Genomic DNA, 72,089 nt, shown 5'->3' on the forward strand with positions numbered 1-72,089 from the left:
TCTGTTACCTTTACCAGTATGGCGGGTGGTGACAGGCAGGGATTTAGGCGATGAAACATTTACAAGCAGGGGCCTGGGAGATGGAACATGTACTGATTGCATGTCTCCATTACAGTCATAGAAGCCAAACCAGGACTGAAGTTCCAGTTTCCCATCCAGTTGTCCAAGTTACTTTAAATTGGGTTAAGGAGGAACTCTGCTTCACATGGATGGGAAGCCTTTTCCAGAGATGGCATAGTCTGTGTGACACATACCTATTTCTCCAGTAGTTCCTATTTATATCACAGGTAAGGTTTAAGTCTTTAGAATTGTTAATTCAAGAGTTGTTTGATTTCCCAATATGAAGGAGGTCTATAAGAGTTGGGTCCACAGATGGCTTGTGTGCCAGGCATAGATATACCCTCAACACCCTGTAGGAGGGGGAATAGAGGGATAGGACTTTGATGCGGTCTGGAAAGAACATGTTATTCATGGCCTTTATTCTGTTAGTGAGGAACTTCTGTGGATGTTAAAATTGTTAGATGTGCCTGGTTAGGTACATAACAAAGGGGCATTCTACTCAATGGTAGGTTTGATGAGTGCTGGATAAAGTGCAACAATGATCACCTTGGGTGTAGATGCCATGCACAACATAGAATGGTTTTCTCACTACTGTTGACGCATTATGGCTGAAGGCTATATTGTCCGTGTGTACACAAATCTCTGACTACTGGGTCGACTCTGAGGCATGAATTGTCAATATGGTAGTTACCAGGGCTGGCTGGCTTTGATACTATTATGCATTTTTTGGCATTTACTTTTAGTCTGTGGCTCTGACACCAGTTATATGTCTATGTCAAGCCTTCATGGAGAACATTAGTGTTGGGCGAGAATTCTATAATTGCTCATAATGTACAATCATCTTCAAATTTGGTCACCTAGAGGCCCTTGACATTGGCCTTGACTTCAGAAAATAAATTCTAAAAAGGGTGGTCCCAGAAGCAATCCCGAGGGACTCCACTGGTCACTGGCTTCCCCAAAATTCTAGTTTCTTGAGTCCAGCCTGTGAACCAGATGACTAAACACTGGGTGACATAAGTGTTTAAATCTAATCTCTTGAGTTTTTCACCAATGCCCAAGTGGGGTATTGTGTCAAATACCTTGTCCAGGTTAATGTAGGCACTGTAAACCAGTTTGTCATCAATTGCTTTGGTGACCTTCTCATAAAAGAACACCTGGATGAGTAGGCATGACCTGCCTTTGATGAAACCAAACTGGCTTTGGTCCAGTGTGTGGAGGTTTCCTATATCATTTTTGATAATTTCCTTGATTTTTTCCATAGCTTTGCATATGATTCTGTAATTTCCAGGGTCCAAAGACGGCCCACCGTTGTGCAGAGAGATGACTGTTACCATTGCCTATTCTTAAGGCACAAAGCCTGTTTGAAGGCTATGGTTAAACAGTGACTCCAGATGGCCTGATATGCTGTGCTTCATGTTGTTTATAAAGCACCCTGGGATATTGTTGTGGCCCATCAATGCAGTGTTCTTCACCTTAGAGCGAGTACTGCTGTGGATCAGTTCCCAAGTGATAGCTGGGGAGTCCTGTTTGATAGCATTTCCTGAGGGGAGGCTGGGGGAGAGAGGTGGAAACTTAAATTCAGCATTATCTGCCAGTAGGTTTTACTATAACTTCTGGCTTTTTCCTTTTCAATTTCTCCAAGTCTTTTGGGTTTCTAGTACTATGTCAGGAGTGGACCCCATTCCTAAGTCAAAGTATGATTCAAGTTCATGAAATTAGTATTGTTTCAATCTTTGATGTCAGCCAGAAGTACTCTCCTCAACACCCGCAATGTGCCCATTTATGACTCCTGCAATTCGTATGGGGTTACATGTATTGGTAACATATCCAAATACGATTATAGATTCTTTTTTTATAAGGCGAGTTGCTCCTACTACTATTTGAACTGTCTGGGTATCTTTCTTCCACATTGCTCTATGTTCTGCCTTCAGATCCTGATATTTTATGACTTTGTGTGTCTGTGTGCAAGACACTGTAGTCACTGGGTGTGATGATTTCAATGATCAATGCTACTTTTGCCTTCTTTTCATGGACCAATATCCATTTTTCTAGCATCTTTTTTTGAACTGTTGTTAATGGGTGATCCCATGTGATATAGACTTCATTTTCTATGATGCTGTGTGGCTCATGCTTCTAGTGTTTTGTCAGCCACTTCAATATCATAATGTTTGCACAATCCCCAGTGCAACAGTCGTGCCACATTGTTATACCTTTCAGTATATAGTACTTCTGCATTAGAATGTCGCAACCAGCAACGAGTTGTGCAACTTTTTCCAGTTCTGTTTTAAAAACCTACATTTGTCTGTTTCTGCCACATTTTTAATGGACTTTGTAAGCCAATGTGTACGTAGCCTAGTATCTTGGGCTGCCAGTATTAACCTTTCATCTCTTGGTTGAATTTACTTCTCCTTAACCATTCCTGCATTCATTCCTGTTCAACATGATGTTCTTCCAGAAGTTTTCTATACTTGCAACTATATCTATGCATTTGCCACATTTCTTGCCTTCTCATCTGGTCCTTCATCTTATATTCTTTCCTTTGTTTTTGGCACATTCAGTTGCTACCTGATTTTTATCTACTTCTGGTTTGATTTCCATTCCTTCTTGACACCGATATGCTTCTGCTGGACTAAGCAGTGAAGTCATTTTAGATTTATTATGCTCATGTTTCAAAACTTTCACTATGTTTAGGTCTTGTGAGGTCAGCAGATATGTGTGCAGTCCCACAATTGCAGATCTATACATGTAGTCCATTTCAAGGAGGCCCATCCCTCCTTTGGAATGGGGAATATATAATCATAGTGTACACTGATTTTTATAAATCATTTGGTGAGCATAAAGCATCCTTGTTTTCCTGTCAAATCTATCCAACACATTTTGGGGCCAGTCACCCCAAAACTGTGTAGGTGATTCAGTTAACAATGAGTGCTGAACACAGTTGTGTATTGCCTTTGAGGTTGCAGATGTAGTTAAATAATGTCATGCGGCTGTCCTTGGCTTGAGATGCCAGATTTACTTCAAACTTGGCTTTGGAAGACTTTATTTGTCCTCTGTTTGGGCTCCTATGAAGCAGTTATCAGGCTTTCCGGTGATCAGCAGTCTCTGGGGAAATAATGTCCCCATTCTTCTAGTCTCCTTGTCTCACCAGTAACAAATCAGAAGAACTAATGGGATTTTCCTTTCATGTTTGTAAGGACCAGATCTAGGAAATTTGTTCCCATTGTGGGTGCTCATCCAGGGTGGTGTGTTTACGAAGTCTAGAGCTCTGTGTCTGCATGCTTGTGGCTGTGTATGAGTCCCAGTTTTATAGTGGTTTAGTTAATGATCCCAAGATGACTATTGCGACGCAGAATGTGGACTCTCCAATGATTGGTTGCCATGGACCAGGTGTTAAAGATTTGAAAGGTAAGATGAAAAAATGGGTCAGTATTTAAAAAAAAATGAAGTATGACTAAACATCTGAAGCTTTAATAGTCTGAGATGACCTTTCCAGCTGATCTCTCGTAGTCTGGTACTCTATTCTAGAATATAAATCGAAGGGGCTTTTAAAGCTTAGCAATGCTTCCCAAGTGTACCTGACAAGTTCTGTTACCTTTAAGATTCCTTTAGGGAGTATAAAAATGCTAGGGCTTGGATATTCAAGCATTTACTGGTTGCTCTGTCTATCAGAGACAGACATAAATACTTCAGATAGTCATTTTTAGTGGTCCAGATAGGTTATATTTTATGGCATTTCTAAGGAACAAACACACAAACCCACATATGCAGAGATACTTACCTGCAATCTATGGAAATTTCCAAGACCTCCTTAAAGTATCTCTCGGTGGCCCTGCTCACACTCAAAACAGACAGCACCACTTTGAAAATCATAGTAGCCCTGCTTCCAAGCCCATAAGACAACACAGCCAAACAGTTTAGTTATTGGGGATTCATTGTCTATTGTTGACAAACTAATGTCTCCTTTTCTAAAAAAGGAAAAGATGAGAGTTGCTGTCTGTCTGGTGGCAGGATTCACCAGATCACACGTGCAGTTTTTTCTTTAAACCACAAGTTCCAATATGAGGCAATCATAGTCCATGTGGGTGAAAACAACCTGTTGTTGAAACCTCCAACATGAGATAAATCACTCAATACTTGTTCAATGCTAGGAGTTTATTTAAATGGCATTCCCTGAAAGCACTCCTTACCCTGCAGAATGCAGATGTATGTGCAATTATGGAAACATGGTTCAGAACCAAAGACAGCATCCCAGCTATCAAAGGCTACAATGCCTTTCATGCACATCAACCCCCCTCAGCCCAGGTAAAACAAAGGGAGGAGCTGTCTCAGTGCTCATAAAAGACAAGTGCACTGCTTGACTGGTACAATAACATGACTCAGTTGAGCTGCTCCATGCCCAACTTAACCATAAGTGCGACTCTCTCTCCTTGCTAGAGATCCCCTAACATAAGTCTAGAAAAATGCACTTCCTACCTAAACCTACTGAAGTCTCATAGATTCATAGGTCTTTACTGGGCTAATGACCGCAGAAGCCTTTTTAACCCTAGGTATGCATATCCCAAATTTGACAAGTTCTTGTACTCTTGATAAGTATAAGCAGGAGTCTGGGAGATGAACCATTTAAAGTCTGCCTGCTTCTATTAGAGACATAGCTGTCAAACCAGGGATGAATGTCCTGTTACCCATCAAATTGTCCAAGTTACACTTGGATTGAGTTAGGGAGGAACTCTGCTTCACATGGATGGGAGCCGGTTCCAGAGATAAGGTAGTTTGTGGGATACATACCTGGCTCTCCAGCAGGTTCTACTTAAACCTTGCCTGTGATGTGTCTTTAGAATGGGTAATTATGGTGCTGTTTGTTTTGCAGATATGCAGCAGGTCCATCAGACTGGCATCTGAAAATGCCTTGTATGCCAGGCATAGATCTCCCCTCAACAGCCTTTAGGAGATAGAATACAGGGATAGGGCCCTGAGGTGGTCTACATAGGACATATTACTTACACCCTGTATTCTTGTAGAAAGGAACCTCTGTGGACATTCTACTTGCTGGATGTGCCTGATTAGGGACATACAAAATGGGGCACTGAACTCAATGATAGGTTTGATGAATACTGAATAATGTGGAATAATTACTTCCTTGGACCTAGATGCCATAAGTTGCACAGCATAGAATGACCGTCATCTGTCTACAGTAGTGAGGAAATCAAAGACTAGATTAGTGTGTGTGGCTGTGTGTGTGTGTGTGTGTGTGTGTGTGTGTGTGTGTGGCTGTGTGTGTGTGTGTATACATGTGTGTCCGTCCAAGTCTCTTAACATTCAGCCTAACACCATACTTATGGTTTACTTCAACTATCCCTCAATAAACCGTGAGACGTATACAACCCATAATTCACTTGCTCAGTGTTTTTTTGGACTAGTCAATGCAAACACCCTGGAGCAGCTAGTTAGCTCCCCAAATAGAGGAACAAATATCCTAGACCTAGTACTCACACACATGCGGAGATGCTGCTCCCTTCCATGCAGTAACTCCTCTCTAGTAGGATCTTACCACAAAATGATCTCCTTTAGTATTTAAAGGAACCTAAAAACCCCATCAACATCCAAACGTGTTAAGAACTTTGCTAAGGCCAATTACATGAAACTAAGTGACAGCTTATTAAAACTTCCAAGGCCCTCTGAACCCAGATGACACTGAGGCCTACTCTGATCTGTACACAAAAGCACTGTACAACACATTTGTAGCTTCATAAGGAGCCAGTAACTGTCCAAGTCAAAGCTATGACTACTGTCAAAAATAAACCACCCTGCATAAATAGGCTATTCAACAAAAAGAAAAACACTGTCCAAAGCCAAGAAGGCATAGACAAGAGCGCAAAAAAATACCCACCAGTATAAACAAACAAAATTGAGAGCTGCTCAAATCTGCCAAAGCAAACTATGAGGCAGAGATAGCCTCCCAGCTGAAGGAAGACCATAAGGCTTTTTTTAATTATGTTGGTAACCTCAGAGAAGATGCTCGGCAATGGGTCGAGTTAATCATGAACAATAACACTTTCATCCAGCATGAAACTATAGCAAACCTGCTGGCCAACAAGTTCAATTTAAATCCCCACCCCCCCATCACCTCCTACCACATGCAAAGAAATATATGTAACCATCCTCTACTGGTAATTACGGGGGAGCAGCGTCTTACTGCTCTTAATAAAGCCAAAAACACAGCTTCTGTGGGTCCCAACAACATTCCAAGATGCTTCTTAAATAGATTAAAAATCTATCAGGCCACTACAAGCCCTCTTTAAACACAGCCTCTAGATGGGCTTTGTCCCAGAGGAATGGAGGATTGCAACAGTCATCCCTCTGCACCCAGGGAACTGCAGACCCATAAGCTTGACAAGTCTAGTGTGCAAGTCCATGGCGAGAATTATCAAGGTTCTGATCAATAATGACATAGGAACTCTCCAAATTGGGAACAGACAATATTTGGCTTTTTCAAATTGAGGTCTTTCCTACTCAATCTGGTGGACTTCAAGAAAGTCTTCAGGGCCATGGAGGAGGGTAAAATGGTACACACTGGTTATCTAGACCAGGCTATAGCTTTCAGCACAATTCCTCACTCAGGGTTCATAGATAAACTTACTGAGTTAGGCATAAACCCCCTACATCATTAGTTGGATAGGCAACTGGCTCACTGACAGGACACATGTAGTCTGGGTAGGTGAATCCACTTCTGATAAAAAAATTATTACTAACGGTGTCCCCACAGGGGTCCATATTAGGATCCCTCCTGCTTGGTATACACTTGTCTGACATGAAGGCCAGTGTTAGGCCTCTGCTTCATCAAGTTTTACAATGACTGCAAGCTGTGAGCAATCATTAAATCTCCATATGATTTGACATCCTACAAACTGGCCCAAAAATAAAAAAGATGGTGCTAAAACGATGGTCTGAAACTAAATACTAAAATGTGTAATCATACCTTAGGGTAAATCAGACATTCCTGCAAACTATAGTATTGATAGCAGTATAGAACAACCCTAAAAGTAGACCCAGCAGTGAGGGACTTGGGAATCCAGATAGATAGTAATCCAAACTTTGACCACCAGATAGTTACGGCAGTGAGGAAATCCTGTGTGGCTGAAGTTATAAGTAAAGGCATGGGATCAAGATCAAAGGAAGTCATAATGCCATTGTATTCGGCCCTCATCAGGCCCATAATAGAATACAATTCTGCCTTCTGCATGTACCTAACCAGAGAGTTACACCAAATGCAGCACCCACAGAGGTTCTTCACTTAAAAAGTGCAAAGTGTAAAACACGTCTAATGCAGACTTTTTAAAGGCCCTATCCATTTACTACATCTCACATCATTTACTGAGAGGGGACTTATGCCTGACCTACAAGGCATTCTCTGATCTAGCCCTCATGAAAATGTTACATATTTGCAGAAAAAAAATATATGAGGGTTACATGTTCCATGGACCTGAACCTTATTTGTAATTGTAACAGAACTTGCTAATGGTTCTACATTTCCCTAAACTGCTTCAAACTCCATTCAAATATACTGGCAGAGTACGTCAGAAATTCTTAACAGAAATGCATGCTAATTGTGGACATTAATCATTTAGGTTATCACAGACGCACTGAAAGACATGCATGTATACTCAAAGGTTCCTGAGATGAGGAATCTGTTCAATCTTATAATTTTACATTACATTGAGGAGTTCTAAAAAAAAAATGTCACAAGTTTCAGACAGAAATCAAATCTTTATTGATAAAACATGGTTCTTGCCACATGCATTAATACAGTTAGTTTATATTTTAATTTTTTTACCAAGTGACTGACCTAGGCCATTGGGGCAAGAGAAAACATTGGTACAGCAAGCAAAATTCATTTAACTAAACAAAAATTAATGTCTAATATTTAAGCAGGATAAGTATCACGTATTATTAGAGGAAGCAACATTTGTGAAATATCACTAACAACGGTGAGGGGGAAAAAACTGATGCAGACAGTACTCAATGTACATGGATCTGTGATTTCCTGTGGGTTTTCTTCCATTTCAGAACATGAACAGCAGACGTGTGTGTCTTCCATCTCCTTTTGTAACAGAAATGTAGTTTTCTTAGTTATGATACATGTTCTACAAAGACAACAGTACACATCAGTAATTACTGAAGGCAATCAATAAAAAAAGTTTTATAAAACCATACATGCGAGTGTAATTAAATTATCTGTAAAGTTATATCTCGGAAAAAAACCTGTGGTAACTATACTCTTTCATGTTTATTTTAACAAACCAGCACTTGCAACTATGCATTCATTCAACAAATCTGCTTACACACATTAAATGCAATGAAATGTTATACATTCTTTGTATTACTGCATGACAGTTTGTTTTGTGATTATTGGAGGGACTATATAGTTATCATAACCCATTACAGTGATACCACGTAGTGTTCCATTGCTTTTAAACACCATATTATTATCATAATGACTTGTAGTCTTCACTGGCTTAATTACTGCTGAAGATGCATGGTTTCTGAGGTAGGAAACACCACTGCAGATGGTTATGAGGTGTCTTTAATTTCCTCAAGTACCATCAATCACGGCATTGAACTAGGAACAAAAACTAACAAACATTTAAGAAATGAAAATATGAAATGTCAGTAACTTGAAATCAGTGCTCTGCGATTTCTTTTCATCCATTTTTCTGTGATTGAGAATGCATCTTGTGTAAGTTTTTGCAGTGTGGGGAGGGATGCGGCAGAACAGATAATAGTTGAATCATCTGCATATTGGATGATATTTGAGAAAGGAATAGAGTTGCGGAAGTCATTTATGAATATATTAAAGAGGAGAGGACTTAGTATGGAACCTTGAGGAACTCCAGTTGGGGTAGCAAGGAAAGAAGAGGTGGCTTTTTTCCATTTTACTGATTAATATCTATTAGATAAGTAGCTGGAGAACCAGTTCAGAGAAGAAGAAGATAGGTTAAGCTGAGAGAGTTTAGTTAGAAGAAGTTTGTGAGAGATAGTGTCAAAGGCCTTAGAAAGGTCAAGTAGGAGGGTAGAGACAATATGACCAGAGTCTCAGGCTTTGTTTACAGTTTCCAGGAAGGAGAGGAGGGTAGTCATAGTGCTATGACCAGGCCTAAAACCATGCTGTGTTGGGGTTAGTAGGTGATTGTCTACGAGATATAGTAGGAGTTGTAGTTGGATACATTTTTCTAGGAGTTTAGAAATGGGAGATAGGATAGTGATGGGTCGGAAATTAGTTTTATTGCTATTATTACCACCTTTATGTAAGGGTATGATGAAAGCTTTTTTCCAGATTTGGGGTAGTATGCTTTCTTGGATAGAGCGGTTTATTAGGATACTAATGGGGTACGCAATGGCTTCCGCAGCTATGCTAAGAAAGTATGATGGGATGTTGTCAGGGGCATTAGATCCTGGCCTAAGTTTTTGAAGGAGTTTTTTTATGGTGGAAATAGGTATAGGTTTGAAAGAAAAAGGAGAGGAAGGGGTAGGGAGAGTATTGGAGAGTGATGATAGTGGAGAAGAAGAGAGTGTAGTAGTAGGAGTGCAGGTAGAAGTGTTAGTAGAGGAAGTTGAGGGTGTAATGGAAGGAGTGGTGTTGTCAGAGAATGTTGAGGTTAATTTAGAAATAGAATTTATGAAGAAAGCATTAAATTGTGTGTCCATATCTATGTCAGGAGCACTGGGGTTTGGGCTGGGGTTGTTAATTTTGCCCGGATTGATAAGGGTGGTGACTCCTTTCCAGAATTTCTGAGGGTTTGTTTTATTGCTGTTTTGGAGTATGGAGAAATAGTTTTGTCGGTCAGTGATGATAAGCTTTTTGACTTTGTTTCTAGTGTTTTATATTCATTATGAATGAGGGGAGACTTATTTTTGTGGTAGAGTGTCCAGACTTTGTTTCTGCGTTGCATGGTGACTAGAGTACTTTTGGATAGCCAAGGGGCAGTTTTGATTTTTATACGCTTAGTCCGTAGAGGAGCATGGTAGTCGAGAAGGTTTAGGAAGGTTGAGTTGAAGTGGGCAACGGCATTATCTAAAGGTAGAGTTTTTAGAATGTTCCAATTAATAGCTTTTAAGGAGTCTGAGAAGGTTATAGGGTTGAAGTTTTTTTGGTTGCGAGTAGTAATATAATTATGTGTTTGGTGTATGGGTGAAGGGAGTTGGTGTGTGAATGTTCTTAGGTGATCGCTAAGAGGGTCTGGAAGTGTACCATTATCAGAGAAATAATGAGGGTGGGAGACTAAAATCCAGTCTAAAATGCTGCCACTGGCTAGGTTTTTTGAGGGGTGGGTTGTGGAGTTGATTAGCTGTGAGAAGATATAAAGGTTGGTGTTAAGATGGTTTGTGGGAGATTGAATGGAGGACCAATTTATGTTCATGTCTCCCAGGATTATTATTTCATTAGTAATGTTAGTGGATAGCCAGAACAGGATGTCTTGGAGTGTAGTAATATTATCACCGGGGGGGATGTAAAGGGTGGCTATACATATGTGTTTGTGTATATTAACCTGAAATAATGCTAGGAGTAATTCAGCGTTATTGAATTGGGGAATAGGTTTGTTATATGGAGTAACTGATAAGGAAGATGAGTATAGGAGAGCTACTCCACCTCCTTTTTTATGGGTTCTGTCTTTTCTTATGATTGAGTAGTTGGGTGGTGTTAAATCAGAGTCTTTTATGTGGTGTTTTAACCAAGTTTCAGAGATGGATAGAAAGTCTGGTTTGTTGTGTGTGAGCCAGGCATGGAGGTTTGGGATTTTGTTCACTATACTTTGGGAGTTTATGGAGGTGAATAGTATGGACTTTTCTGTAGTGGATGAGGTGGTGGGACCAGGATTAGGGTGAATATCTCCAGATAGTAGTGTAGTAATTAAATATAGGATTGGGTTGGATAGATATTTGGACTGTTTAGAATATGGGTTAGGCTTTATTGTGGTGATGAGGCGTTTGTTAGTTGCTCTGGTGGTAGAATGTTTATGAAGGGTGATAAGTTTATAAGGGAAAAATAGATGGTTGCTTATTATGTATAGGTGGGGAGATATTATGGTGTGAGAGTTTGAGGTAGGTGAGTTGAGATGGTTGGTTACATGAAAGGATTGTGAGTGAATAATATGATTAGTCTGGGTGAGATAGTAGATATAGGATATGTTGAGGAGAAGTAAAAGCAGAATGGAGAAGGTGGAAGGTTTGGAGATCATAATGATGAAGTAGTTAAAGCTAGTTCTTGAGAGTTGGTATGTAGTTGCTGAGTAAACGATAGATATAAGAATGTTGTATGTATAGAGGTGTAGCTATGTTTCTACCTATTCTGATTGAGTGGAGATTTTGAGTAATGTTTGGGTATTGGATATTTGAATGCATTTGCAATATACGCTTAAGCCAGAACGCTTCGGTCACAGCCAACACATGAGGTGTACTAACTTATTACAAGTTACATAATTTAGAAGGCATTGCAGTTATCTTGCTATAATGATGAAATATTATCGAGCATTGCAGTTATCTTGCTATAATGATGAAATATTATCGAGCATTGCAGTTATCTTGCTATAATGATGAAATATTATCAAGCATTGCAGTTATCTTGCTATAATGATAAAATACTTTCAATGCCGGTATGAAATTGTTAGCGTTTACTATGTCAGCTTTCAACCGGCACACAGCAAATACAGTGAACTCATTTAGTATAACAACATGTCTAGTATCGAGCTGTTATCGCCCTATGTTTTTAAATAATGCGATACATTTAGCAAGTATAAACAAGATTCACCTTACTATGGGTACAGTCGCTGAAACCAGGACGCACAGCAGCCGAAGATGGAGTTAATTAAAGAAAGAGGCGCCCTAGGACTGGGGGGTTTTATAAATTCAGGGAGGATATTCGGTGGAAGAGGGAGGAGCGAGAGTAGGTATTAGCAGGTACAGACCGGAAGAATAGCAGCTTTATCACAGTCAGAGAAGTTGTAGAATAGGTAGGTGGGATCGGAAGAAGGAGAAATTTAGAGTGAAGGCTGTGATAGGGGGGACAGAGAGAGCGTAATCTAGTTAAAACAGTGGATGAGAGGGAGTGAGAAAGAGAAAGAGCAATGCAGCATGAATGCTGTCAGGATTTAGAGCCAAGGAAGGTAGATCGAGAACCTATCAGTGGGATGTAGGTTGGAGAAGGTAAGTACAGGGGACAAGGATTTAGAAGGATAGAATGGCCAAAGATGTTTGAAAAAAGGAGGGAGAGAAAAAAAGAAATTAGAACTAGAAATAGTAAAGCAAGTAAAGTGAGAGATGTAGGAAGTCAAGAGTAATGGAGAGAGGGTGCCATCTAGTGGACAAACGCTAGAAGTGCACCTGTGAATCCACCAGAGTGAAGTCTTTAGCTGAGAGTGTTGAGGAGAGAAGGAGACTATTATAACTAAGGAAACAAAAAGATAAGGGGGGACTGAGTTGAGAAGGGTTTGGCTGCTGGCTTTCCTGGAAAGGGAGCGTGCTGAACCTAGCAGGGTTTTAGATAAATATGGTATTACAGAGGTTTAGCAGCAGTTACACATACTTCTTTAGTTCCTTCTAGGAGAAGCTAGTTCAATTCCCATAAAGGGGATATATCATCCGAGCTTGTTTTTTAATGCTTTAGGAGTGGGCGTCCAAACCAGGCGTAGTCACAGAGGGAGAGCAGGGCAAGGAAGCTGGAGAGCAGGAGAGAATGTAGAGGGGAAAAGTGTATATTAGTAAGCAAGTTTGTTAGAAGTTGGCTCTCCACAATAGCATTGCACTTTGTAAATATTTGTTAAAAGATATTGAAGGTTAGTAAGCAAATCTGTCACAAGTAGGCTCTCTACAAATATTAGTTAAAAAACTGAATTTAGTAAGCAAATCTGTTACAAGTAGGCTCTCTACAAAAGCATTGCATTTTGTAAATATTAGTTAAAAAACATCTTAAATGTGTAGAGCAACAAAGCTTCAGATATATATTATTGTTCTAGTTTCAATTAAGTTGCAGTAAGAGACAAGTACAACAGTACAAACAGAATAAACCAGCAAGTAGCAATAAATGAAATTACAACATGACACCTTTTGTTAAGGGCCTTAGGGGCTTCACTGTGACTGTAATGCTGCTATTCCTATAACTAAGGGTACTCTAGCGTGGAGAAAGTAGTAAGGCTACTATTTTAAGGAATTGAGAGTTAGTTTGTTCGCTAATCAGTTTATGCAGTATAAAGTCTCTCTAGAGGAAAACCAGAGTTAATTTGGTTGATTTATCTCATATTGGATAAGAGGAGTGCAGGTTTATAGTTTGTTTCAGTTTAGTTTTGAGATTAGTTGGTGTTTGCGATATACGCTTAACCCGCACACATGCAGGGGTTGGCGTCGTAAGAAATAATTAGACCAGCAAGTTCAAATAATACAGCAATTTAGGTATGCAGTTAGCGTATGCGTACATGCTTTGCCAGTCTATTTCAGAGATTATTAGTTGCTTTTACTGTGTTCTTGCAGGACCAATAAATACTTTAATATAGGTTTGAAATTTCTAGGCGTGCGTGAATATACGCTTAACCAGCCCACGTGCAGAGAGTAGCATTGTAAAACTATGAGCACATTCAATGAATTCAACAATATAGTTACATTAGCAAGTAAAACAGGAATAAAGTTAGCATGTGCCTACATGCTAGGCCAGTTACTGCAGAGATTACTAATTGTACGCTTAATCAATACTCTTCAGATAACTTACATTAGTTTATGAGACTTTACTTTGATCTTGCCTAACTAATAATGTTTTCAATACAGGTTTGAAGTTTGTTGTCTATAACTAGTAAATATCTTCAGTATGGATGTGGCGTTTGCGAAGTTCGCTTAGCCAGCGCACGTGCAGGGGTTGGCGTTGTAAGATGTTCTTGACCCGCACGATCAATAACAGCTAGTGATACAGGTATAAAGTGGCCGTATGGGATATACGTATGGCCAGTATATTTCAAGGATTACAAAAATGTACGAGTAAAAAGACAGCAGCTATTTCCTTGCTATACTGTTAAGTTTTTTCAACAGGTCTGCACTTTGAATACATTTGCAATATACACTTAAGCCAGCACGCTTCGGTCACAGCCAACACATGAGGTGTACTAACTTATTACAAGTTACATAATTTAGAAGGCATTGCAGTTATCTTGCTATAATGATGAAATATTATCAAGCATTGCAGTTATCTTGCTATAATGATAAAATACTTTCAATGCAGGTATGAAATTGTTAGCGTTTACTATGTCAGCTTTCAACCGGCACACAGCAAATACAATGAACTCATTTAGTATAACAACATGTCTTGTATCAAGCTGTTATCGCCCTATATTTTTAAATAATACGATACATTTAGCAAGTATAAACAAGATTCACCTTACTATGGGTACAGTCGCTGAAACCAGGACGCACAGCAGCCGAAGATGGAGTTAATTAAAGAGAGAGGTGCCCTAGGGCTGTTTTTTTTTTTTAATTCAGGGAGGATATTAGGTGGAAGAGGGAGGAGCGAGAGTAGGTATTAGCCAGGGGCGGCCCGTGCTATTGGACTGCCGGACGTCAGCCCCCCCCAGCTGTAAAAAAATTTAAAAAAGAAGGAAAATAAAGATAAAAAAGAAAAATAAAAAATCGATGACTTTTGCGCATGCGCAGTTGTCCTGACTTCTGCTGAGACAGTCTGGAGCATGCGCAGACTGCCTCAGCAGCAGTCTGGATTAGGAAACACTTAAGAACAGACATCCCAGAAGTCTATGCAGTTGGAACTGCATAGACTGTTGCTGGAAATGGATGGAACTCGGACTGCAATGTCGGCAGGCTGGAGTCTCGTCGGGGGAAGAACATCTTGCGTCGTGGATTTGACTTGATTCTCCAATGGACGGGATGCGCAGGCAGGTATGGATTTAATGGCACAAAGAGATTGATCGCTCTAGGTAAGGTGTGTGTGTGTGTGTGTGTGTGTGTGTGATTGATTGCTGTTTTCAGTAGTACAGGGGACTGCTGCTCAGTGTAAGTCTGTATTTGTTCCCAGTTTGTTTTCAAGTTAAACATCTGGGTAAGTCCCTATTCAGTAGATGGCTGCTTCTGGAAGAAATGTATTCAATTCAGAGCATGTGTGTGTGTGGGATTGCTGCTCTGTAATATTTGCTGCCAGTTTGTTGTAGTCCGTATTCAGTAGATTGATACTTTAATTCAAACGTTACTTCTGGAAAATGCTGCTCTAAGGGGCGTGCTCAAATAAGGACAAGTAAATTTATTTATGCACTATACTCGCATTTTGCATTTACTTCTTTTCTTTTCTATGTAAACTGTTTTTGGCACTGTTTTTAGTTCAACTGTATATAGAGAGATGTGCGTTGTTCTGATGACGGGGAATCAGGACATGTAAATCTGTATACTGTTTGATGCACTATTTTAATTGCATTTATTTTGAATGCCATTCTGATGACTTTGAATACTCGTGTGTGTCTGCCTATAGAGAGGTGCACATTGTCCTGATGATGGGGCATCAGGACAAGTAAATCTATATACTGTTTGCCACACTATTTTAAGCATTTGTGTGTGTGTGTGCCCCCATGCATTTTCTAAAGCTGTTACATAATTCTCAAATGAACTAATACAAGAAAATAAATGATACCTGTTCTTGAAGGACTGGCATATCTCACAAGACAGGACAAGAGGGAGAGACATACAAAGAGAGCATGAAGAGTGTGTGTGTGTGTGGGCAAGAGGGAGAGACATACCAAGAGAGCATGAAGTGCATGAAGTGTGTGTGTGTGTGTGTGTGTGTGTGTGTGTGTGTGTGTGTGTGTGTGTGTGTGTGTGTGTGTGTGTGTGTGTGAAATGCCCCATTTGCTATATACTGGTGGCTAGAACAAGCTCATGGTGGTGTGGTAGGAAATACCTCAGGCTTGAACCCTGTACCTTGTATGCAGGTGCTAAGGACCTGAATTCCCTACCCACCACCATTTGTAAAAAAAAAAATCAGATTTTTGCCACATATTCGTTCTGATCTGTTCATCATAATATCTGTGGTTTCTAAATGTGGCAATGCTTGATATTTGGTGCAGTGGTAGCATTGTTGTCTCACAGCTGCAGGTTCTCAGTCTTGATTCTTGGCTGGGGTGCCTTCTGTGTGGGGTCTGTATCTTCTCCCTGTGTTTGTGTGGTTTTGCTTTTGTGTCCTTCCATGTTACAAAGACATGTCTGCATTATTTCTTCCTGGGCCTCTGCTGAAAATTGTTTTTTTGTTCCAAGTCAGACTGTCCTGATTAACAAATGTTAAATAAAATTGACAGGTATTTGAATTTCAGACTTCAGGTTTCCGAATGTTTAATTCCTTACATATTTGATGGTGCAGTGGTAGCATTGTTGCCTCACAGCTATAGGGTTTCTGGTTTGATTCTTGGCTGGGGTGCCTTCTGTGTGGAGTCTGCATCTCATCCCTGTGTTTGTGTGGATTTGCTCTGGTTTCCTGCCATTTTACAAAGACATGTGTCTGCAGTATTTCTCCCTGGGCCACTGCTGAAAATTGTTTTTGTTCTGTCAGAAGTAAAATTGACAGGCATTTGAATTTCAGACTTCATATTCTTCAGAAAATACATAGTAACACAACGTTTTTTTAAGTTTATAAGATGAATATTTGAAATTTGTCCTTATTTTTGGGACTGTATTACCCCATTATTGGCTTTGACCAGGTTTTTTGTGTTAAGGTTGACAGCTATGGCAAGAACTGAATTCACTGAAATTTTTGAGGGCTGTGTTCCCTCATTACTGGGTTTGTCCAGGTGTTTTGTGCTAAGAGGTTGACAGCTATGGTGAGAACTGAATTTATTAAATAATAGCCATTTAAGTTTCAGTCTTCCTCTCTTTCACAAAGCAGCTGATTTGGAGTACTGGTATGTTGCTCTGACTCTTTTGCACAGGGACCTTGGCAGTAAAATGTATGGTGGTAACATAGCATTTTATTCTAGCAACTTTCCAAGATTATACAAGCAATGTTTAATGTGTCCCTGGTTTTTAGGTTTTTGACCCCCCCCCAATAAATTTGGCTTTTTCCAGATTTCTTGTGCTGCGAAGTTGAGATGCAGTTGAGTATTGAATAGATTTTACAAGGAGCTGAGAGATGCAGGGGAAGAGAACTTTAGTGCTGCTTATGCTAAGTCAGCTTGCATTGTTAATAGCACAACAGGTTGTGTACTTGCTTTTGATGCAGAAGGTTGTTGGTTCTACTCCCACAAGGGGTGGATGCTGCCGTACTGAAAAAGTTAAGATACTAGCTCTGAGCCTGTTATCAGTTTGCCATCCATTTCCTATTGCAATATTACTAGCTTATCATACTTCTTCAGAGATTGTGCATATTTACTGATAATGGTGGACTGTAGAATTGTGCATATTTACTGATAATGGTGGACTGTAGAATTGTGCATATTTACTGATAATGGTGGACTGTAGAAGTTTGAGTAGACTTTTATGATGGAAATGTTCTGAAATGGGTAGTTTTGTCATTATGGGTGCATGCATTTGGTTTCATTGTTTACTGGAAAGATGTTCTGAATTGGGCAGTTTTGTAATTATTGGTGCATGCATTTTGTTTAATTGTTTACTGGAAAAATGTTCAAAACAATAAGAAGGTGTATCAAAGAGCACATGTATGTTTCATAAGCAAGGGGACTATGATTTGAAAACAGACTAGAATTAATCTTTATCTGCCACTGGTAAAATGTATTTTCTTTGAATGTAGGTTTCAATCAGGGTTGCCAGATTTCCAACCAGCCAGGTAGGGACAAAAAAAAAAAAAAAAAGGGTCACGGCAAGTGAAGACCAAAAAAAAAAGGTCTTTAATGCAGAACAGAGTTCCATATTAAAGAACAGTAGCTCTGCACTAAACACGGAGCTTCTCGTGTTTAATGCATTGCAGTTCCGCATTCAACACAAGTAGCTCCGTGTTTAGCGATTTTTGATTGGCCCATATACCGGCATAGGGGCCAATTAAAAATCGTTAAGCACGGAGCTACTACTGTTTAATGTGGAACACAAGAAGCTCCGTGTTTAGCGATTTTTGATTGGCCCGTATGCCAGGTATACAGGCCAATCAAAAAAAAAAAAAAAAAAAAGCGGAGGCTGGCCGGGATTTAAACCAGCAGGGTGGGACTCGGGATCAGGCTGCTGATCTCGGGACAGTCCCGCCCAGATAGGGACGTCTGGCAACCCTGGTTTCAATGCTGTTTCAATGAATGTGAGTTTCAGTTTTAATGCTAAGTTTGTTTAGCAGATGTCTTAGTGTTTGTGCTGTAAAATGCAAAATAAAACTTTCAAATGAAGTCCAAATCATCACAGAAGTAAATCAGTATGCACATTAGTGTTTATGGTAAATGAAGTGAAATAGCTAAGTAATGGATCATTGGAATGGCTGCAGGGGGAGGCTCCATTCGACCATGATTTTGTGACTGGGAAGGGCAGCAAACTTAAAGACAGCCCCAGCTGAACTATACCTCCCAACTGTCCAGATTTTCAAAGAATTAATAGATTTTTGCTTCTTATTTTTGGTTTCTTCCTCATAAAATTTGTGGTTTTCTGGCAAATCATTTGGGAATTAAGATACTAAATAATGACACACTGAGTTTCAAACTTCATAACCTTCAGAAAAATGCATGCTAAAGTAATACCTGTTGTTCTATCAACTGTCTCAGTTTATACAAGAACAATTTTTAGTACTGTTTATATGTTCCCCCAATATATTTGGCCTTGTCCAGATTTATTTCATTAACAGGTTGAGAGGTGCATGCAAATAAATTGCTTTATAGAATTAGTCTTCGCCAAACCTCTCAACTGTCCCTGATTTTGGCTCAAAATGTTGCTCTTCCCCCCTAATAATCCCTCCGCAAAATAGCAATTTTGGAAGAAAACATGGAGGGTTTACAATTAAGAAATATAACTGTAATAATCACAGTTATAGATTACTTTTATTTCAGAAATGCATGTAGATTCTTTTATTTTGTCAGCTGCTCAAGTTAGCAGTTCTAATATTAAAGTGTCCCTTCTTTGACAGGTTCCCAGCTGTATTGTGTGGCTATTTTATATTTTTACATCACATTTTTGGCCCATTTTTCATAAAATTGTGTTTTTTTGGCAAATTAGTGACACATCATTAAAGACTGAAGTTAGAAAATAATGACAGACATTTGAGTTTCAGATTTCACACCATTCAGAAAATTCACACTAATGCAAGACCTATCCTATTATCTTTCTAAGTTTATATGAGCAATATTTAAAAATTGTCCTTATTTTTGGGCCTTTGTCCCACTTCTATGTATGGCTTTGTCCAGATTTCTTGCTCTGAGGTTAAGGTGTATGACAAATGTGTCAGGGCCATCACAATCAGCCAGAGACATTTCAAATTGTGACATATTTGTTGCACCCCACTCCCCCCATGTAGTGACTCTGGATGTGTCTAAGCAAGGCAAGGAGCAGTTACGCAGTGTAAATGTGCAGAGTATCCCCCCCCCCCCCATCCAAGGTAGACACAAGTACTAGAGTGGCTTTTCATCTGTCCTTGATTTTTGCAGAATGGTCTGGTTTCTGTCATATTTTTTATACTGTTGATTTATGCTTATTACTCAAAGTGCCTGTTGCTCTGTGTTTAAGTAGCAATACTTTAATGACCATCAGGTAAACTTGGCTGAGATCGTAAGATGCAAGTAAGCTTTAATAAGCATACTGTTAAAGAATTGCCAACATTGAAAGCCTTTCTGTTGTTGCCATGTAGAGAATACTTAACTAGATAATGTATAAGCCTTGGGTATTGAAATGCATATGGCAGTATTTGTAATAAAGGACAGGATTACATTATTTTAAGAAGCTCATTACACTTGGAGACTTCCAGTCATCTCTGCAGGCTTTACCCATAAACTAAACAGAATGCCAATCGTGTGGTCCATAACCTGTACAGTAATCCTTTTAAGCAATGTATCTTGAGCTTATTTCTTGTTTGCTTTTCATTTTTTACTTTGATCATGTTTTCCCCATGAAACAAGTAGATAGTTGTCAGGCAGCAGGTCTTTTTTGGATAAGAAACATTTTTACAAGGGGTGGCATCAGAGGTTTCTACTTTCAGCATGTTAACTGGTACTTTAATAAAGCTGAATATAAATTATAATTAGAACTGCAGTGGAAGAAGTGGTTTGAGTTGAGTGCTGCTTGTTTTTCTTATACTTGATTTTGACTGGCATTCCATTAATGTATTTAAAAAGTAATTTATTTTTTCATGCCTCACAACCTTTTTGTTTCCATCTAGATATTAAGTAAGCTGTCATGCAGCCAATGCACTGAAATATTTTTATTCTTCTACGCTTCATTTTGTCTTGATTGGGCTCTCATAATGACGGTTTGGCATCCAGGGCAGTGTATTTAGTTAGTTGTTGTGGTTTGAGCATAGCTCCTCCCCTTCCCGTTGACCCCACCCATTCAGCTGTCTCCTGCAGCCCCCCTTTGATTTGAAGTCACCAGCCGCCACTGGTATTAGCAGGTACAGACCGGAAGAATAGCAGCTTTATCACAGTCAGAGAAGTTGTAGAATAGGTAGGTGGGATCGGAAGAAGGAGAAATTTAGAGTGAAGGAGAAATTTAGAGTGAAGGCTGTGATAGAGGGGGACAGAGATAGCATAATCTAGTTAAAACAGTAGATGAGAGGGAGTGAGAAAGAGAAAGAGCAATGCAGCATAAATGCTGTCAGAATTTAGAGCCAAGGAAGGTAGAGCGAGAACCTATGAGTGGGATGTAGGTTGGAGAAGGTAAGTACAGGGGACAAGGATTTAGAAGGCAATGCAGCATAAATGCTGTCAGGATTTAGAGCCAAGGAAGGTAGACCGAGAACCTATGAGTGGGATGTAGGTTGGAGAAGGTAAGTACAGGGGACAAGGATTTAGAAGGATAGAATGGCCAAAGATGTTTGAAAAAAGGAGGGAGAGAAAAAAAGAAATTAGAACTTGTAGAGAAATAGTAAAGCAAGTAAAGTGAGAGATGTGGGAAGTCAGGAGTAATGGAGAGAGGGTGCCATCTAGTGGACAAAAGCTAGAAGTGCACCTGTGAATCCACCAGAGTGAATTCCTTGAGCTGAGAGTGTTGAGGAGAGAAGGGGACTAGTATAACTAAGGAAGCTAGAAGATAAGGGGGGGACTGAGTTGAGAAGGGTTTGGCTGCTGGCTTTCCTGGAAAGGGAGCGTGCTGAACCTAGCAGGGTTTTAGATAAATATGGTATTACAGAGGTTTAGCAGCAGTTACACATACTTCTTTAGTTCCTTCTAGGAGAAGCTAGTTCAATTCCCATAAAGGGGATATATCATCCGAGCTTGTTTTTTAATGCTTTAGGAGTGGGCGTCCAAACCAGGCGTAGTCACAGAGGGAGAGCAGGGCAAGGAAGCTTACTATGGGTACAGTCGCTGAAACCAGGACACACAGCAGCTGAAGATGGAGTTAATTAAAGAGAGATATCCATGGGCATATGTCTTGAATTCATTAAGTAGTGGAATCTGCTAGGACTAGTACATGGAGTACATGGTCAACAAAAAACCCCTGGCACAAAGAACTCTGTCATTTGCAAGACATTTAAAATACAGTGCATCAGACATCTTACTGATACAAATGCTTAGGTCGCTGCAACACAACCAAAAATTTATACTCATCACATTTGTAGCTCACAAGTAGAAGTGCACGCACTCTGATGTGTCTATGACATTTACAGCAGGATGAGAACCAACATGTGCTCATTTACGTGAATTTACAGTTAAGACACTATACAATTAACAAATTAAGAAGAAATTTCACCAGTGCTCTAACTGCATCATGTTTGCACTCAGTATTACTGACTGTGGTCCATCCATGACCACATTTTGCTTTTTCACATTGGGTTGTAATGCCACAGTCACATTAAGTGCCTTTCTAAAGGCAATGATCACACCTCTGGGTAGTTAGCCCAACTGCTTATTCTTCCATAACACACATGTACTCAGACTTATTGTCAGTTGAGTGTCCAATCCACCTATTGTTTTTTGGAAGTGAGAAACCAGAGCATCAGAGGGAAACCCACATGAACACATACAGGACATGCAAAGTGCACAAAAACAAGCACCCTAGCCAAGAATCATGGGGAAAAATCTCCTGATGTGAGTCGGCAATCCTACCTACTGCAACTGTGTCCCACCTCAATTTTGCTGACCTTGGTGTTATTTTCCCTGAACAATCACGTGTCAGTGTTCCTGTCCCCTCCACTAAAGCAAGCACCATACAGTCTAACGCCACAATCACCGCAGACTTATCTTCCTATCTACTGCACTTTGAGTAATAGAGCTGGTGTGAAGGACTAAGACTGATATTTCAAATAGAATGAATGAGAAAATGCACAGAATACTTTTAACGAAGGAACAAATTTATCAGGCATGGTGAACGGGGCACTTTTCTTTGGGACTGTTTAGCCAGGACCTTTTATACTGAACAGCTCAAAGGCAGTAGTCACTGCGCAGTCACTGAAACCTGGTTCATACCTGTAGAGAGCACCCCAACCTTACCAGGTTACTCATCCTACCATACATTCAGACAGCAAAAGGAGGGCTACAAAGCCAAAGAAGGTGGAGTTTCAGTATGTATCAAAGACATACACACCTCCAGGCTGGTCAAACTTTATAACACACACGAGACACTCGAAGTGGAGTTAACTGTTGACAAAACACCTATTCAAATCATAGCTAGCTACAGACACACAACCATGACTCAGGATGCCCAGTACACCTACCTGGACTTACTTGAATCTATCAAGATTCAACCCTCTACCCTGATCCTGGGTGACTTTAACTACCCAACCATAGAGTGGAAGACCTATTCTAGCCCAGACACGAATGCCCAAAGATTCTTCGACTTTGTCAATGCCAATGCATTGGATCAGCTGGCAACACCCCTACGAGAGGTGAAAATATCCTGGACCTGGTCCTAACCAACATGAGTAGCTACTGTAGCACTCCTACAGTGTCATCCTCCTTGGTAAGATCCAACCATATGTTAGTGGCTGTTCTCCATTAAGCTGGGATAAAGCTGGTGCTCAGGCTTTGGTTGAATAGGGTGCCTAATGGAGTTGAGTGCTTATGCCGGAGTTCATGTAGGATACAGACAGGGATGTTATCTGGTTCCAGCAACCTCCAAATGCTTGACCCCACACAGTTTGGTTTTGCTCAGAGGTGACCTGTGTCTGGCATACATGTCCATTTCAGACTCAGCCTTGATGGAGTTGCATATCCATAAGACAAACTCGACTCATGCAACACGCATGCAAGGCCTTAACCTCGTCTGTGACATTAATAGAACTTGCTGGTGGGATAGATTTGTGTCCCAAAGACTCCCATGTCTGTGGGATGGAGTCCCTCTCCATGTCAAGCAGAATACCTTTTTAGCCCTCTTTAAGAGGAACCATAAAGCGATTACTTTTGAAGTCACCATCTCCCCTGACCCCCCCCTTGCCAGGGTCAAATGAAAAAACATTTCCAAAGCTGACTACAATCTTCTCAGAGTAGGTATAAGCAGCTTCACAGCCACCATCCCTTCAGTTGGATCTAGTACTAATGTCCAAGCCTACAACAAAAAACTATATGAGCACTTGCATAGCTGTATGGACTCAGCAATACTTGACTGGACCAAATTTTCTTCCTCAAGAGTAAACCTGTCTGGTGGACATTAGCAATAAATAAACAAACAAACACTATAATAGAGGGAAAAAAATTCTGTCCAGGGCCAAGCAGGAGCAGATGCTGAGTTGGGAGTAATCTCGTCTTTGTCTGAACAAGCAAATAAGGTCACTGTTGAAATTCGCTAAGGCTAACTTTGAGTCCAAATTGGCCACATCCACCAAGGACAATCACAAGGTCTTCTTCAAATATGTCTGCAATCTCAAAGGCAACACCCAAATCTGCTCAGAACTGGTGGTCAATAACACCACATACACAAATGCCATAGATATAGCCAACCTGCTGGCAGACTGGTTCAGTAAAAACTTCACCCCCCTGTCCCCCCATCAGTAAACCAGGACATCCCCAGCACCTCCCCCCTCCCCTCATCACCAAGGGAGCAGGTCCTTAATGCTCACAGTCTCCATGGAACCAGATAACATCCCTGGCTGTATCCTACATGAACTCCGGCATAAGCACTCAACTCCATTAGGCACCCTAGTCAACCAAAGCCTGAGCACCAGCTTTATCCCAGCTTAATGGAGGACAGCCACTGACATCCTTCTACACAAAAGTAGAGCATCCACTGCCCTAGGCAAATATAGGCCCATCAGCCTAACTAGCCTGATCTGCAAGGCCATGGAATGCATTATCACAGACCTTGTAAACAAGGACATCAGCAACCTCCAAATGCTTGACCCCACACAGTTTGGTTTTGTCAAAGGGATATCATGCCTATTAAACTTGGTCGACTTCTTCAAAACAGTCACCAAAGCCATGGACGAGGGGAAGATGGTGCACACCACCTACCTTAACCTAGCCAAAACCTTTGACACTATTCCCCACTCAGGCATAATAGATAAACTCTCCCAGCTAGGCATCAACCCATATGTTACCAGATGGATAGCTAACTGGCTCACTGATAGAACCCACTCAGTCAAAGTAGTGGAAGCCACCTCTAGTAGTAGACCCGTAATGGGTGGTGTACCCCAAGGATTGGTCTTGGGGCCTCCACTGTTTGGGGTATACTTTTCTGAGGTGCAAGCCAAAACCAGTGGTCTGTGGCTGACCAAGTCTGCAGATGACTGCAAGCTGGGTGCTATCTTAAATTTCCCTAGTGATGTGAACATCCTCCAAGAGGGCCTTACCCAGACTAATGACTGGTGCCAGAAGCATGACCTCAAACTGAATGCCAATAAAATCATCATTATCCCCTTTGGGGGAAATGTCATCCCCACTAATTATCGCATTAATAATGTACTAAGCATGCAGTCAGTCATGAGGGACTTGAGCACCCAGGTTGATAGCATCCTGACTTTTGACCACCATGTTGCCTCCATTGTATGGAAGGCTTTCTACATGGCCCACCTCATTAATAAGGGTATTTCATCCAGGAACAAGGAGGTCATAACATCCCTGTACTCCTCCCTTATCAGACCCATTATGGAGTACAATGCCCCCTTCGGCATGTACCTTGCCAAGCACATGCAGCAGTTGGAGACACCACAGAGGTTCCTGACCAGGAAAATCCAGGGTCTCAAGCACTTATCCTACACAGATAAGCTAAAAGCTTTATCCTTCTACTCAGTCTCATAAGACTGCTCAGAGGTGACTTGTGTCTGGCATACATGTCCATTTCAGACTCGGCCTTGATGGAGTTGCATATCCATAAGACAAACTCGACTCATGCAACATGCACGCAAGGCCTTAACCTCATCTGTGACATTAATAGAACTTGCTGGTGGGATAGATTTTTGTCCCAAAGACTCCCATGTCTGTGGGATGGAGTCCCTCTCCATATCAAGCAGAATACCTTTTTAGCCCTCTTTAAGAGGAACCTGGACTGGATGGGAAAAATATATACCCCTGGGTTCCCACCAGTGTCTCTGTTGGACAGGGAAACAGGTGCTGACTTTGAGGGAACTTGGGCAAAATTCTTGGCTGGGCTTATAAGGGCCTCCAGACCAATAGCCTAGTATCATCCTATGACCCTATGAATATGAGTAAGGCACCAAGTCCTTGCAGTGACATATACTTGTACCTATAATCAGAACTTAACACCCTTACAGCCTGCCTCACTGGATATGGGTGAGAAAAGTCCAAGTGTGTCTGCATGATCACTGCCTACACTGCATTATTCCTGTTCTGGTACTTCCATAACAGACCAATGAATGAGATCAGGATTAGTTATAGGGGGTCATGGGGTCATGGTTGGCAGGCAAAAAGGGAGGATATATTTCAACTCTCTAGCAGGCACAGCAGCAAGTAGGCACGGTGCATTTTTTGTCACTTACAATGTGGCTTATTGGGAATTGGTGTTAAAGCACAAAGTAAAATAGCTCTTCCCTTGCAAATTACTGGATATAAACATGAAGTCTTGTTGCACGGACTCCCTACCAACACCACCACTGCAGTCTGCTTAAAAGACCAGTTGGCTGCTAGTAAGAGTGAAGGTAGACATTCTTTTCCATTGTTAAGCATATCTTGTGTTAAAAAGCAGGCATTTGTCATGTTCCCTTTAGCGTCCCTTCATTTGTCATGTATGTTACTTGTCACACATCAAGTATTACACCATATTAAAATGAACCATAGCAGTATACTGCCACATGGCAGTTAGGTTAGCTATTAGGTTCTGAATCTGTAGTTATTCAGAAGTGTTGCAGTTACACATGCAAATACTTCCCTTCATTATTGCTGTTATACATGCACCATCCACAGCTATAGCTGTCTAACATATGTAACCTCTGAAATGCTGACAATTATGCATGAAATTCATGTTCAATTTGATGCATTCTTTCCTGTGCAGAACACCTGGTTATGTCTGAAATGAGTGCATGTTGGATCAAGGACCTTGACATTTGAGACTAGAAATTGCTAGTACTGCAGTTGTGAAATATAAATTTTGGGATCTGGGTAAAGGTCACAAAGTAATAACATAAAAGGACATATTGTAGAATATCAGTAGGATAGCTGGCTGGTAAGGCATCAAGCAATGCTAGTAAGGACAGGGCTGATTAATATTGAACATGAGGTGGCATACATATGGGGGGATGTGTGTGGTTGCAGCCTCTCTTTTGAAATGAACAGTGCATATAGTGAATAGATAAGATGGAGTGACCAACATTAAGAGTCTGTAAGGGAAATGAGCTGGGGTCAGGGAGAATGGAGATTGTGTTTAATGGATGGTATTAACATTCTAACATACTGGAGAGGCACAGTAGGTTCAAAACTCACCACCATACAGAATATAGTCATGCACTGGCTGAAAAGGAATGGCATTTACTGGGACCATGATTTTATTATGAGGTGTTTAACTCGATAAGAAGGGATAAGATGCCTCGGCACACATCAGATCTTTATCTCTTTATAATGTTGATGCAAGGAAATTAATGATACCTTTCCTTCCAGACTTGTGTCTGTACTACCTCATATACAGGACATCTTCTTACCACTGGTATATACTGTTATACTTTATGCAGTGGGTAAACCAAAAAAGCAAAAAGTACATTTAGATAATGAACAAATGGCATTATATTTGTTCGGATTTTCTGATAAAGGTGCTAAAGTTGTGGACTATTCTCGGCAGGCTGAAGAAATGTCATAACAATGGTGGTACTGTAGATCTGTGAGCCGAGGTCCATCTGCAGAAAACTGATAGAATGAATCCCCTGCTCTTCAGTACTTCTCAGGCTTTGGAAAACTCTGACAGCTCCACTCTGCATTCTATATTAAACCTCTGTCTTTACATCTAACGTAGGTCTGAACAAAGTTAACGATTTCTGTATGAACAAACTATAAAGTGCAAGACAAAAACATATAAAGAGGGTTGGTTCCTGCATTTCCCACAGATGGAACACTTAAGGTATGATGATTATTGGTAGATAGAATTTATTACAATGGGAAATGTTTAGTATAGATTTTCAGAAGTTTATTGTCCTATAGGAGCCTGCTGTTGATTTTTGTGCCCTAAAAGATGTACCCAGAAATTGTTTGCAAATATATTTATGCATTTTAAAGTATCTTCAGAACAAATGTCTTAGGGCATTTGTGAGGAAAGACATAAGTAGGGACATCTTTGGAACATAACGTATTAGAAATAGGTTTCTCATGTTTCTTATAACAAAAGGAACTACAGTTGTGAATCCAGAAAAATAGGAATTGCTTTGTTGCTTTCTTTCATTCTCAACATTTGGTAGTAGAGGCAATGTCCTGGTTATTTTAATTGACAGTTAAGGTTTTTCTATGTACCTGTCTATAGACACTCCTTAACTGAAGTATAGGGAGTAAAACATTAGCAGACTTGCTGTCTGGTTCAAGCTGGTTTCAGTAGTAACCTCTGAGTGATGTTTCTTCCTCCATAAATTAAATCAGCAGAACCTGTAACTTGGAAATCCTGTTATTGGAACTAAATGCCATTTATTTATCCTTTGATAAGAATGAAAATCTGACTGAGGCAATGGTGCATTTTAAACAGAGGCCTGGGGAGAAAAGCTAAACAGAATAAAAAAAAAATTAGACAAAATAGATTTAAATCTATGTACAGATTACTAGGATAGATTGTAATTAAGAATACAGTATGCACTGCAAGTAGCTAGACTCTGCAGAAGTGGATAGTTTATGTCAAGTCAACTAATACATATATATATAAAATGTTCAATATTTCTAATCGTACCTCTCAACTGTGCAGATTCTCAGAATGTCCAGATTTTGCGTCATATTTTTGGCCCATTTTTCATAAAATTGTTAGTGGCAAATCATTTAAGTTAGAAAATGACAAGATATTGAGTTTCAGACTCATACTATTCAGAAAACGCATGCTAATGCAAAACCTGTTATTCTATCAATTTTTTAAGTTTGTTAGAATATGTAAAAATTGTCCCTATTTTTGGGACTTTGTCCCACTTTTATTTATGACTTTGTCCAGATTTCTTCCTCTTAGAGGTTGAGAGGTATGTTTCTAATATATGGAAATAAGAAATAGAATACTGTCAAAACAGACAGGGGATATAATGTGAGGAGGAGTAATAAGCAGGAGGGAAAACTGCTGACGTGGAGAGAGAGGAGTCAGAAAAATGAGAATGTTACGGAAGGCCACGAGAGAAAAAGAAAATAATGTTAGCTGAAGAGGTAGAAGAGCTTACATTAGTAGTATGGTCTCATTAAAAGTGAGAGAAAGATCATTTGCTGTTAAAGTCATAATGGAGAACTGTAAAAAGGGGAAGAATCAATATATGGCATGGGTAGACCACAAAAAAAGCATTTGACAATATCCAACATTCATGGGTAAAAGAGTGCTTAAAAATGTGACACATACACCCTACGTTGATGTATTACAGTGCAGCAATCATGAAACAGTGGCATACCACTTAGCAGTAAGCCATGATAAAGGACATATTATTATTCCAGGGATAAAAATTCAAAGGGGGATATTCAAGGGTGACCCTGTCACCACTTTGTTTTCTTTTGCCCTTAACCCATTAAGGTGTCTACAATTTGGCTCCCAGAAAACAAAGTTTAAAGACTTCTCATCTTCTTTTTGTATAATTAAGACCATATAGTTCATCAGATGAGGAACTGAAAGCACAACTGCAAGTGGTCAAAACCTTCAGATGATATTGTCATTTGGTGTTGATAAATGTCCAAAAGCAACTTTTAAAGCAGGAAAGCTGCAGCACCAAGAAAACATTAGTTTGGGACAGAATTTGAGCAAGAGGGAGTGTATAAATATTTCAGAAGTGATGAAAGATCAACAATAAATAATGAACAAATGTGAATAAAACTTGTACAGAATATTTTAGGAAACTAAGATTAATAGTGAAAACAGCATTAACATCTGGGAACAAAGTCCAAGCTATAAACCAATTTGCTGTTCCTGTCATAACATATAGTTAGGGTGTGATTCAGTCTCCCCAAAAGGTGTTGGATAGGTTGGACAGGAAAACCAGAAGGGTGCTTTGCGCCCACATGATTTATAAAAAATCAGTTCATACCAAGACTATATATTCCCCATTCTGAAGTAAGTATGGGCCTCTTCGAAATTTATTACTTGTATAAATTTGCGGTCATAGGACTGGATACACATCTGCCTACCTCACCCGACCCAAATGTTGTGAAAGTTTTGAAACATAGGGAGAATACGTCTAAGATGACGTCCCTGCTTAGTTTAGCAGAAGCATATCTGTGTCAAGCAGGAATAGAAATCAAACCAGAAGTAGATAAAAAAATAAATAAAAAATCAGGCAGCAGCTGAATGTGCCAAAAAAGAATACAAGTTGGAGGATCAGTTAAGAAGGCAAGAAATGTGAAAAATGCATATATACTTTCTTGTATAGAAAACTCTTGGAATGACCTCGTATTAATCAGGACTGAATGCAGGAATGGTTTAGGAGAGGTGAATTTAAACCAAAAGATGAAAGGTTAATATTGGTGGCCCAAGACAGTGGATTACATACACATGGGTTTACATAGTACATTTAACACAGTGAGAAACAGACAAATGTAGGTTTTGTAAAACAGAATTGGACACAGTCGTACAATTTGTTGCTGGTTGTGATACACTAATGGCAGAAGGACTGTATACCGAAAAGCATAATAATGTATCAAGACTGTTACACTGGGGATTGTGCAAAGATTATGGCACTGAAGTAGTGAAAAACACTGGAAACATAAGCCACAAAGGATTATAGAATATTATAAAGTTTACATCACATGGGATCAGCCATTGCCAACAGTAAAACAACAGATGTGAGAAAAGATATAGTAGTCCAGGAAAAGGCAAAAGTAGCATTGATCATTGAAATTACTATACCCAGTGACTACAGTGTTTTGTGTACAGAGAGATACAAAGTCATAAAATACTAGGATTTTCAGGCAGAAATGAGGACAATGTGGAAGAAAGATACCCAGACAGTTCTAAGTACTAGGAGCAATGGGTCTTATAAAAAAGACTTTACAATCGGACTTGTATATGTCACTGATACATGTGACTCCATACAAATTGCAGGAGGAGTCATTACTGAAAACAATGCAGGTCCTGTGATGTGCACTTCTGGCTAACAAAGATTGAAACGTACTAATTTCATGATCTTAAATCATACTTAGGAATGGGCTTCTTTCCCGTCATGGTATTAGGAACCCAAAACACTTGGAGAAATGAAAAAGGGAGTAATGTTAGAACACACTTGTCATTTGCCTACTGGTAACAGGTGAGATACAATGATTTTACCTCCAGGCAATTGTATTATCTGCCTTTCTTCCAAGTAGGCCACCCCAAAAATGGTGAGGGGAAGTGAGTGCAGAGAGTGTAGAGAAAAGACACATACAAATTGCCAGAACCCTCTTATTAGAAGGTAGTGGCAAAGTTAACCAAAATCGTCTAAAAAAAAAAGAGTCAAAAAGTGTCAAGGGCTACCCTGCAGACACAGACCTTGGCCTAAGTGTCAACCCTGCTTCCCCTTCAGGGGAAGGGAAGAAAACCCCCGTCCAGAGAAGCAGGGCTGAGACTGAGGCAGGACAAATGCCCTCCAGCTTTTAAAGTAAACTGGCCTTCAGGCCATTACTAGCAGCAAAAAGAGAAAGTGGGGAGAAAAAAAGGATGAGTGAAGGCAACAGGGCAGCTCTGGGTGTATGCCTTAAGCTAGGAAGATCACTAAATGGTCCTATGACACCATGCAGCTCACCACTAACCACAAAAGGCCATGAGGTGGGCAGCCCTAACTTCAGCACCATCATAAACATGCAAAATAACTCTGGTATACTCTAGTTAATTTCACTGAATCACCAAATCAAAGTTAGTGGAGCTGTTTATCACAGTTCAAAAAACTGTATATTGGCTGTCATGTCTCTGGTGTTTTTGGTGTGCCTACAGTGCTTCACTGTGTGACTTTTTGTCTATCTTATATACAGTTGTGTGAGTTCAAGACAGAGTAAAAAGGGTGTATGGCTTGCACCCACATTTTTCTTTAATGTATATTTTCCTTATATAAATTTTTGAATAAATGTTATTTAACAAAACACGTCCAATTAAATCTTCATTGATTTTAGTCCGGAACATTTTTTGATTCAGTTAAATGAGTCCTGATGTCTACAATTTGATTAGGACTGTATGCAAATGCTCTCATACACTCACTACAGCAGTGGTCTATTATGACTTTCAAAATGAGGTGTGGCCATCCGTCCTGAGGGTGTAGCAGAATACAGTATGTACTCTCTCCACAGTCATTCCAATATTTTTTACATCAGCTATAGTGTGCTGCTAAAATAGCTTAGAGAATGAAATAGGAGACAACTGTATGAAATTTCCTCTACTTGCGGTATAATTTGTTAATCAATGCCTTTGTACAAGTGACTTGAGAACAGAAGTTGAAGCCACATGCACTCTAAGAAATGTAAAACTAGTCTGAAACAATAAAAATATGACCAACAAGTAAAATGAAAATGTAGCAGTCACAAATGGATGAAAAGCCTTGTTTATTCACTAAGTGCTTTTTGTCTACATAAAATAGCAAACTTAATCAAACCTGAAGAAGTTTGCTATTTTATGTAGACGAAAAGCACTTAGTGAATTAATAAGGCTTTATATCCATTTGTGACTGACTGCTATGTTTTCATTTTAAATGTAAAACTAGGGCATGGCATGGCCCACTCTTGAGCCCTACCTTCTTCAGTACTTCACTTACACACAAATCCACCCAGCACTATATAAGCACCCTTCATGAAGAGTAGTGGGGAAAACATGATTTTTTACTACATTCATTTTGAACATTTGTAATCAGCCAGTTGCATCAAGAGCTAATCAGCCAGTTCATAGGTTCATAGGTTCATAGGTTCATACTAGGCTATCTGCCCAAGGGCATTTATAAGCCTAGCCCATAGTTATGTGGCTTTCGCCACCCCTTTAGTTTGAATAAAAACTATGCCTATCATTTTGCTGTGCCTCTGTCAAGCAGTGACGCTGAAGTAATCCCTGGGGTATATCTGCAATCTCCCATCCATTGGTCAAGATTCCTCTTGAACAAGACCAGAGAGGTGCTCTGCCTCACATGTACCGGGATTTTGTTCCACAGCATAGGGAGTCTCTGGGTGATGAATCTGTCCCTCCAGCACGTTCTATTTATAACCGTGTCAAGGTTTAAGTCTCCCGACCTTGTGGTTCTGAGGGATCTAGATTTTTTGAGGTGAAGCATATTCATCAAATCTGGGTTTGACATGGCCTTATATGTCAGGCACAGGTCACCTCTGAGCAAGCGGTATGAGACTGAATAGAGCTGGAGTTCTTTCAGTCGGGCAGCATAAGACATATTTTTGAGACCCTTTATCCTTTTGGTGAGGAACTTTTGGGGCCTTTCAAGCTGCAGCAGGTGTCTGGTCAGATACATTCCGAACGGGCATTGTACTCAATCATAGGTCTAATAAGTGATGAGTACAGGGGGACGATGACCTCCCTTGATCTAGATGTGAATCCCTTCATGATCAGGTGGGTGATATAGAAGGTTTTCCTAACTACTTTAGCAACATGAGTGTCAAACGAAGGCTACTGTCAACCTGGGTCCCCAGATCTCTGATGACTTTTTCTGTGCTCAGTGGATTGCCACCTATATGGTAGCTAGGGGTAGCCTTGTTTTTCCCAAAGGGTATGACTATGCATTTTTGGCGTTTAACTTCAGGCCATGGCTCTGGCACCAGTTATCCATTTCTGTGAGGCCCTTCTGGAGGATATCTGTGTCAGATGTGTTTTCGACTATGGCCCAGTTTGCAGTCATCTGCAAACTTTGTCAGCCATAACCCTCCTGTGTTTGCTTGTACTTCAGAAAAGTAGATGCCGAACAAGAGTGGACCCAGGACTGAGCCCTGTGGGACACCACTTGTGACAGGCTTTGAGTCTGACATGGCTCCAGCAACTCTGACCCTGTGGGTTCTGTCACTTAGCCAGTTTGCAACCCATCTTGTGATGTATGGGTTTACATTCAAGCTGATGAGTTTTTCGATGATACCTGAGTGGGGTATTGTGTCGAAGGCCTTTGCCAGGTCGAGGTAGGCTGTATGGACTGCCTTTCCCTCATCAATGGCCTTGGTGACTGTCTCGAAAAAGTCAACCAAGTTTAAGAGGCAGGATCTGCCTTTGACAAAGCCAAACTGAGTTGGATCCAAAGTCTGCAAGTTCCCTATGTCTTTATTTATGAGTTCCATTATGATCCTCTCCATGGCTTTGCAGATAAGGCTTGTCAAGCTAATGGGGCGGTAATTTCCAGGGTCTGTGGAGGCACCGCCCTTATGAAGTGGGACCACAGTCGCCGTGCGCCACTCCTTGGGTACGTATCCTGAGGTGAGGCTAAGATTAAACAGCTGTCCTAACTGTGGGTTTAATTCCTCATTGAGTTCATGAAGCACACAGCCGGGGACACCATCCGGTCCCATGGATGCTGTGTTTTTGCCTTAGTGAGGGCAGTTCTCACCTGGGCGTTGGAGATGTTTGGGGACTACAATCCTCTGGAATAGATATCTCTCCTTTGGGGAGGGGAGAAGTTTGCACTGAACCTGTCAGCCAGTATGTTGGCAATGTGTGTAGGTTCAGTAATTTTCACATCATTTTGAACTAATTCTGAGCATATCTGGGAGTTTCCTCCTAGGTTTCTAACATAGCTAAAGAAGGCCTTATGATTCTCTTTAGAGTCCTTGGCGATTTTTCTCTCAAAATTTGCCTTGGATGATTTTATGAGAGCTCTTAGTTTTTACTTATAATGATCAAAGGTGTCTTACCTTTCAAGGATTTTGCTCTATCTTGTAGTAGCTTCCTCCTTTTGTTGTAGAGCTTGTTTATGGCTGGGGTCCACCAGACTGGACTCTTGCCTTTGGTACAGAGAGTCTTAGTTTTGTTTGGGATTGCCTGATCCATGCAGTCCTGTAGGTGCTGGTAGAAGGCATTTGTAAGTGATTCAGCGGTTTGAGTAATGTTTACCACTGGCTCAGGGGCCTTAAAGGAGACCACACTAGTTTTTAGAAGTGTGAAATCGGCTTTTGAGAAGTTTTTCACTGTGGTCTTTTTGTTTCAGGTGGGGCGGGATGAGGACCTCCAGCGAGATTAGTTTATGATCTGATCTCACCAGTGAGGGGTATACTTCGGTGTTGAACATTTTGATCCCATGTTCGTGATGATGAGATCAAGTATGTTTTCTCCTCTTGTGGGGATGGTGACTAGTTGTTCCATGGCATTTGAGTTTATGAACTCCAGGAATCTTTGGGTTAGAGTGTTCGGGCTTGAGTAGTGTTCCCAGTCTATATTAGGGTAGTTAAAGTCACCTAGTATGATGGTGTTTGGAGATACATTTATCCCTCCAATGTTTTCAGGAAGGCCATGTGAGGTTCCTGAGTTTGAGAGGGTGGCCTGTAACATGCTACAAATTGCAGAGCAGTCTTGCCTATGGTTAATTGCACCTGGATGGTCTCCGATGCATCATGCGTTGCCACCAACCTTGAGGTGTGGGTGTCCTTTATGAATATGGACACCCCTCCTTTCTTGGTGTTGTCCGGATTTTGGGGCGGAACGCATGATATGAGGTGAAACCTGTTAGTGCTGGGGTGCTCTCAGGAGCCTTGAACCAGGTTTCTGTCACAGCACAGACATCGATGTTCTCCATATTGAGAAGGGCCTCGAGTGCGTGCATCTTGAGATTGAGACTTCTGGCATTGAGCAGCATTACCCTTAGTTTTTTCCTTTTGGTGTTCTAGGGTGGTAGGTTTAGAATTTGAGCCTTGCCTAAAAAGGCACTATGGGGGTGGCAAGAGCCTTTGCCAATATCCGGAAGCCCAGCGGTGACAGGTGCAAGCCGTCCCTTGCGAACAGCGTGGCTTGTCCAGCATGTCATCCCAGGCAGACAGACATTGGATCCCCTTTGAATGACACCAGAATTTAAGCCAATTATTAAAGCTGATCATCTTATCACTGTATTGTGGCATCATTCTAGGTGAAGGTAGGATACTGCTCAAGGTCAGGGTCATACCTGCCTGGGCTACATAATCAGAGAGCTCCTCGATGTCCCTTTTCATGTAGTCCAAGGAGGTACGTCTCAGGTCGTTGACACCAGCGTGGACAATGACTGAGTCGTATTTGTACCTGCTGTTGAGAGACCTGAGTGCTTGCATTATGTGGCGGATTCTAGCGCCTGACAGGCAGCTTACTGTGACCTTCTCTTTACTCAGTCTGGTGAGCGGGACGTCAGTGTGTCTGACTATGGAATCACCAATGACAAGTGTGTCTGGCATTTTGTTTGGCCTTAAGGGCTGTGACTGTTTGACACTCTGACTGTGTGGTCTATGTGTTGCATGTGTTGGGTCGTGAGGTGGTAGTTGTTTGGGTGTCTGCTTTGGTGGCCTCTGCTGTTTTGGTAAATTTTTGATCAGAGCCTCCGAGTATGTCTTTGTGTGAGTATGTGTATGATTTGAAGTTGTGATGGTACCATGTGTGACTGGGTATGTATTGTGTGTGGTTACCTTCTCCTCCTGTCTGGTCTTGCCAGCCCTATGTTGAGAGAGCTCAGCCTCCAGTTTGGCCGTATAGTTGCATCTCTCGCATGTATTTGTGTTTTGTGGGAGAAGGAGAGGATTGTCTGTGTACATGAGGCAGTTGTAACATTGCCTCAATATTCCCAGGTTCACCAGTTGAGCTGGAGAGGACACTAGCAACTGATCCCTCGACATACTAGAAGTAGTAGATAAAGAGACTTTCAAAGGACTCCGGGGAAGTGGGTTTTAGGCTGGTGGGGTACTATCTATAATAAGAGTGCTTTATCAAGGTGCAAGTACTGTAGGAGTAAGTGCTAGGCTTTACAGATAGAGAATAGTCTACTTGGGAATCAAGTAGAGATGAACTTTTCAGTTATAGGATATGCTGGTTAGATCAGCAGTACAGCTCGAGGAAGGTAGTTTTAAGGGAAAATTGGAAGAGTGGAATTTAGATGGCCCAAATAGTTTAACCTTGTTTAACCGCTGCTCTTGTGTGCAACAGTGGTAACTCCGCTAAATCGGCTTACACGCTTAGCGTGTTTTATAGCAGGGGCTGAAGGGAGCTAGGAATTGGCCCAAAACGACCAATGGACTACTAGTTTCTGGCTGAAACTTCACCAAATCAGACAAAAGGCGCTCAGTGCTTCCCACTCCCACTGGTAAGCAAAGAAACTTCCCTCCTTCCTAATAAGGCAATGGATCAGTAACAGGAACTAAAAACAAAGCCCAGGGATCAGCAACTCTGAAACTGGACTACTCTAGTTCAGTAAGGCGGGAAAACAAGAGATTTTTTTTGTTTTATTACAGAGACAAGGAAAAAAAACAGACAGTAATTGCTGTAAATCGGCTAGCGCACTTTAGTGTGTAGCCTACAGAAACAATTTGCAACAATTAGTAACTTAAAGTGCAATAAACAGTGAAAAATGCAGAAATCACTTAAAGTAGCAATAAAACAGGCGAAATGCAGTTGCTAGCTTAAATAACAGTGGGAAAGCCACAAAAAATACTTATATCTGGTAGAAAGTCACTCTTTTAGCTCTCTGCTGCTTGGATCACCCTGCAGGCCACCACGAGGATCTGTGCTGAGTTGGTACAAGCTGGAAAACGCGTGTTTAGCGTGTTTTATAGCAGGGGGCTGAAAGGAGCTAGGAATTGGCCCAAAACAACCAGTGGACTACTAGTTTCTGGCTGAAACTTCACCAAATCGGACAGAAAGGCTGCTCAGTGCTTCCCACTCCCACTGGTAAGCAAAGAAACTTCCCTCCTCCCTAATAAGGCAATGAATCAGTAACAGGAACTAAAAACAAAGCCCAGGGATCAGCAACTCTGAAACTGGACTACTCTAGTTCAGTAAGGCAGGAAAACAAGAGATTTTTTTTTTGTTTTATTACAGAGACAAGGAAAAAAACAGACAGTAAATGCTATAAATGCTGTAAATCGGCTAGCGCACTTTAGTGTTGCATCAAGAGCTCTACTCAAGAGAAAGTAATTTACAAAGCTGCCTTCTAAAGAACAGGAATGCATCTGCTGCATTCTTTTAGAGTACACAGTCAGTTTTCTAGGGCATACAGTAAAAACCTAGTAAGTACCCGTGAAATGTCATGCTATTCCTATGCTTAAGAAGGGGCATGGATAGGAGCTAGAGCTTCCTATCCTAGAAGGAAATGGATACAAGTCATCAAAATCTTCTCTCATCAGGGCACTGACTATTGCAGAATACATACTCTCACCCTACCTAGAGGCAGTAGGTACATCTTAGAGAATTCAAATTCCCGTGCTAACATATCTTTAAACGAATCTTGCACACTCCAAGTAAACTAAAGATTTCCTTTAAGGCTTAACAAGCCAGCTGAGAAGTTCTGTAGGCATCAACTCACTCCCACAGGAAAGGGAGCAAAACCTAGAACATGACATTATAGGATTAACCCACTGCTTTCACTCCGGAATTACATCCTTTGGGTCTGAACAGGATGCTTACTATGCACTCTCCCTTAAACAAGAGGAGTAAAACAAGAGGAGACACGTCTACTGATTTCTTTCAAAAGTTTTCTTTAGTGGACCAATGCAGACATCTTTTTCCTGACTACTTGAAGGCAATGAAAGTACAACGATTAGCACATAAGAACAATGGGTATGTGGAAATTTTAATTTTTTATAATGAAGCCAGTATTTTAGGACATAAGAACAATGGATTTGTGGAAATTTTCATTTTTTTATAAAGAAGCCAGTATTTTTAGGACAGAAGAAATATCGACAAATTGGTGCAACATGCAGAAGCACCCAGCAGAGAGAATGTTGCAGTGTCTACTTCATAAAATAAATATACTTGGCCATAAATGGTGAGAAGGCAAGACAAAAAAAAACAATTCAGTACAAAAAGTGTGTAACCATGTTATCTGTAGCCATCCCATTGAATATATGAAAATACTACACAAAAAATAATTTCCTAATTTCTTTCTCAGTTAAAACATGTCTTAGAGTTTTGCACAGCTTTCAGACATCTTGCAACTGAGTTTTCACAGCATATAACCTGTTAACATGGCTGCCAAGATCACTTTCCTATGAAGGTCCTATAACATTCAGAAAGGAAAATACACATTTTAAGGGAAGAAAAATGAATGCATATTTCAGAACAAAAATTTATAAAAGGAAATGAGAGACTTTAACATCTCGCAAGCATCCAACAGCAAATAAATCTCTGAAATGCTAGTTTTCCTTTAAAAATGGGAAAGAAACTCAAAGCTAGGAACAGTTACCAAATGTGAAATAAACAAAACATCAAAAAGGAAAGCAGGCTAAGCATGAAAACAACACAATTTCTTACCTATGCTATGGTTAACTCCTGTCTTCACTTGTCTTTATTCAAATGTTAAAAACAAAAGAAAAATTTCAAACAGACTAAAACACGACAGAAACTTCTTGCTTAGCTTGCAGTCATAGTAGAAAAAAAAAGTCAAGCACCCTACTGTTCACTCAAGGTATGCATCTACCAGCTGACCTTAATATATCAAATGTTTGCAGGCTTTTACACAATACTGGAAAGATTTTAATTGGAAATACTTGAACAGAGCATTCTTAACCCCAGACAGAATCAGTAAAATTAGTTCTTCCATAAAAGGAATATGTTGGAGATGTGAGCAAGTACACAATGCAGATTGGAACCACATTTTCTTTGATTGTATTAAAATTAAGCCATTTTGGAATGGTATTAATAACATTCTACAAGCTTTATTTAATTAATCCGTTATTTAACTAAAGCTCTTGTATTATTAAATCTGAACGAAGGTCCTCATTTGAATAGGTCAAACATGTATCTAGTATGGACTATACTTGCAATTTCAAGGAAGTGTATAACAAGAATATGGAATAAAAACACAATACCATCTTTGGAAGACTTCTACAGCCTACTGAAGACCACAGCATTATTGGAAATTAAAATAAAAAAAACTAAGGATTTATCCAAAGCCATTTATCAACAACCCTTTGGGAAAATCCTTATCATTAAATGACACTATACAATAATTGATTAGACACTCTGTTAATGGATTGGACAGTAACTCTATATATTAAGATTTGTTATAGTGTCAGGCTAATGTAAATAGTGTACATAGTTATTTAAGATGTTATGTATAAATACTATGGAATTCATTCAAATGTATTTGAAAAATAAAAGAAAAATTTTGAGAGAAATGTTTGCAGGCTTCTCAACCAATAGGCATTATGCTTCCCTCCTCAGGTGAGGAGCAGCCTTAACTACAGTCAGGTGGTATCCCCAAGTCTCCGCCTACTATACAAGCAGTAATGATGTACAGCAATATACTGTTTTAGTTTGCTTTTGTAAGAAACATTTACTGTTTTATCAAATTCATCAGCAGAAGCTGCTGAGTAAACAACAGCTCAGTCTCTCAGTTGAAATCCCAGAGCAAGATCTTTATTTCAGTTGATGTTCCTTGGAAAATTGAATCATAAAATATGTTTTCCATGTGGGCCTTCTATGCCATAACCCATTTCCTAGAGGTATTGGCAGTCATAGCCTATACCCAGAGTGAAATCAAGGCACTACCTGCTAAACTGAGCAGTAGGCACATGAATCACAAAATGTGTCAGTCTATCAACTGTCAGGTGCTGAGTAATGCAGAGGCTATCATCTACATTGTGTATGTAGGATACCCAGGAAGTTTTCACACCCCCACATATGGCACTCATGGGACCTTTTCCAGTGGTAATTTCCCAGAGGGCATCAAGTGGAGGTGCTGGGTATTCCCTCGACCCTTGGCTCATGGCCTCAGTAAGAAATGCATATAACGCAACAGTCACAACCATGCCAACTCACAAACCAGAAATATCATACAGAAATTGCTTGGCTGCTGAAGGCACATTTCTAATTTCTGAATATATCTGGTAGATCCCTGCAGTATAATCCTGCCATATGTGCCAAAATTCTAGCAGAGTGTACCATGCTACATAATATAATAATGAGAAAGCCAATACTGGGGGTGGTTGGTGGTGGTGGTCAGAAACTGTAGTTCCTAGCACCACAGGCAGGGGGAGCTAATGCAAATGAGGAATCAAATGTGCTGGTTGATGGAAGGTGCTATATGCCATGATACTAACAAAGGCAGAGCACTGTGGGTCAACTTTGCATGGTCGAAAGCCCAAATACTTGAACATTATTTTTGCAAGAAAAAAATAATAAAAACTAAAATCCTGAAATGGGCATTTTTCCCAGAGCAAGTAAACACTTAGCCAGTGTGAGGAAATATACCCTTGTTCCCATTGTAGCACAATCACAGAGTTGGTATTTATAGTTAGGAGGAGTTTGGGGGCCCCCTACTGTGTGTTTTTGAACTTTTGGGCAAGTGTTTACTTGCCCCAGGAAAAATGCATGGTTCAGTATTTTAGTTTTCATTATTTTCATCTAGTGAAAATAGGTTCATAGGTTGGTACTAGGCTATCGGCCCTAGGGCCTATGCAAGCCTAGCCATAACAATTCCCTGGATATTTCTTCCCACAATATTTACTTCTCTGGGCCCCTGTCTAGCAGGGCGACTGACATGATCCCCGGGGCAAATTTCCCATCTCCCATCCAATCATCAAGGTTCCTTTTGAAGAAGGCCAATGAGGCACTCTGCTTGACATTTATGGGCAGTCTATTCTAGAGTATGGGGAGTCTCTGGGTCAGGAACCTATCCCTCCAACATGTTTTGTTCATTGTGATGACAAGGTTTAGATCCTTGGAGAGTGTGGCTCTGAGGGATTGGGATTTCTTTAAGTGGAGCATGTCCAACAGTTCAGGGTTTGACATAGCCTTGTATGTTAAGCAGAGATTGCCTCTGAGTAGACGATATGCCACAGAGTAGAGCTGGAGTTTTTTTTAGACGGTCAGCATATGGCATCTATTTTAGGCTTGTGATTCTTTTAGTGAGGTATTTCTGTGGCCTTTCCAGCTAATGCAGATGTCTTGTGAGGTACATACCAAATGGGGCATTATACTCTACAATGGGTCTAATGAGGGATGAGTACAGTGAGACAATGACCTCCTTTTTTCTGGATGAAAACCCTTAGTGATGAGATATGCCACATAGAAGGATTTCCTGACTGTTGTGGCGATGTGGTTATCGAAAGTGAGACCACTGTCCACCTGTGTCCCAGAGTCTCTCATCACACTTTCGATGTTTAGTGTCCTGCCACCTATGTGCTAATTCATGGGTACATGTTTTTTTTCCAAAGGCGATAACTACATTTCTTGGCATTAAGCTTGAGCCCATGGCTCTGGCACCAGGCATCTGTTTCTGTAAGGCCCTTTTGTAGAATATCCACATCATTTGGGGATTCAATAATGGCTCCCAGTTTGCAATCATCTGCAAACTTTGTTAGCCAGAGTCCCTTAGTGTTGGCCTGTACTTCAGAGAAGTAGATGCCAAACAAGAGCAGTCCCAGGACTGAACCCTGAGGTACTTCACTTGTCTGGAGCTGGATTTGGAGTCTGCTACTTTTACAGTCTGGGTTCTGTCAGTAAGCCAGTTGGCAACCCATTGAGTGACGTAGGGATTTATGCCCAGCTTAGTAAGTTTATCTATGATTCCAGAGTGGGGGATGGTGTCGAAGGCCTTGGCGAGGTCCAGATAGGCTGTGTGGACCACCTTACCCTTGTTCACAGCTCTGGAGACTGATTCGAAGAAGTCAATCAGATTCAGGAGACGAGATCGGCCCTTTACAAACCCAAACTGGGTGGGGTCCAGTGTTTGAAGGTTGCCAGTGTCTTTGTTTATAAGTTCCATGATAATGCGTTCCATGCTCTTGCAGATCAGGCTTGTCAGACTGATGGGATGGTCATTCCCGGGATCCAAGGCAGATCCTCCCTTGTGGAGCAGGATAACTGTAGCTGTGTGCCACTCAGTGGGCACGAAGCCTGAGGTGAGGCTATGATTAAACATGACACTTAGGTGAGGTGCCAGTTCATTTTGTAGTTCATGTAGTGCACAGCCTGGGATGTCATCTGGTCCCATGGATGCTGTATTCCTAGCTTTGGAGAGTGCGGTTTCTACCTGTGTGGCCGTGAGTATCGGAATTTGGCAATTTTTTGGTATTGAGATGGGCCCTTTAGGGGGTGAGAGGGGGTGAAGTTGGCACTAAATCGATCTGTCAGGATATTGGCAATATCCTTGGGATCAGTATATTTAATGCCATTCTGTTGTAGCTCAGAGCAGATCTGAGCATTGCCATTTAGATTCTTGACATAACTATAGAATGCCTTGTGGTTGTCTTTGGCAATTTTATTTTCGTAACTAGCTTTTGAGGATTTTATGAGGGATCTCAGCTTTTTACTGAGGCTTGTGAGGGAGATTTTTGCATCCTGGGATTTTCCTCTTTTCTGCAACAGTTTCCTCCTTCTGTTGTATAGTTTGTTTATAGCAGGGGACCACCAGATTGGCTTCCTTTTTTTTGGAGAAGAGCATCTTGGTTCTATTTGGGATGGCAGGATTCATGCACGAGTGGATGTGCTCGTACAGTGCCTTAGTGTAGGATTCTGCAGTCGAACTTCCAGATCCCATCTGCGTGGGTATTGTGAAGTTTGTCACTTCTGACTTCAGTAGCATGAAGTTGGCTTTGTAGAAGCTTTTTAAGGAGGTTTCCTTACTGGGGGCTGGAGGTGGGATGTGGATGTCAAAGGTGATTTTCTTATGGTCAGACCTGACCAATGAGGGGGTGACCACTGGTGTGGAGCATCTATCTCCCATGTTGGTAATGACTAGGTCTAGGATATTGGAGCCCCTGGTGGGGCAAAGGATTAGTTGATCCAGGGCATTGGAATTTATGAATTCCAAGAACCGTTGGGAAAAGGAGTTGGTACCCGAGTAGTTTTCCCAATTAATGGCAGGGTAGTTGAAATCACCTAGTATTAGGGTTTGGCTGCATCTTAATATTTTCCAGTATGTTTAGAAAGGTGTGAGAATCTTGGGGCATGGTGGGAGATCTGTAGCAAGCTACAATTTGGATTGCAGTCTTACCTAGTGTTAGTTGCACCTGGAGAATTTCAGATGCATTGTGTTGGGCAACTAGCCTGGAGGTGTGAATATCCTTGGTGAATATGGACACTCCTCCACCTTTAGTGTTTCAGTCTTGGTTTTGTGGCCGAAAAGTGTGGTAAGAATTGTAGCCTGGTATTGCAGGGGTGCTCTCTGGAGCCTTGAACCAGGTCTCAGTTACTGCACAGATACCGATGTTCTCCATTTTTAGGAGTGCCTCGACAGAGTGCATTTTGAGGTTTAGACTTCTAGCATTGAGTAGCATTACCTTCAGAGTTTGCATGCTTGTATCTGTTACAGTGGTGGTTTTATCCTTTGAACCTTGCCTAAAAAAGGCACTATAGGGGTGGCAAGAACTTTAGCCAGTAACCTGAATCCCAGGGTGACAGGTGCAGACCATCTCTGGCAAAGCATCATGGTTTGTCGATCATGTCTTCCCAGGCAGACAAATACTGGATCCCCTTTGAATGACACCAGAAGCTTAGCCAATTGTTGAAGTCAATCATTTTGTCCTTATACTGTGGTATCATTCTGGGCGAAGGCAGGATGCTACTCAGGGCTAGGGTCATACCTGCCTGGGTCACATGGTCCAAGAGCTCTTCCATGTCTCTCTCCATGTAGTCCAGGGAGGTACATATCAAGTCATTCACTCCAGCATGGACAATGACAGAGTCGTATTTGTACTTGTTGTGGAGTGACTTGAGTGCATGCGTTATGTGGCAGATCCTGGCACCCGACAGGCAGCTGACTGTAATTTTCTCCTTGTTCATCCTGGTGAGTGAGACATCAGTGTGCCTGACTATAGATTCACCTATGACTAAAGTGTTGGGTACATTGTCTTGCCTTAGGGGCTGTTGTTGGGTGGCACACTGGTGTTGTGAGCTATGTGTCACTTTGGTTGTGACTGGTGTTTGTTTGCGTTTCGGCTTCCGAGGTCCTTGTTGCTTGGGCAGGTTAATGTTAAGGGCCTCCGCATATGTGGGTTTAGTGTTGCTATGTGTGGGTGTTGATGGTGTGGGTTTTGAAGGGCTATGAGTTGCTTGAGGTGTAATGCAGGTGTTAACTTTCTCCTCTTGACTGTCTAGCACAATCTTGGCCGGAGAGAGCTTTGCATTCAGTTTGGCTATGTAAGTGCATCTCTCGCAGGTTGTAGTGTTGGGTGGTAGGAGGAGAGGATTGTCTGTGTACATGAGGCAGTTGCGTATCTGGGCTTTAGAGCATACAAAGTAGATATCAGCTCTGCATATAGATATGCTGCATGAAAGACAAAAGATCTAAGCAAATACAGACAATAAAAATGAAGACTGCAGAATGAAAAGATGGTGCTTAACCATGCATAGGTTGGCCACTCTTTGCATTAGAAAGAGACCTCCCATATTAGAGAGACAGGCAATTTTATTTTAGTTTCTTCAGATGGGGAGGAACCAGTGCTACACATGTACAACTTAATACAGCTAAGGAGATACACAACTAATAATGATGCATGCTAACATACAACAGATTGTGCTGACTCAAGGATAGGATGGTCCTACATCATGCTGATATCATGTAACTTCCCCTCTAGGCTTAATGTGTATGATAATTTCACACTGAAAAGGTTTGTCACACACTGTATTGTGCGGTACAAATAGGTTTTAAATGATTGCCATGTAAGCACAGCAAATTAATATTGTAGAGCAGACAGTTGTATTTGAAGTATTGTTTATGATTTGTGACTGTAAGTGAGGTCTAATAGTGGCCTACATACTTTCAATATGTGCAATAATTATGTGATGTTGGTGACTTTATATGCATCCTTTATTGTTAACAATGGTCATAATAGCTATAAACACAGGAAGTTGTATTCATTATTGACAATATAAAATGCAGGGATTAAGGATTACAATGTTCCAAACGATAAAGTAGCATTACATGGCTGCAATGTTACTTTCTTATCCCATTCCACCTCCCATTTAACCATCCACCTCTTTCCCATTTTAATCTCTATGTTGTCCATTTTATTTATGTAATTAGTTAAAAAAACATAAACAATGGCTTATAAAACAGTTTTCTAATTTTTCCTAAGTTATCCATTGCATGATGTTTGCCGTATACCAGCATCACTGGTCAAAAGTAACAGAAAGTAATAACCTTTTTACCCTTTGGTTTAAATGTTCATTGGGATATTTTCTAGCCATCTTAATTTTTCTGGGCATCAGCTGGGTTTAAATACCCTGTGTTTCTGAAGTATAATGGAACTATACATCTATGATGCGCTGAAGAGGTCAGAAAAAGGCAGAAACATGCATGTCTGCAGCTAGTGGGATTTGGCTTTATCGGCTTGACTGTAACCATAAGTAAAAAAGTCATGGGCATTCAGAAGTTAAGTAGATGATGCACTTGAAGTCCTTAAGGGGTCATTTTTATATGTCTAATGGGCTTGCATTACAAGAGGCTTAATGTATTACACACTCAAATTAATTAACTTGCAGTTTTTTACTGAATGGTTTGTCTTTGTGAACTTTTACCCTTTAATTTTAAGGTTAGTATATTCATATAACAAAAACTAGGAAAATTCCCATGCATGCTCTAAGACATTGCCATTAGCCACACAATAAAGTTTAGAATCCTTGCAGGTCAGTAAACATATCTAGCATTCAAAACAACACAAACTTTACATAAAAGAGGTTTATGGTCTCTAACAGTTGGCATGGTTTAATGTATTAATGATGGAAACCTTCCATTTAAGTACACTGAATGCATGTTTCTAATCAACTGAGAGTGGGATGTTGTACAATATTGTTTTCACACTTTGGACACCTTTACATCTGTGAATTGCAATGGCATACTTGAATGATGCTCTGTTTGGCAGACTGTGACTGAGTTATAAATGGATTTAAATCATCTCAGTTAAATTTGCTTTGCATTGATGACCACTGTTGTGATAAAGTGAAATGTTTTGTTGACTGTTGCGTGTGTACATGTGTGTATGTGTGTGTGTATATAAATATATATATATATATACACACACACACACACACACACACAAAGGTCTAAGACATTAAAAGAACAGATCTCGTAATTTTGAAACCGTGTGTGATGCTTTGTTTTGTGTGTGTGTGTGTCTGTGTCTGCAACTTTGTCTGTATGGTGTGGAATAGATGCTGCCACCTGTCAATTTTATAGAATGCCTCTGATTTGTTTGCCATGGTATAGGGCTATCAGCACTGTACTGGTTTAGCAATAAGTGTTATGGTTATTCATATTTTATGTGAATATCTCAGCCACTGTCCACATAATAAGAACAAAGAACCACATTTTTTCAGAAGAGGTCTGCATTGATTTATGCACCTGTTGCACTGGGGAGCTAGACTAAAAGTTTAATCCTTCACAGAGCATGTAAATGTACTATGGCCTAAGGTATTTTCTTGAGGAAGTTATAAGACTTCTTCTGACTCTTTACATGCTTAGTAAAGATCATACTGAAGCAGTCAGTATATTCAGTGATGGACTTAAAAAGTAAGAGGTATAAATTGGAACTATAACATCTCTGGACCTTTGAGAGATAACACAAAGTATAAGTTGTGCAAGATGAAATTATGTTGTAACTATCACAGAAATGTGCTTATCAAAGAAGAGTCTAGGTACCCAAGACCCAGAGCCATGGTTAGCCCTTGTGATGCCTTGGACATTTGTCTAGGTACCCAAGACCTAGAGCCATTGTTAGCCCTTGTGATGCCTTGGATATTTGCTTAGAGTGGCACCTCACAGACCAAACTAAAGGAGAAGAAAAGCTTTTCCAAAACTAAAGCTGAACACAAAAATGCTCCACTGAGCTCTATAAATACAATATTTGCATTCAAGGAAGCTATGGTGTCACCTGCAGCTTCTTAAATGAATGCCACTACTGCCCTTGCACTGCATTGGCAAGTGTTGCTTGCACTGCCTAACAGCTGCTCCCTTTACATTTTCCTAGTTACAGCTCTCCAAAGTACCTCATGACCATGTCAGGCTTCAGTGGAATGTGATTTATGAGATGTGTAGTACTCCTTCATGATCAGAACAAGCAACTATTGCTTTAGTGAACCCAGCTCCAGATAAATATGTGGTAAATATCATTCACCTTCTCACAAGGACTGGATAGCTTTCAGTGACTTTGGTAAACCATGTATTGTTCTGCAATACTTATTTTTAGAATTCTCAGCTCTCAAACTCCTATGTTAAGGTTTATGCTCACCAAAGCTGACAAGAGGAGGAGTAATATGGCATATGTTTCTTCTTCTGAGGAAAAAACTTTTGCATATTTTCATTGCTTCTGTGTCTGAAGTTGGTACTCAGTGTTTGAAATGTTTGTCATTCAGCTGATGATGCTTCCAAAGTTGCTGCTGCTGGAACTTTTATGAGGAGATTTGCTTGTTTGCATTCTCAAATTCTTCCAGAACATGTCAAAGCAGGAATTTTGAATTTTCCTTTGAATAGTTTTTGGACCATCTACTGCAGAGGTACTTAAGTGTGATGACAGAGGTAATCAGTTCAAGGAATCTCTTAGATTTTTCAGCCTTTCTTCTGAAAGTTTGCCAGTGGATTTAACGCTTCCCCTATGACCTTCTTTAAAAACAATAAACCATATTTAACAAGGTGCTTATAAGCTAGTATTTAAAAAGAAAAGGTAGTTTTTTAAGGTACCAAATAACTTTCATATGATATGGTTCAGCAGGGAATAACAATCTCCTTTATTACAAAGAAAAACATGAACTTTGGACACAAGGAAATCAAGGTTCTGTTTCCTAAAACTACAGAATCAGTTACTCATTGACATGCTTCAACATGTGTGGAAGCATTTGTGGTCCCCATATATTCCAGAGAAGAGAGCCAAAACAGTGCAGGGGTTCTGGGATATAACTCATTTACCTTGGGTCCCAGGGGGCATAGCCTGTACCCACACCTGGTAAACTGGGAAGGAGACAGGTAAAGAAGAATAGTACAACTTTATCAACTGCTAAGTAGTCTATTGGCCACACAAAGCAGTTCTCTTGACTATTACATCTGGAAAACATGTGTGAGCTTTACCTGCAGTTTGCAAGGGGGTGACTTTCTGCAGATGCATTTTGTTGGTGATGCTGGTTATACACTTGAAACCTGGCTAATGATGGCCATCAGACTTGACATGGGTACAATAGTGCAGTCTCGCAAGCAAGAATTATAGTGTGTGTTTGTGCTGATAAAGGCTTGCCGTCACTGCATGGATTCATCCCTGCAGTCTGACCCACCAGAATATGCCAAAATGGTATCTGTGTGTATGATGATGCACAAAATTACAGTTAGGAAGTAGTTACAGCAGGGGGCCTCTTGCAGTGCAAACAGTTCTCAGCACATCAGGTAGAAGGAGCAAAGACGGGCAAAAGTCAGAATAGGAGCCAACAGCACTGACTGACCATGCCAGATGGAAGAGGACACAGTATGCCATAGCACTGCCAAAGAGGCAACTGATGGCATATTTCTTTGCAGCATAACTATACAAGAGTTAATTAGCTTCACTAGAGTAAAAATGATGCAAGCTAAATCAAGATGTTTTCACCCATGCATAAGCTGGCCATGCTGTACATCAGCGATAGGCACCCCAAATAAATATGTACAGCGGGCATGGTACAGATAATATCATTTACACAGGTGGACAAAGAAAACAGCAGCACATGTTATTCCTAGGAAACTGTGAATGTGTGAATGCTGAGGTATAGCAAAAGAAAAGGAAAGAGGAAAAATGATTTATGAAAAGTGCAGGATGTCCTCCATAAAGACTTCAACTAGAGGCTGCTGCAGGAAGGTTATACTTGGCCAAAGTGTAAGACTGAAACCTGGAATTATTTAGCCAAGGTTGTCACACATGATATCCGCATCCCACACAGACAAACTGTGCCATCACCATTACAGTGGATGAGAATATGTGATCCTACTGCCTCCACCAGTGAGACTAAGACATTAAGACACAGCCACTACCTCCACACTATAAGTATAGCTTATTGTAGTTACCCAAATAACCTGCTACTACATGCCATCTACAAATTTTGCATCATTCCCTTTTTATGTATCTAGCCCCTGAAGAGATCAAAAGGAATGGACAGATGTACAGCAGCAGACTGGAGTACAGTACCAGGATGAGTATACATGCTGGTAGCTGGGAGAGCTTGTTGTGGATATACTCAACAAAAAGATGGATACCTGCAATAGCCAGATGGTGACCATGCTCTGGTGACTCAGTCACATCACTGTCCAGTACTGCTTCCACCTTCGGACGGCTTCCACCTTCGGATCTCGATCAGGGTGGTGACAATTCCCCCATTGATGACCAGTCTCACAGTTGATTTCAGCAGGCAAAGGCTGCCTCCACAAATACCCAGTTTAGCTTGGTTTTCCCCTCTCTTTTGTGCTCATATATGTTGATTTTACAATATTCCTCTCACCATTGTCTTCCCTATATTTGTCTGATGTCTCCATCATTGTATACCCCTCCCTCAGTGTGTTATCCCTTACCAGTCTCATTTGTCAAACACCTGTTCAGTGAAAACACTATTTATTAACCAATGTTTTAAGTGAAAAGTTTCCCAGGGTAATCTAATGGATGGCCACCATCTGGAATTTGACCTTTTCCCCACTGTAGTTCAATCTCAGAGTTGGTATATTTAGTTAGGGGGTGTAGGAGGTGCAGTGCCCCTCACTTTGGTGGGTGGTGGACATATCCTGCCACCAGCATAGGTGTTAAGTTTTATGGTTTTGTTTCCAGTCGCTACAGTTGGTATGGTGGACTACCATAAGTTTGCTCTAGGAAATTTTTCACTTAAAACATCAGTTGATGAATAGTGTTTTCACTGAATAGGTGTTCAGCAAATGAGCAATCGCTCAGTTGAGTTTTGACAAAGTGATATAGGCCCCTTACAATACCCAGAGCGTAATAAGTATACTCCAAATGGGATAGGCGGAAGATTCTCCATATATCTAATGACCATTGAGGACCCTTTTGAGCACAGGATACATTACCACATTAAAATCTTCACTTATTATAAGCCCATCTGATGACTTAGAAAGGGATGAAGGTTTCCACAAAGTTGTTTACTGGCTCAGAATTTTCCTTGTCGGGCCCATAAAAGTTGACTAATAAGAGAGAGCCCTGTGTGATATTTACTTTGAGAACTATCCATCTACTTTAATCATCTATAAATAGCTGATTAACTGTTCAACACAATTCTTTTCTTAATATTGCCACCCCTCCATTTAGATGAGTATGCACAGGAGAAAAAAATATGACCTTTCTATTTACAGTGTTTGATTCACCCTAGATTTTTACATCTTGATGGCCTGTACAAAAACTACATGTCCTTGAAGTTTATGCATTAATTTTGGAATGGAACAGGCTTTAATTGAGGAGAAAATACCTTGAACATTCCAAGAGGTAAGGAGAATCTTGCTACAAGATTGCAAGACATTGCAATTCACTCTTATGATTATTAGATATTCACTAAAGAAAGAGAAAATTCCTTACTTTGATTTCCACAGAGCACTTTATCACTTGAATCACCTAAATACCATTGTACCAAGTATCAGTTAGTTCATGTTGCACTGTGACTGGAAGAAACAGTCCATAATCTTAAACAAATTGGTAAATAAAACTGATAAAGGCAAGAACTGGAAGAGCAAAACTTACCAAAGTCTGCAGCAATCCCATCCAACACACAGAGAACAAAAACTAGAAATTAAAGATAACATATATAATAAATGTGGAGAGCAAACTATAGTGTAATGTTGCCTCCACAAAACAGCAAAGCAAACTCAAACACCTAATGCAAGGATTTGTACCATAATGGCAGACCTTTCAAAGGAGTGGTAGCATGGGTCTGCAATCAACTAAAAGTAATACAAAATACAAAAATAGTGTACCAGCAATTATTGGCAGTGAGGCAGATCCATCTGAGATGATGTCCCAATTATCTGTTAAGTCTCACCATGATATTTCAAGGGCATTGACTTCCTCAGTTGAAACAGTGGTGGGAGAAGACCATATCCTCTACTGTGTTTGCTTTCCAGATTGCTGATGCATGTAGGAATGTAGGAAAGGTTCAAACTGATTATGGCATTTTGATGGTGCTAATTTTCAACCTGAAGGTTTGCCATAACAAAAAGGTATCTTATCTTCATCCCACCCCTTCTTTTTCTGCTGTGTCTCATGAGGTAGACACTGATTCTCAGTGATCCCACTTCTTTCCCATGCATTCTCAGCTCATTACCTTGCACATTGTCTGCATAAGACTGCAGGGGTTAGATGACACTGTTTATATTAAACTGTCACCCTCCTGGCTGGTAAAGAAATGGAATTACACTGTGCCCTTAATGATGGTTAATATTGTAGGAAAGAGAAAATTAACTTTATACTCTAGATCACAGAAAATTGTCTACAATGGCACTATTTATTTTCTTTGAAAATAGAGAGATGAACTGTAGTCAGGTGTGACCTTTACCACCTGCCCAACTATCTGCCATCCATTAGGGAAAACTTTTGCAGCAAATAGGATTTTCTCATGACCACCGTAGTCTAGACACTTTGCTTTTAAGTGTCTCACATTGTTGCTCCTTTGATTTTTGTGGTTTATCCCGTGGGGTCTTTCAGTAATGGGTGAGCGAAGTACAATTGTTTCCTAAATTCCTTTCTTGTAAAACCTAATGGAAATGTACCTTCAACTCCTTCAAGCAACCCTACAATCTGGAATCTCAGTCATGTTCATTTTCTAGATTGCCAGTCTTGGTCTTTAGCCTTTGCATGTGGCTCTGTACCTCCTGAATCTGAGCAGAGTGCCTGAAATCTGACACAGATTAGACAATTCCCATTCCTGCTCATCCAAAACTGCCTCAATTTTGAAAGCGTAAAGGAGAACAGTGGGATTCTATTACTAAATGCTCAACTTCTCTGTCTTTTTTCTCCCAATTTACTGTCTTTGCTATGAGTAAACAATGCAACATTTAAAATATTTTAAATTGACTTTCTCTCTCCAGTAGAACAGTATCTTACTGTACTGTTGTGGTTTCACTTTCAAAAAACTTTTGTCCTGCCCCACTGCAGTCTCCAATTCACTGATGTCATCAAGGCCACTGATTACAGGTAGTTTTCTGGCCATTTCCCTCCCCAAACTGACATCACCACTACCATCCAAAAAACCAACCTATGCTGTGATATCACAGCTCCCTGGTCCTTCCACTACCCATACAGAAAGCAAAAACTAAAACAAGGAAACAGTACATGAGCCAAGTCTACTGCTGTGAGCTGTCAGTCACAGCAGGTAACTTCTCAAATTACCCTTAGCACTTTGACAGCTAGGGAAGTTTTGTGTGAAGTGGGATGGGAGATGAGTCAAAGTAATACAATTCAGGCTTCACAAAAGACTGCAGTTTAGCCATTCTAAAAAGAAGTAGCAGTAAAAAGCACTTTGAAAGTCTGTTGTGTGGCATTTGCAATGTTTGTGTTTTAAGTAGTCATTGAATGGCATGAAATGTTACTTAAAACTAAAAAGACTGAAAGACAGCAGTGTATGCATGTAAAATCAATGCAGTGACAGAAGCTTTAGGTATAAAGATGCCTGCATGATGTAATTATTACAGACAATACACTGCATTACGGGATGCCCAGAGGAAGAGTAAACAATCAGAATTACTTCAAGATGCCAGACCCATGTGGTCAGACTCAGAAATTATGTATAAAAATATTTAAAAACCTGTAAATAGTCCCAGAGTGGTGTTAAAATGTAGGAAACACAAAACCATGATATAATAGATGTTTTTTGAGTCTGTGGGTGCGGTTCTCCTTTAACTTCAAGGGAACAGGATTTTCTTTATTTGCATTATGTCTGTAGCACTGGACTTAAATCTGTGTGGGTTTAATATCTTCTAGCTCTTCTGATGCTGCCGTACATGAGGTGGCTGCCAAATTATTTACTTTTCAATGGAAGTTATAAAATCTCATCCCAATGACTGGTTAATAAAGAAACAAGACCCTTTACCACTTCTATAGTTTAGACTCCTTAATATTTAATGTTCTGTGGCAGATTGATTTAAACTTTTTGTAGGGGAAAAATAATAGAGCAGGAGTTATTGGCCAGAGAGCAGTAATTCCTCAACCTCTTCCATGCATGTTTCCAAGCATGTCCCCATTTTTCACCACATTTACAGTACAGGATAGTACAGGTGCACTCATAAAACAAATGATGTCAGGGCTGGTGTAGGTCAGTCATCTTGTTTTACATTAACTCACATGTGTCTGGGCTTCAGATTGACTATGTTCATGTATTTCAGATGGATATCTGTGCCTAACACTTCTTCCTTGTGTCCTTCATCCCTATGCTTAACAACTCTGGGTGGTAGCAAAGGAAGTCAGAGGAAGGTAAGAGGATTAAGGTAGATAGCAGGGGTAGATAAACAAAAGGCAGACGACTGACAGAGGAGATAGTAAGACAATGAAGGAGGGGGAGGATAACGAACATAGAGACAAAAGACAGTAGGAAGACAATTGTGATGAAGAGGATTTGCAACAAACATATATGGTCATAGAAAAGTGAACAAAAGGATAGCAGATAAGGTAGGGTTGTGCAACTGTATCCCCTGGCAGCCATGATCCATTGGGAGCTCAATTGCAACCTGGGCCCCCTCATCACTGGGCACTGTCTGAAATGTTGGTGCCAGTGTGGACCATGGGCTTGACTTCTCAATATGACAGAGGAAGGTGGGATCCAGCTTCCTGTCTGTTAGGCCCACACTATGTCTTCCATCTACCAAAGAGTGAGATAGCGATCACCTCCACTAGCATTGCTACCACAACATGAAAAAGCAGCATTGTGTCACAATGCTGGCATCAGTGCCAGATATAGGTGCTTTAGGAAGTGTGCAGATGATTGCAGCAACCTAGGACCTCAGTGTTTGGGGGTGTCATGGTGATAGTGTTGTCACTGGTGGTGGGCCAAAAAAATGGGATCATATGTTGATTCTGCTGCATATAACTGTAAAATAAATGAAGACAAACAAAATAAGAAAAGAAATGTATGGCAAAGAAAAATATCAAGAAATATGGTGAGAAATCGAAGTACATACCTTTACCATGATAACATTACATACATTATACACACGGTAAAAACAAACACCACCCAAAATTATATCAATGGCACAATATACAACTGGTGCAGGAATTGAACACACAGCCTTCATGTCATACAAACTGGATGCTTAGCCTTAAATTTATTGAGCTACTTATATATTCAGAGTAAACAGTGCCGTCAGACACTGCGTTACTGAGACACAGACCTCTCACCTGTCCAGATTTTCTCAGCATGTCCAAATTTTTGCTTCATATTTTTTAATAAGTTCCTCATAAAATTTGTGATTTTCTGGCAAATCACTGAGAGCTGAGGTCAGCAAATAACATATATTTGTCTTTCAGATTTCATATTCTTTACAACATGCGTATTTTAGGGAATAGCCTATTAAGCAAACACATTTCTAAGTTTATAAAAATAATAGTTAAAATTTGTCCCTGATTTTGAGCCTTTGAACTCCCATTAGGTTTGACTTTTTCCAGATATCTTGTGCTTAGAGCTTGAGGGGTGTGGTGAGACAAGTGTAGAGATGGAAAGTAAAAAGATGGGGTGGACATGTATTTCCGGATACACAATGCAAAGTACAAGGATGACACAATTCACAACCGAGAATTTGAATCAAACCCACACCCATTATGTGTAGTCTGAAAAAGAAAGCATTAATATGTTGAGCTACATAGACAATTCCAGTGAGGCATCCAGTCAAACACACAGTAATGGTGTGTGAGAAAAGTGTGTGGATTGTTAAATGTTTCCATTACAAGTTTGTAGGCAGTGGTGGTGCTGCGGTAGCATTGTCACCTCATAGCAAGATGTTGTCCCGTTCGATTCTCAGTTAGAGCGTCTTCTGTGTGGAGGCATACGTGAATGGGGCGTGCCTTCGTTGAAGGTTGTGCATCAGGGCTGGTAACCCAGTACGTAAAAATCCACTACCAATCATTAGCGGACCGGAGTTCCGCTGTGGCGAGCCCTAACCGGGAAAAGCCAAAAAGCACAAACAAGTTTGTAGGCACTGTACTCAGAATTTTAACAATCGCACACACACACACACACACACACACACACACTAATAATTATCTTATAATAGCCAAACATTAGGAGAAATCAAACTGGCAACCATCACAACATGCAGAGAAGGGAAAGCCTTATTGTGCTGAACTACGTATACAACATGACTGAAGGCTGCAGTCAAACAGTGTGATTTTCTCAAACTAGGTGTATTGGAAAAGTCAGTCTGTGACAGCAATTTACAATTAAAGAAACTAATGTAGCTCATATGTACTTTTCCCTTCTAATGTTGTAACGTATAAAAATTTTCAACAAACAGTCAGCAGAAATTATATTCCAGTAGATAGAATAAATGGGTAATTGAATCCACAGGCATCATCTCAGCAGTCTGAAACCAAATACCTAACATGGTGAGCTACTTGTACAACTTCAAGAAAGAATGTTTAAACAGACACACATGAATAGCAACAAACATTCATAGTACTAACAGCAAAGTAGGAAGTATGCTTTAGTTGCAGAGTCACACAGCATAGTTTACTACAATACAGTAACTGAACAGATTCCTAACATGTAACCATGTACAGTATGAAGCAGATGGACCTGAACCAGCACCCTATAAGGCACTCTGCCATTCTCCTGTGCAGCAGCATATCCTCTGAAATAGTTTCAGGGGCTATGCACAATGATAGGCTGCTAACTGCTATTGTAGTTATCAACAAAAATGAAACCTCTTGGACAATACTTTTAAGGGATTTTGAAGAGGTGTATTGCAAGTAATGCATTAGAGAACACTGATATAGGTCACAAGTGTGCCATGCCAGAGAGTCATGATGACTGCCTGGGTGGCCTACAGACATATTGCAGACGACAACTTTTTCATTGCAGACCACCTGGCAGTGATGCCCTTATTGGCTCATGTGTATCCTCCCCAGTTCCCCATTTAGGGATTTACTTTCAATGTGGGTGATGGCTGTGGACCTTAGTGAAATGAGCTATTTCATAGAAGTCCCATGTGGTGTTCCTTCTCTCCTCTATGGTATGTGGGAACCAGATCTGCTTTCCTACAACTTGAAACATGGCACTGGAAAACTGATGGAGCATTCTCAAAGCAAATGATATCCCTAGTGTCTTCAGAAGGTCATTGAAAGGTCCATATAGCAAGAACACATAAAGCTACATATACCTTGGTATCCATTGGGATTGGTACTTCATGACTGTCATGAGGCTAATGTTGAGGCCTACGCTATATGAGCTGGTTAACATTAGTATTAAATCCTCTCCAACAACACATAAAACTAATAAACATAAAAGAAATAGACAGTTAATTGAAGAAAGCTAGATACTTTATTATGAATGCTTTTATGCCTTAACCAAAACAAAGATATTATTTTTTTATGTTGGTTAGTTCTCACTGTGTCCTAGGGTAGCTACGGTGGTGCAGCGGTTACTATTGCAGCCTCACAGCAAGAGGCTATCCAGTTTGATCCTCAGCTGGGATGCCTTCTGTGCGGAGTCTGCATGTCCTCCCTGTAGTTGCGTGGGTTTCCTCTGGGTGCTTCGGTTTCCTCCCACATCCCAAAGACATCCTGTAGGTGGATTGGCCCTGGGCGTGAGTACGTGCATGTGTGTGCCTTCTGTGGAAGGTTTGGCACTGGGCTGGCAACTCGACACTGTAAAAACTCCACTGCCAATCATGAGCAGACAGGTGATCCACTGTGGCAACCCCTAACCGAGAAAAGCCAAAAGAAGAAGTTCTCACTGTGTCGGCACTGGACAGCTTTCAGTGTTTAAAGAGGACATCACTTATGTATCTTATCTGATGAAGTTCCACTGCTTTGGTTAAAGAACAAAAGTATTCATAATGAAGTAGCCAACTTTCCCAGATGAAGTTTTTTTTTTATTTCTTTTGTGGTTAATAGTATAATAGTATTGAGCACAAACCAAAACAAAGTAGGTGCCCAAAAAGAGAGCCAAAGCTCCAACCTTAAAACAAAGATGCAATGAGCACCAGCAAAGTAGACAGCCACCACAAAAGTCTTTTCAAGCAATGTCAAAAATCACTTGAAACAAAAATAAAACGCTTAACGTTTTCACCGCATTTTTCATTCGGTGCGGAACTTCAGTAGACAAATGCATAAAACCTTCCCATCATACCATATTTATACTACAAATCATTAACTTATCCATTAATCCACCCTTATTAAGTTAAAGTTACAAATTAATGGATGCGTTAATGATTTGTTGTATAAATATGGCATGATGGGAAGGTTTTATGAATTTGTCTGATGAAGTTCCACATTAAACAAAAAATGCAGTGAAAAAGATAAGCGTTTTATTTTTAACTCTTTCAAGTGCTTTTTGACATTGCTCGAATAAACTTTTGTGGTGGCTGTCTACTCTGCTGGTGCTCCTGGTGTCCATTGCATTCCTCCAAATCAGCCAAAGTATTATTTCAGACCACATAATACTCATGTCAGGAAATGCCCTCTTCAAGGTAGCTAAAACGTCCAATATCCTGTGCACCAACTGACATTTTGGAATTATTCCCAAATCTTTACCTGCCAAATGCACCACAAAAATGCACACTGTCACTATCTGTGACCATATGTCCACCAGCTCTTCCACCAGTTGATGTCATCTGAGGTCTAGGATACCATGGCACATGACTCTCCACCCAAAGTGATGTAAATCCAGCTGTTTGCCATCTGGCCTAACAGCAGCCCGCTTCATTGCCCAATGAATATAGGAATGCCCCGGAATGACAATCATCTTTCTTAATTTTTTTTTTTTTCATTGGTAACAAGCAAATTAACTAATTACCTAATATAAGACAAAAAGGCATTTGAAGACCAATCTATCCTCTTAATAACCTCCACTGACCTACCGTCCCCTGCCAAATCAGAAGCCCTTCCAATACAGAAACAATGAGTTGAAAATCTCTCCCAAAAAACAAAAGCTTGAGAAGACCTTCTCATCACACACACAAACTGATTTCTCATTAAGAACTTACCTCCTTTTGATCAAAAAAACAAATCCTGCAGATTCCCAGCATGAGATCACTGTGACCTCCCAGCCCACTCCACCAGGCACAACAACTCATTACTATCCTTCACCAAAACAATCTGCAAACCCCATTTGATCCATCTTAGATCTAAGCAACCAAATCTCTACAGACACTGGGAATACCATCATGTTGCTCCAAACCAGTGACCCTAGCAACTCTGACACCCTAAATGCCCCATGAAACATCCATAGAGAGCACATCACCCACATATTATCTGCTAAATCACTATTCCAGATCCACCTTAACTGACTGGACTGCCTTACCTTGCCCTCAAGGCTAGATTAAAAACTACAATAGCAATGTTTCTGACCAAACTCCCTCTTCCTCAAGCAGCTGCAAAACAAATTAATCAAAATCATATAAAGCCCTAACATAAGCTTTCCTTGTAGAAAGTTCCCAAGATTGTTGCACCAACCATCTTATTTCAGTCCAATCTGCCACACCAGGTCTGGCTACATGACTGGTTCACCTGCTGCTTCTGGGGCTTACTGCTGAAACTTGCAAAACTAAAAATTTAAACAAATTTTCAGCAATCCCATTCTTAAAACCTGCCAAATGCACACCTGTAAAAGAAAAGTTTATCACCAAACTTTGTAAAACCAATTTCTGTAATACTAACAAAAGCAATCTAGATTTTGCTATCTTTGACTGTAAAACCTTAACCACTGCCATATTGTCAGAATGAAAAATTACCCTCTTACCACGCAACCAATCCTGCCAGACCACAGATGCTGCCCAAACAGGCATCAATTCCAAAAAGGCCACACCTTTCTTCCAGTCATCTGTCCACTCATCTCGCCATCAAGCTGCAAACCAAACCAATACCCCTACTGCATCTGTTAAAGATTGCAGCTCCCCTTGACCAACCCAGTCTGACTGCCAAAATGAAACACCATTAAATTGGTCTAAAAAAGGACCACCATGATGCTAAATCAGCATGAACAAGCTTACCTGTTCTCACCCAATGATGTTTTCTTCTCCCACTTTCAGTAAGAAAGCCACAGACTTGCAAAGTGTCTGACCAGCAAAATTCATCAGCCCTAACTCCATAACTTCCATAATTCACATCTTGTCTTTGCCTCTCACTCAAGCAATCTATTCCTTCAAACATTGTATTTCCTCAAGTGGTAAATAAAATGAGCCTCGCTTTGTATCCACCATTAATCCCAGGAAACACAAGTCCTTGTCAGGGCCTTCCAACTTATGTGCAGCCAAAAGAACCACCAGCTCCTTGCACGTCATGAAACATGCTTGCATACCCTACCTAGCTCCTGCAATCCTTTCACTTACTAATAAAATATTGTTCAAGTACTGCACCACCTTCTGAGTGTCCACCCACTGCTGCCAAATCCAGGGGAAAGTGGTGCTAAACTTCTCAAAAGTGGAACAAGCCACTGAACACCCCATCAACCTGGCTTTGTCAAAGTAATACTTGTTCCTACCACCATATCCAACCATGGGCACTCTGTCTCCCTAATCAGTAGTAACCAGAAAACGGATTCAATATCCACCTTTACCAGACATGGCTCTGTAAACTACAAATTGACCTTTAGCACACCATCTAATGATACATACTTAACTTTTACATCTTCTACCAAAATGAAACTATTAACTGAGCTCCCTTCAGGTAGGACAAATGGTGAATCATCCAAAACTCACCAGGTGACTCCTTAGGAACCAAACCCAAAAGCGACATCCTAAAACTGTAAAAAAGGGGACATTCAAACAGATCCAGTAACTGGCCTACACACTGCTCCTTCTCCATCAACCCTTCCAAAATCTCTTTCCTACCCTGCACTGAAAGCAAATTCTTACAGACTGATCCCTCCCTCTTTGCCATGGACCTAATAGAAAACCCTACAGAAAATCCATTTATTAACTCCTCCATAAATGCCAGAGCAGGAAATTGACTAAACATGTCCTGCAACACCCACACCTTAACGGGAGAATGCATCACCCGAGCTTCCCCTCTGCCCTTGAAAATTACTTCACCCATGAAAGTCTTGAGATCCCTGGAAAGAAGGAGGTAACACTCGCACTTCATTCAGAAATGAGTCTGTTTTGATGAAAGTCCCGTTCTTGCGACCACACTGAACAGCTGGATGCACACCCACACAATCTGAAGTAGTGTGTGAAAACCTGCGCGCTTTCCATGAACAACGACCCACATTCAAACCTCAGCATACCCCAACTACCTCTCTCCTAACTTACCTCCTCTGCTAACTATCCCAAAATTATTTGTCATGGTTTCTAACCAAATGTCTGTATGCCTAACTTCCCAAAGGAGTGATTGATCCACTGCCATACACTTACAGAACCACTGATCATACCATAACCAGACATTCACCAGCCATACTTGTTGTGCCTAATGAATCATAAGAAAATAAGCCAACAGGGGAAGTGCCATGGAGTTATCCTTTTCCAGAAATACTGCCATGTAGTACACAAAGCATAAAACCCAATTGTTCCACATTCTTGCTAACAGCTTACCCACCATCCTCTGCTCCAGAGCCACTAAGGCCAGTAGGATATCTTTGCTGTTCACTGTCTTTGATTCAAATTACATATCCCCTCGGTGTGACACCAAAGTACCTACTGGTTGTCACTGATGTAAGCCTGCAATACAGCAAGTTTATGCCTAAATTTAAGTTCCCAACTCAGGTACAACTACATAAAACCCTCTTAGTCCATCCTTATCCTTACCTCACTTCCTCCACAACACTTCTCCATCTAAATTAACCCTTCCATACCCACTCCTCCTCCTAAGTCTTCCTATTCACCACTCAATCTTAACCTGTCAACCCCAAATCTTTAAACTCATCCTTCCACATTCCTGTAACCAATTCACCACTTAAAATGTCTCTGGACAAATTTGTTTGTTTCCAAACCTTATTTCTAGCAGTTATTACTAAATCATCTGCATAAGACATGTATACAGAAATTTTAACACTATACATTTTAAACACATCTCCTTTCACCCTTTTATATGTCATAGTCAAAACAATATTCATCACAATTACAAATTGCCCTCTTTATTGTAATCTCCATAATAAACCACCCATTCACCTCAACTTTCACAAAAGAAACTTTATAAACAGATTCAATCACATTCATAATTTTCTCACTAATCCCTTAATTTTTCATCATCTCAGACATGCTACATTGAGCTGTATTATATGCTTTCTCAACATCACATACAGCTATCATTCCTTCTTCACCCAGATTAATATCACAACCTCTAACAAATCTTCAATACTCATATCTTCGATGCCTTATACATCACTTCCTATAATACCATTCATCATTTTACTTTATCTTCTCAAAATTATTGTCATAAATATTTTATAATCCACATTATTTAATGTTAAAGCCATCCCATTATTTAAACTAAACCATCTCTCCTTTCTTATGAATAAACTTCATAATTCTCTGATTCTTTCATGACTAATACCATTTTCCAACTACTAATTCATTACATCAAGCAGATAAACCTTTCTTCTTTCATCTATCTCTACATAAAGTTCATATCATATTCCATCAGGCCCCGAAGCACTAATCCTTTTTATATTTTTCAAGACCTAATTTAACTCTTCACTCTTGTTTATTTTTTACTTAAAAAAATTCTCTTTCCTTTTCCCCTATTTTCCTAACATTCCAAATGATCCTTTCCTTTGTCTTCCCTTTACAATATGAATTCTGCACATAGTTTTCTATCACAGTAATAATCTCATTCATCTTTTACATTATTTCCCCCACATCATTCTTAATAGACTCAAGCTTTTCTTCATCATGCTTTACTTTTTTCCAAACTTATTGTTTACCCCACATCATATATTTATGCTTATAAATCATTATACCTATTTTTTTCTTTTAGTTTCCTGATAGAACTATCTCTAATTGCCCCTTCTATTAATTTCTCTTCCCAACTAATTTTCATTATGCTCATTACCCAAAACTGATACCACCCTCGTTTTCTCTACAAAATTTTCTTTCTGCACTGATACAGTATAATCTTTATTTCTTCTTAAAACTTCACCACCATCACATAGTTCTATTACTATAAAATGGAGTCACAGACAAGTGATCCTCCCATAATTTATTCCTCTTTTCCTAAAATCAGCTTTTTTTACCAACCTCACAAATAACCTTTTAATATGTTTTCCTTTTTTATATAACTGTCTTAATTAGAAAATTCAGAAATAATAGCACAATTATCTAAAAAAACTGACTTCAACAGTCTTAGCCTTTATTTCATATAAACTTTCTAAATACAAAAATCTATTTCTGTGTTAGTATTCCCCTATATATATATATATATATATATATATATATATATATATATATATATATATATATATATATACACACACACACACACATATGCATGTATATATATATATATATATATATATATATATATATATATATATATATATATTTGTGTGTACATCCTTGCTTTGCCTAAAATAAAAACCATAACTTCATCGCTTTTTACACTCTAACATTTTTATTCACATTCCCTTCATTTTTCTTAAATTGCAATTAAAATTCCCTACCTTAATAATAATATCCATATTGGGCATCAAAAGATTTACTATTTCCTGAAAAAGATTTTACCTTTTTATATGCACTCTAGATGCATACAGTACCACAATCTTCCACAACGTACTTCCATTCCTCACATCAAAAATTACATGCCTTCCAGGTTTCTCAATAATAACATCTTTCATAACTACATCCTGTTTTCAACATTACTGCTATCCCAGAACATTTATCTTCCCCCAAACTCCAAAAAAAATTCTCACTCCACACAGTTTCAGCATGCTTTCTTTGTAAAATCTAATATCCAACAGGCAGCATACATCACATCTGCATTTTCTTGTCCAATTAAGAGCATCTAACCTATTTTTTTACTAATAATACTAACATTTAAGGAGACTACCCTAACATTATCATTTAAACATTTAACATTTTTTTAACTTCTTACCTATAGTACCCATCTCCACATCTTGCTCTTCCACCTCCAGTTCTTCATTTTTTTGTAATACATGACATTTTTTCTCATTGGTAATAAATTCTTGTTCCTTTTCTTCCTCCTCATCCCTTAAACCCACATTAACAACCTCTTCTTCTATAACACCCACATTCCCTTGTACTCCTTGAATCTTTTTACAATCAAACTAAAAATAATCTTGGGCCCCACGTTTTCTACAAAAAAACTCACAATTGTTTATAGAAAGTCCAAGCTCTCTACATTGAAAACTTCTTTTAGGGTATTAAGCAATTATATAGTCACCCTTTTTACAATGAAAACATGTTTAGGTTGCCTTCAGTACTTCAGCATTCCTTTTTGCCATTTATAATGATACAGCTTGGTAAATTAATAATTTGCCTGTTCTTATTATCCAAACATACCAAATTGTCCCATGGCCCATTCCATGGTTTCTTTCATCATAGCATTTCTTAATGTCATATAGACCCTTGCATTTTTAATCAACATTTTTTATTTCATTTTCAATAACTCTGCAGTCCTCAGTTGTAATTTTAACTTCCTTCTAAACATGTTATCAGGACCTCTACTCAAGTAAGTATTCCAAGTTGTAATTTTTTTGAAATAATGAATGTTCACTTTTTTCGTAAGATTCAAAAGTCACTTAAGCAAATGATTCATTTCCAATTTGTATAAAACCCCTCCTAATGTCATAAAGGTGTTCATATATTCTTTTCGTTAAACACCTTTCCATCTTACCTATGTAAAACGCTTTACATTTCTTACAGGTTGCAATGTAAACAAGTCCCTTACTTTCACAATTAAAATAGGATTTAGAGGTAATGTGTCTATTCCTGTTACTGACAGTAATTTCAGAAGTATCAGCTATAAAAGGACATCGATGGCATGCTCCACACTTGAAGGTACCCACTTTTATAATTAAGTTTCTCCCAAGTTTGTTTTCCATAAGGTCCTTAATACATCTACCTTTTCTGAAGATGAATTTTAGTGGAACATCAAATTTTAAATTAAAATCAGAGAGCTTGGAAAATCTGTTCCATTCCCTCTGGACAATGTCTCTAATAACCTGCACATCACCACTAAAATCCACAATAAAGGCATTCTCATAGGAGTCACTGTCCCCATTGCTCATTACCCTTGAGAAATTTATGGACTTCTTTGAATACATTTCCAACAGTACTGATTTTTTTTAGATTCACATATAAGATAGGTTATGACAGTATTGACTTTTTGGACGTCCATATTAGGAAGAGTAGAAATGGGTTTGAATCAAAAGTACACAGGAAGGAGATGTATTGTAATTCATTTTTGCACTTTTCTAGTGGCCACCCATACTTCCAAAAGAAAGGAATAGTGAAGGGTCAATATGTACGTGGTAGTCAAATGACATCTGATGAGACTGATTTTTTGGATGAATGTGACCTACTAAAATGTATGTTTTTAGAAAGAGGATACCCAGAGACCTTGATTAAGGAAATCCAGGAAGAAGTATTGCAGCATAGGAAGGACAGATTTACACCAATTTGGATGAATGTAACCTACTAAAATGTATGTTTTTAGACAGAGGATACCCAGAGACCTTGATTAAGGAAATCCAAGAAGAAGTATTGCAGCATAGGAAGGACAGATTTACACCAATTTGGATGAATGTAACCTACTAAAATGTATGTTTTTAGACAGAGGATACCCAGAGACCTTGATTAAGGAAATCCAAGAAGAAGTATTGCAGCATAGGAAGGACAGATATATACCAATTTTACATTCTGGTGATACAGGTATAAAAGAAAGGGCAACAAGCAATGGGGACAGCGACTCCTATGAGAATGCCTGTATTGTGGATTTTAGTGATGATGCGCAGGTTATTAGAGACATTGTCCAGAGAGAATGGAACAGATTTTCCAAGCTCTCTGATTTGAATTTAAAATTTAATGTTCCACTAAAATTCATCTTCAGAAAAGGTAGATGTATTAAGGACCTTATGGAAAACGCACTTGGGAGAAACTTAATTAGAAAAGTGGGTACCTTCAAGTGTGGAGCATGCCATCGATGTCCTTTTATAGCTGCTACTTCTGAAATTACTGTCAGTAACAGGAATAGACACATTATCTCTAAATCCTATTTTAATTGTGAAAGTAAGGGACTTGTTTACATTGCAACCTGTAAGAAATGTAAAGCATTTTACATAGGTAAGACAGAAAGGTGTTTAAAGAACAGAATATATGAACACCTTTACGACATTAGGAGGGATAACAGAAATGCATTATATAAACACACTTTAATCTATGAAGGTGCTTCTTATACTTTTTTGTATTAGATGAAGTGGTAATGGATGGTAGGGGTGGTTCTTGGGAGACCATGTTGGAATATAGAGAGGTTTACTGGCAACTGGTATTAGAAGCTAATAGGTGGCCGAATTTGAATGATATGGTCTCCCTAGCCCCAGTTTTAAAATTAAGAGCAGCGAAGTTATGAATTTCACATACATGTGGTTTGAAATATTGTTCAACAGGATTGATTTTACTTGATTTTTTTACATTAATTTATTCATTTTTAACATGTATTCATTTTTTTATATCCATCTGTTTATTTACTACAGGTTTTGAAAGTGAGTTTTTAGATACTGAAAAGTGTTAAAATTTTAAATGGGAAAGTTGTATTTATTATGCTTGTTTTTAAGGTATGTTTAGGAAAGGGTTAAAATTGAATTGCATGTCGCATGATTTTAAGTTTTGGCAGTGTGCAAAGGTATAAATGGGGAGGGGTTTGGATTGTCAGCATTTTTCTGATGAAGTTGGAGACGAAAACGAACTGGTAGTAGTTTCAGCATTATCATTGTGTGCTGTATTGTGCTTTGCTTGCTGTGGAACACATTAAATGTTTTAAGGTGGTTATGGCTTGCTGGTGCTTTTTTCCTGTTTATTGGTTTTGTTTTGGGCACCTCATCCTCCTGGACATGGTTTTGTGTCTTACTTTGAGGATGGCAGAGCTTTTTGTATCCACCGAAGCTGCTTCAATCAGAAGCAGCAATGAGAAAGCTATTTCGGATTTACTGGGTAAAGTTACACAGCTTGTTGATCTTATGACACCGATCTGTCAATCACTTTTTAAGTCCACCTCTTTTTCATCACTTCCCAGTAACCAGAAAGCTGGGGTGAAAGTCAAAGCATGGTAATGGTGTTTTTTCTGTCTGTACTAGTGGTGAAAACAGCGGAAGGAGCAATTTATTTTTTGATGGCCTGGTGACTCCAAAAGTGTTTAAAGACACTTTTTTGAACAATGAAAGTAGTGAAGCCTGTTGCTCTGATTCAGGACAGGATGTGAGAACACAAGGTGACTCTAATGTTAACAATGCTGTTTCTAGTCAAAGTAATTCCTACAATTGTAATTTGGATATCTGGCTGAATCAGCATGTTTCTTTTAACCAGATAGACTTTCATTCAGATGAAACTGACACCTATTCGAACAATTTAGACAAATTGCATGATTTATTGCTTAAATTTAAAATTCTTGATGCTGACAATGTCTATCTAAGGGAATGTTTAAATTTAAAAGTTGCACCTAAAGGGTTCCGTGTGTACAGATACCCAAACAATGTTGAAGAGGGATGTGAGTTTCACTCAGAATTGATAATATTTGATTCATGTGGTTTTGAAAATTTGAAAGCTATTAAGCAAAATGAAAGGATAATGGGTGTTTTGAATGAAAAAATTAACAATGGCAACACCTGTATCTTAAAAGATTTTATGTTTACTGTAGATGAAGAGAAAAATAAGTATTTTGACCTAAAAGCTCAAGTAGATGAAAAAGTATCATTGATTGTTGGTAGAAAGAAAAAGTTAAATAGGGATCTGCATGAATATGAGCATAATGCTCACTACCCTAGACCAAAAGGTACTGCTAATTTTGAGAGGTATGGAAATATGGGTGGGTACAACAATGGTAGGGGTGACTACTATGGTTCTGATTATGTTAACCATTATTCTAGTACAGATCACCCTGCCGGGCACACTATCAGGACCCTTTAGAATATCCCCCCTCTGAAGGTCCAAGAGACTGAAGAGCAAGCCTATGACCAATTATTATCAGGGCAGTTGGAGGAGGTGGAACAAGAACAGGAGGGGGAAACAGGCTCAATAGTTGTTACTGGTAGTACCACAGTACATGATGAAATGGAGTCAGATGAATGTATTGTGGAAAATGGACCTTTTTTGACTTGCCAGGGACACACTGTTTTTAATTATACAAGTTTGCACATTACTAAGGTCTTTTTTGATTTATTTTCAAAAGGTTTTAAATTTGTTTCCCACAAAAAATGTGTTTAAGTAATGCATTAATTGACTTGAAAATGCTCATCTGCAAGAAGAATTTATAACTTTTGCTGGATGGGCAAAGTGTTGTGAGTGAAGGTTTGAGAAGGAAAAGTGTGTGGAATCCCCCTGTGCACCCTCAGCTTAAAAATTTAGAGAATGTTTTGGAAATGGAACTTAGAGAAAAACTTTCTGTTAATAAGGTTAATTTTAACCTGACATCTGAAGAAAAAACACTTTTAGATTCCATTAGGAAGAACAAGTATGTGAAGGTGATGAAGCCGGACAAGGGTGGGGGCATGGTGCTCATGGATATTATTACGTACGACAATAAGATGATAGATATTTTGTTAGACAATTATGTAAAGGTCTCTATTAATGAGGTGCATATTGCATAAAAAAGGTTTACATAGCACTCAATGATTTGGTATTGGAGGGTTGTATAGATATAGAGACTTTTAGATTCTTACACAACAAAGAACCAAGAGTACCGTCTATCTTTGGGATTCTGAAAGTCTACAAAGATGTACAAGATCCCCCCTTGAGGCCCATTGTAGCTGCTAGCCAGTCTGTCACTGCACCCATTGCTTAATATTTAGATCACAGGTTAAAGAACCTGTCTGTGGGTGCACGTAATATGCTGAAAGACTCATGGGATTTTTTTAAAAGTGTAAAGGACAAACAGATAACCAAAGAAGTCATTTTTATTACTATTGATGTGGTGGATCTTTTCACTTCTATTCCCCATAGAGCTAGCTTAGAGTTTTTTTGAAGAGATTCTAAGGAACACAAATAATTTTCCTGAAAAAGAAATCTATGTTTTTACTGTTTTAATGGAAATGGTATTAAACAACAATTTTCTCTATTTTGAAGGGGAATTTTTTCGACAGTTAAAGGGAGTTGCCATTATGCAAACCTAGTGATGGCTTGGTGAGAGCAAAGGTATGTGTTTAATTCAGTATTTAAAGATTGTTGGGCACTATACAAACATTTCCTTGATGATATCTGTATATTTTGGACAGATAGTGAGGAGAAATTTATGGACTTCTTTGAATACATTTCCAACAGTACTGATTTTTTTAGATTCACATATAAGATAGGTTATGACAGTATTGACTTTTTGGAAGTCCATATTAGGAAAAGTAGTAATGGGTTTGAATCAAAAGTACACAGGAAGGAGACAAACTGTAATTCATTTTTGCACTTTTCTAGTGGCCACCCATACTTCCAAAAGAAAGGAATAGTGAAGGGTCAATATGTATGTGGTAGTCGAATGATGTCTGATGACAATGATTTTTTGGATGAGTGTGACCTACTAAAATGTATGTTTTTAGAAAGTAGATACCCGCAGACCTTGACTAAGGAAATCCAGGAAGAAGTATTGCAGCATAGGAAGGACAGATTTACACCAATTTTGCATTCCTGTGATACAGATATAAAAGAAAGGTAACGAGCAATGGGGAGAGTGGCTCCTATGAGAATGCCTTTATTGTGGCTTTTAGTGATGATGCGCAGGTTATTAGAGACATTGTCCAGAGGGAATGGAACAGATTTTCCAAGCTCTCTGATTTGAATTTAAAATTTGATGTTCCACTAAAATTCATCTTCAGGAAAGGTAGATGTATTAAGGACCTTATGGAAAACAAACTTGGGGAAACTTGATTAGAAAAGTGGGTACCTTCAAGTGTGAAGCATGCCAACAATGTCCTTTTGGAGCTGATACTTCTGAAATTACTGTCAGTAACAGGAAAACGCACATTATCTCTAAATCCTATTTTAATTGTGAAGGTAAGGGACTTGTTTACATTGCAACCTGTAAGAAATGTAAATCATTTTACATAGGTAGGACGGAAAGGTATTTAAAGAAAAGAATATATGAACACCTTTAAGACATTATGAGGGGTAACAACAGAAATGCATTATATAAACACACTTTCAACTATGAAGGTGCTTCTTACACTTGTTTTGTATAGATGAAGTGGTAATGGATGGTAGGGGTGGTTCTTGGGAGACCATGTTGGAATATAGAGAGGTTTACTAAAAACTGGTATTAGAAGCCAATAGGTGGCCGGGTATGAATGACATGGTCTCCCTAGGCCCAGTTTTAAAATTAAGAGCAGCAAAGTTATGAATTTCACAACATGTGGTTTGAAATATTGTTCAACAAGATTGATTTTACTTTATTTTCTTTAATTCATTTATTCATTTTTAACATGCATTCATTTTTTTATAGCCATCTGTTTATTTACTACAGGTTTTGAAAGTGTGTTTTTAGATATTTAAAAGGGTTTTAAACAGGGGAAAGTTGCATTTATTATGCTTATATTTATTCTGCTTGTTTTTAAGGTATGTTTAGGAAAGGGTTAAAATTGAATATCACATGATTTTAAGTTTTTGCAGTGTGCAAAGGTATAAATGGGGAAAGGTATGGATTTTCAGCATTTTTCTGATGAAGTTGGAGACGAAAATGAACTGGTAATAGTTTCAGCATTATCATTGTGTGCTGTATTGTGCTTTGCTTGCTGTGGAACACATTAAATGTTTTAAAGTAGTTATGGCTTGCTGGTGGTTTTTTCCTGTTTATTGGCTTTGTTTTTGGCACCTCATCTTCCTGGACTTGGTTTTTACCTAAAACAATCACACAGTCTCTTCTCTTAAGAAGAAACTGCAATAAGTAATGCCAACTCTACATGATTTATCAATCAAAATAGATGGATTTCAAGAAAATCTTTTAGAAGTTAAAGAAATATCATTAAAAAAGAAATGTTCTCAAGGAATTATACCAACAATTACTAGCAAAATTATCATCTCTTGAATATGCATTAACTAACATTGACAACTGTGTCAAAGAAATGGTTCTCAGAGTCTTTAAAGAAATATAATACCTGGCTACTGAAAAAATATATGCTCTGGAAAATCATGAAAGAAGAAATAATATAAGAATTTCTGACTACCGGAAATAACTGAAGGAGAAAATACGGTGTCTTTTTCTGACAGCTTGGATATCAAAGACACTTAATCTTCAGGAAAAAGTTTCATTTGGCATTACAAGAGCTCATAAGTTAATTGGAAAACCAGTTCCCACAGATTCTTCTGTTTGTCCTAGATCAATAGTAGTAAAATTTCTCTCCTGTTTGGATGAAGGGTTGGTGTTTAAAATCTGCTTGGTAAAAAGCCCTGGTGAAATATGGACAGTCAACTATTACATTTGATAATGACTATTCATCTAAGAGAATGGCATTAAGAAAGAAAATTTGGCCACTAGTTAAGTCACTTAAAATTAAAACTTCATCTGATACCTGGTACCAAAATTATCAACACTTTAGAAGTGGCACTCTCCTTCATGAAAATAATAACAGCATTCCTTTTACAGAACACATGAACTGGATTTCATCTACCCCTAAAAGGTCTTCAGAAAAGACCAATTGGTCTGATGTTAAAAAGAAGAAACAGAAAACAGATTAACCACTGACTCATCTATAAAAGACTGTAAAGTCTTAATTCCTTATATTTTTAACTTTTTTTTCTAAAGGAAATAAGTATCACATAAAAATACTTTTTCTATACTCATAAGGTAAAGCTGTTAACTTGTTTAAATTTTTATTTTGATGTTGCATATTTTGCTTTACATTTTACTTCAATTTATATTATATAATCTTATTTTCTTAATATTATACCTCAAATTATTATTAACCTGTTACTTATCTTTCTATTTCCTGTATCTGTAGTTTCTCCCTCTATATATTTCTTATATATCTTA

The sequence above is a fragment of the Protopterus annectens genome, chromosome 16.part0 (genome assembly GCF_019279795.1).
Source record: "Protopterus annectens isolate FY-2018-M chromosome 16.part0, PAN1.0, whole genome shotgun sequence".
Lineage (NCBI taxonomy): Eukaryota > Metazoa > Chordata > Ceratodontiformes > Protopteridae > Protopterus > Protopterus annectens.